Source organism: Thermobia domestica, chromosome 9 (genome assembly GCF_964235325.1).
Source record: "Thermobia domestica chromosome 9, izTheDome1.hap1.1, whole genome shotgun sequence".
Taxonomy (NCBI): domain Eukaryota; kingdom Metazoa; phylum Arthropoda; class Insecta; order Zygentoma; family Lepismatidae; genus Thermobia; species Thermobia domestica.
This window is the reverse complement of record NC_137462.1, coordinates 171,780,179-171,846,284: the sequence shown is the minus strand read 5'-3', so window position 1 is coordinate 171,846,284 and position 66,106 is coordinate 171,780,179. Positions and strand designations below refer to the sequence as shown.

General features: G+C 34.5%; 1 protein-coding gene across 1 annotated transcript; it reads right to left on the bottom strand.

Moving 5' to 3' along the window:
• Nucleotides 1–10,172: 10,172 nt before the first annotated feature.
• On the bottom strand, nt 10,173–49,263 carry LOC145694201 (putative N-acetylated-alpha-linked acidic dipeptidase). Its single transcript, XM_081770315.1, has 3 exons — nt 49,187–49,263; nt 42,836–42,928; nt 10,173–10,710 (listed from the first exon to the last, which is right to left on the bottom strand). The coding sequence occupies exons 1-3, from the start codon at nt 49,252–49,254 to the stop codon at nt 10,509–10,511; spliced, it is 363 nt and encodes a 120-aa protein (XP_081626441.1). The 5' UTR covers nt 49,255–49,263; the 3' UTR covers nt 10,173–10,508.
• Between the last annotated feature and the right edge of the window lie 16,843 nt (nt 49,264–66,106).

Sequence of the window (66,106 nt, the reverse complement as noted above, 5' to 3'; positions counted from 1 at the left end):
TTTTCTTGGTCAGTTTTGAAATACTCAGCAAGAAGTATCATCTCTCTATCACCATACAACATCTTTTCCATATCGACCATGTCAGTTGGCAATGTCGACCCATGTAGAACAGAAACTTCATCTACCACGCCTTTGATAGGGAATCTTGTGAATAAATTATCAATTAAAGCCTGATAAACTGATGATTTCTTATTTGTTTATAAATTTAATTTTTGTAATTACACATGAAGGTTTGATACCATTACCAAGTTCCCTCCCCCGTCTAGAAAGCGAAAGGGAACGAGTTTCTTGGAAAGTGTTCAGAGTTGAATGGGAATTTCCCTCCTTCTTCAACTTCAATTACCACACTGCTGTTTGCCATGTGCCAAATTACGATGAATTTCAATTAAATTATCATAGTATAATTATTTCGTTGTTGAATTATCAATACATTTCAGTGCAAAAAAGGATGAAATTTCAAAGTTGCAAATCAAAGTAAGTAGACCAACGTAAAGGGAAAAAGTGTAAAATTTTCCATACAATTATGCGTACAATCCAAACTTTAAATTTCCGTGTAATTAAGCTTACAGTGCAAATTTTATGCCTATTTTTCTCACAACTTTATGGGTTGATTGCCCTGTGCTGTGAACGCTCCATATAATAAACATAAGCTTCAACAATTATTATAGCAGAAACAATGGATATATGAAGCCAAGCACTGTATTTTTTGTTTCTGATTTTTTTTCTTAAATAACATCGATCGTTTTCGATCATTTTTACAAACCAACTCACTACCAATTTTTCATAGATAGAAAGTGCCACCCCCCTCTACACACACACATAAAAGAGAATTTAAAAAAATGCTAAGACACATTCAATAAAGAGTTAATACAATGAATTTCAGCTCCGTAAGTTTAACGGCTTACGAGATACTAACTTTTTTTTCGCAAAAATTCGGATCCTCACTACCTCCTTAGGATATTATGCATTATAATAAAAGCAATATAACATCCCAATTTAGATTAAGGCCTAACTAAATGTACCAAAAGTAATTTCATTTGACTTTGCAATTTGACCGTGATGATCAGGCACACATAGTTACATTCAATTTTTTATATAATAATTTATATATTACAGTGATTCAAAAATGTATTTTTTCCAGTAGTTAGCTCTAAAAACCCACAGGTCTCAAAAGCCAAGTTGTAGTGTAAGTCCTATTGCTATTATTACTATCAATATCAATATCCAAAAGTGCCTGAAGTTATTTTTTCACTTGGTTAGATATACTCACCTCAGGTAAGTAGACAGAAACAAGTGGAAAAGAAAGGGAAATGAAGGTCTTGAAAGTAAAACGGAGACAAATTTACCAGTCTTCAAAAGATACTCTCTACAATGCAGTGAGCAGAGAGGGTCGGTAGATCATACTGAGTCGGTGGGTCGCAGTGGGTCACGGTGGGTGGTGGGTCACAGTGGGTCATGGTGGGTGGTAGATCGCAGTGGGTCACGGTGGGTGGTGGGTCGCAGTGGCTCACATGCTGTTGACCCACGACCCACTGACCCACTTGACCCACTGACCCACCGACCCACTGATCCACTCCATCTCTCTTGTGTACATAACAATGTATTTTTCGTGCTGGAAATTTCTGTCTCCATGGTGCTTCAACTGGACGAGTAATCACGGAAAAATGGAATGATATTCTGCCAATAGTTGAGCAAGACCAGCGTGTAAATAGTCATGACATCACCAATGACCTAAACATCCATCACCAGCGTTAAATCATACGGATCGGAGAAAACTGGCTGAAAAGGGCTCTTACTCTGTTACGCAACTCTCCTTACTTTGGTGAATTTCTGGTTGCAGTATATTTTAGGATATTTTTTCTCAGGCGTTGCAGAAATTATTTGATTTTTAAAAAACATTAATTCATTGATTATTATGTTTTCTTCAAATCTTTATGGGTAGAAATCTTCCTTGGGATAACTTATTCGATTAGTAAAAATCGTATCGAAATATGACCAGTGGTTCTCGCGATAATCGCATACAAACATGAAAACCTACTTTTTTCAAAGTCGGTTAAAAAAGTGGAAATAACAAATGAAGTTTTGAAATTTTCTCGTCAAAAACGTTCGCCTTCTTATTTTATTCCTTACACTTGGCAACGCTATTTCAGAAAGAACCAAAAATGAATTGAGGTATATATAATTACATTTTAAAGTTACGGTGTGAACGTTGTGTTCATTTCTCTAATAGTAACTGAAAAAAAATCAGTATGTTTTCACTTATAGAGAAAAAGTAGAAAATTGAATTTAGCAAAGTGGAAGATAATATTCATTTAAACTGTATTCACTTTACTTTCATAGTTTCTTAGTACATAAAGGCTATTATTATGGTGTACTGTTTTCCTTAATAAGCTACGTAGAAACTAAAGCATTTGAAATACGTTGAACAATTAGCACAGTGTAACGTGATTTTAATGGTTTCTGAAGATAGATAATAGATTACGAGATGAATACGTAATTCGATCAAGTGGAGGTAAAGCATGCCTGCCTGCAGGAGATAAAACCATCTGGAACTTTCATGCAAACAAAAAGAGAAATATAATAGCAGACATTTTAGCAGGATAAATTAAATATTGCTTCCTGCAAAACACCTCAATTACTCAAAACTAGAAATGACTAAATCCACCCTTTCTTTAGCGATGCAAGGAATCTTTTGTTAAGTCTGTAAGGGCAGAAACTTCCACGATAGCAAATCAGACAAGTTAACAAGAACTAAGTCTATCTAGAGTTACCATACGTCAGCATTTATGTGGGCATGTCTACATTCTGTAAGTAAAAGTTTGCGTACGTATACATTTTCCAAAATTACCTGATTTGTCCGCATTTTCTAAGCTCAAGCTGATTGTTTTCCAAATCCAAGCTTATTGTTTTCCAATTGTGGTCTATCGTATTGGTAACACTGTTTATACCATAACAGCGCTCAATGCCTTATTTAAATGGACAAATCTAGATCTAGAAACACGTGATTCTATTTCTTATTGATGTGCTTATTATATATCTACTTGCAGCATTCAGAATACATTCCTGTCGCCGCCATTTTAATTTCTTGATTCGGGAGGGACAAACGGAAGGGCAGATAAACTTTTGTGGGACATCTTTTTTTTTTTTTTTGGTATACCGAAGAAGATAGTTCTATACATTAGTTGATCTACATAAAAATATAACATGTTGTAAGGACAGGGGGATTGGTAGGCTAAGCCACCGGGACACTCGCTCCCTTGCCCCTTCTTGCGTCATCACTCTTTCATTGCATCAGTCGGGTAAATAGGACAGTACATTCTAAATAGAATACCCACATGGAAACGGAATAGGTGAAATGGAATAGATCCGCATTTTAGCATTTCAGAATGATAATCCTACCTCTGTCGCCTTCTCGGAGAAACAATCTACCGCAAATACTTTAAATTGGGTTCTCTAATCCAGATTTAAGAAATCAGATTTTGTTTATTTATTTAGCTATTGCTTGCAATGAAATAAAGCTATAAGAATTTCTTGACTGCTTACTTTTTGAATATATATTTATCTAAACAAACAGGTGAAAATTTCAGGGTGATGAAGGTGGTCGTAGGTAGGAAGAGGACACTAAAAAATATACTAAATATACTTTGTACAAATTTCTGCTAGAAAGAAAAGGATATATTGCTAATCAATCTATCTCAGTGTTCGGTAGATGCTTATTAGAAGTAAAGCTTTAAAATAAACTTACTCTAGAGAAGAAGTACTTAGCTCACTCACCACCAAATCGCTCAATCGCAAACTTAATGTATACATTGGTTTCTGATAGGAATGTATTCTCAATGCCGTACGCAAAACTGGGAAAAGGTAAAAATTATGTCAGTACACCGTACTCACAAGCAGCACAAAGGCGGCGTCAAAAGAACAGAAACCATGAGTAGTAGTTGAAAAATAAGTTTCCCTCCTTTTTTCACAAGGAATCATAACGCAATAGGACAAACAAGACATGGGTTAAATGTAACACCAACCACTCGTCATTTGATGACATGGATCAAAATCCTATAGATGGTGTTGCCGCAGGGCTAGCAGAAAATTCGGATAAGCGACCTTTACTATGTTCGGTAAGTACCGGTATGGAGATTGGAACAATAAGATTGGAGGAGATTGGAGCGGTACTGTTAGACAGTGACAAAATTTAAATGTCTTGTTGGCAGGAAGAGGGCTAGTCTTTTCTCTTGAATAAGAATGCGAGACTACACTTGGCGGCGACAACTCAAACCTATCTTGTCATCCTCAGTTCGGAGCACGTTGCTCATCCACATTACAGTCCTGATCCTGCGCCCAACGAATCCAATCTTTCTGGTATTAAAGACGGCTCTCAGCGGAAAGCACTTTAGAACCAATGGCGAAGTAAAGGCAGTCATGAAGGAGTTCTTTTCTGTATTTTTTCCAAGAGGTGTTTTTTAACCTTTTAAAAAGGATGTGACAAATACATCAACGTCCTTGGTTCTTATGTGGGAAATATAAAGTAAGTATTGGTCTTTATTCTCGCAGTATATAATTTGTCTTGCATAAACATCTGTATCCATAGCCGCCGAAGGAAATTTATTTTTCGATTGTCTCATACAGTTTGTAGGATCATAGTTCTATACTTAAAAGCAGAGATCATATCACAGGATCATAGTTTATTTGAAAATGCAGAGTGCGTGGTTAGCACATGTTAGTTCTATCTGCGTTACTGCTAGTTCTTCTATCATGACTTCGCCGCTGCTTTCTTACAGATGGATTCCTAATTGTCTTCTCGTCATTGGGTAAGCGCCAAACTGCCAATGCTATATCTTAATATCCCTCCAGCAATCACCTGTATAAGCACTGACGAGGCCTAACACTGTTTGGGTTTAGTGTTCGCACAAGAAACTATAGACCAATGGGGCTAAGAAGTTTTACGTCTTATCAGCTCTCGTCGTTTACCTCTGCTAGTACTTCTTATTTCAAGTAAGTGAAACCTATCTATGTTGGCCATAATCGGTTTCATTGCAAAGTAGCCAACTTAGACCGGTAACCAACTTACAGAAAATAAATGATTTTTAAAATAAAACTTACAGATGCACTTCTAATGTAGCTAAGAAATATTACTGTGTATTAGTTTGTATTTTATAAGTAATATGTGGTGAAATGTATTTTTGCAATACATATAAAAAAAATCCTATGAAATAAGTATCTATTGTCGCACATTATGCTTTACATGTACTTTCAAACATCCTAATTAGCTACAAAATGTTACGGTACATTCTTTTCTCTTTTCTCTCCTTCACTTATGACAATAGACGAGATCAGCAAAATATCCATTCCAGGAAATTGTCAATTCGTCTACACTCTATTGCCCGCCGCCCTCAGCAGTGAAACGCGGAAAGCGACAGAAAAATGATTGTTGACCAACAAGCAACAAAGAAAAAGACTTGTTCTATTATCTTAGGTATCTTTCTTTTTGACACTTTACAGTATGTATCCAATTGTATTTTTTCCCCTAAATTTTCCGCAGGCTCTCCTAAGGAAAAAAGAATTCGAAGACGTGACGAAAACTAAGGACATATGAATCCATTTGGACTGAATCAACAAAGGAAGTCTTAACGGCACAAATCTATTGATACACTCGCCGACAATAGTCATAATAGCAATAAAGATTATCCATCATGTGTCGTATATTTGGAGAAGCTATCTACGACAAGTTTTCCCTTTTTATCTCTTCGGTTAAGTTACTGACTGTCTAAAACACACAATAATAAAAGATGTTCTGAAAGGGTTTCTAACGTAAGAAATGAAGATTACATAGGTGTCCAACATACAGAGGTGAATTTAACATTAACAGCATAGGAGCAAACTTGCTTCATTGTGGCCAAGTTTCAAGATAGACAGGTGGCCAACTTATAGAGTAATAAAGTAATGTACTATTATGGAAAAATGCAGGTTTCGTAAAAAAAAAAAAAAAAAAAAAAAAAAAAAAAAAAAAAAAAAAAACAGGCTCACATAAGCAAATGGTCAACTTATAGAGTAATTAGAAATGCATGTCTTATAGGAATATGTAGGTTTCATAGGGAAGGGATCAGCATATGCAGGTGGGCAACTTATCGAGTAATAAGTAAACTATGTGGGGAAAGAGGCCAACATAGGTAAGTGGTCAATTTATAGAGGTGGCCTGGTTATTACCTGACCAGGATAGCAGTGCGGTTTTGGAAGGATGGCGCTGCTGTTGTGTTTACATCAGTTTGTTGGCAAGCGCGGTGGGACAGGGGAGCGGAGAGTTTCATTCTGCAGTGTATCCAACGGTTTTTAAAAGTTGCAGTTTGGATGTTATGCATAGCCTCCGTTCCCAGAAATAGTACATTTGTCTCATTATAAGCAGGGGTTCCTTTATTTGGCGGCTCTCTTTCCGCTTAATAAAGAACGTCGTAAGTTATGTGGTTGTAATGAACCATTCCTGCAGTACTGCTGATGTATTGTGAATAGTGATATATGAATGGAAATTACCAACTTAAGAACAACATAGCACAATTGACAATTCAGTGAGCTTCTACCGTGTATTAAGCAGATTGTATAAAAATTGATTACGTTTTTTGTCATTAGAAAACAGGAGCAGCCTGTAAAAGGCTGCTTGCTAGTTTGTTCGCAAGTTATGGAGGGTGTATTTTTGTTGTAGTTTTTTTTCTTTTGCTTGTTACTTAAGATGTTCTGCAAATAACTTCAATAACTTTTGAAACTGTTTGTCTTAACTTGAGTCAGGGGCGGAACAGGCTGAATGTTTGGGGGGGGGAGATCGTTCGAAGTCAAATCAAGTTAAGAGAGTATTGCAAAAAAAAAAAAAAAAAAAACTAAAACTAAAACAACTTTAGAAGAGGAGAAGTAGCTATTGTCTAGAACAGAAATGGCCACCTGCGATTTCGAAGGTGGACATTTTTTTTTAGCAAGAACGCCAATGTAAGTAATTTCTTGCAATTTATTGCTTTTTTGACTTCTGCAACGTAAAACAAAAAAAGGTAAGGCCTACCTATTTTAGGTTTTATTTTACATTTATAATACAAAGGTGAAAATTCTTAGATTTTATTTTTAAAATAAAAAATATCCCATTCTGTGGGGGGCAATCGCCCCGCCTCCTGATCTGCCCCTGACTTGAGCATATGCGTGAAGTGATTTATTACGAACAGGACAAAAAGAACTCTGATAGATTGATTACAAGTAATCCGGTTAGAAACACTGCTGCTTGCATTTTAGTTTCAAAACCCGCCGCCCGCACTCGTTGGCTGGTCAGGATCATACTGTAGTAATTGCTCACAACAAATGGGTATCCAGAAAAATATGGTAGGAATAATAATTGCCATGTCGAAGAAGCACGTATGCGCATGCGCATGTGGAATAACGAGTATACACAGTATACTGACATCAGAAAGTTAAACATAATGCCTTCAGGAGCCGATTCAATGACCACGCGTTATCAGCTGAAATGGGCTTACATGGACTCTTGTGACACGAGGCAGATAATAACAGTTACATTCTTTTCAGTTTTCTTTACTTCACGGTTTTGTAATACTTATAGAATTAGCTAACATACAGAAAAAAAAGAATTAAATTAAACTTCCTGGCACTGTAACCCAGGAAAACGTATGGTTGACCAAAAGGTGTATGTCCAACTGGAATTCAGTACATTTTGGCTCAGATACAATAAACAAACAAAAAAAAAAAAAAAAAAAAAAAAAAAAATCATAGGTAAATTTACAGAAAACGGTGGCAATCTGTTTGCCAAACCTCTATATAAATCAATTTACACCTATAAAGTAAAAGTACTAATAAGAAATAGTGTAAAATTACGTTTTTATCAATAAAATATATTTTCTTATGCATTTACTGTATTTTTTTTTAAAAAGTTAATTTTGTAATTTAATTTAAGAAAATGTGTATCAACTTACACAATGAAGGGTAAATGATTTTACATTTGACAATTTAAATACAGAGTAAATGATTTTTTTTTCAGTGTAGTTCTTCAATTGCCTTAAGATTCTGGCTTAACTTCGTAAAATTTTATTACTCTAACTGAAATTAAAATCAGGGACTATGCACAAGGAACAATTCGGATAAGCAAGAGCTCAATAATAATAATAATAATAATAATAATAATAATAATAATAATAATAATAATAATAATAATAATAATAATAATAATAATAATATAAACTTGAAAATAAACTTTTTTAAAACTCTATTAGAACTCGCAGATGATAAATTTTGATGCTGATAATAACGAGAAAGCGCTTAAAAATATTCATCACTAATTTGCTGAAACATATAGGTTTAAAGATGTAGCTTCTCAGAAGTAAGTTTATTAAACATGGTTCTACTGTATTGTTCCAGATCGTACATATATCACGCAACTTAGAGGATCACGAATGGAACATATTGTATGTTAGCAAAAACATTCTAACAAGAAAGAGGAGGCTTGATCCGGATCAGTTCTCCCTCCTGCACTACTGTCGGCAATATTATTCAACACGGGAATCTCGGTGCTCTCATCGGGATCGAATTCGGTAGCAGACACATCAAAAACACTTAGACTTTTCGTCGGCTAAATAGTAGCACTTACGTTAACGTTAAATGTTTAAATTCATGATTGGTCTATTTTTTATGTTGCTGCAGCGCAAGCACTTTCTTTTTTCCTCCATTAAGTTTAAGTCGACTGCATATACGTTACTGACATCTGCAGGCATATTTCTAAAGTTGAAGTGTTTATTTATTGTCATCACCGCAAGATGTCACTATAACTTCGTTTCCCATATGTTTTTTCACTCACGGGATGGTGTTAGCGAACGGCAACAGTGCATGAAGTGTAATTCCCAGGAAGACTGAATTAAATTCGTTTCTCTCTTGAGCAATCAAACGCAAACGTGTTTACATTTTCGCGAAATGGATTATCAGAAATTCACGTTAAAATCGAATTCGACAAAATAGTAATCCATATTTAACAGAATCTGCAAACATGTTTTTGACATTACATGCATAATTTTAATCAATTTGAAACAACATATTTGTCTGGCTGAATGAAAAACCGATGTTTCAAATAATTAGATTATTTCTCCAATTTTTATTTTTTCTTTCTATGAGAGATGGTGGTGATAAGGTGGATGATAATGGTGGAATGATGGAAGTGAGAGGGAACGGAGATCACCGTGAAAACCCACGAACATGGTGTTTGTCAACCACAAAGGCCACTTGGTGGGAGCTCGAATCGAACTAGGGACCTATCGTGCCAGACGTAAGCGCTGTACCATTCAGCCGCCTCTGCTGTTCCACTTTAGGTTTCCAACCCATACCTTACCATAAACCATATTTACACAAGAAACGGAAAACATACTGGTGGAGTTTAGTCATTAATATTTATTAGGTTGTAATAGTGTAATACTACACACGTATACAGATGGTATCCCATTTATCCTGAAGGGAGCCGCGGTGACTCAGTGGTAGAGCGTTCATCTCTGGTGTTTGCGGCCTCGGGTTCAAATCCTGCTCCCGCCAAGTGAACTTTGTGGTGGACAAACACCGTGTGCGTGGGCTTTCTCGTGGTTCTCCCGTTTCCTCCCACTTTCTTCCTTCCACCATTTCATTCACCTCTCATCATCACGGTCTCCTTTAGCCTAACCGGCATAATCGTAGGACGTAAAACTCAAACATTTCATTTCATTTATCCTGAAACGCACCTTAAACTTTTTAAAGATGGAAATATCGATGCGATTTTGTAGATACAAATATCGGCAGGACGAAGATGTTTGACATTCCACAGTACTACCTGATTAACAGTATTGCCAGTCTATCATAAATTTGTATTTTTTAAATGACACTGTGACAGATTGTTACAAACTTCAAATCTGCACATTAAAGGAAAACTCACAATGTCTCATTGATTATTCAGTGTTACAAGACGAGGACGCTACAGTATCACAATTTTAGTTCAGACGCCTCTCCAATAGTTATGACACAAGTGATATTGACAGGGATCATACACATACAAAATATCTTACTGGGATAGTTTCAAATACTCAGTTCATTATATGACAGATTTCGAATAAATAGAAAAAAGTTAGAAAGAACTGTACTTGATGTTTTTTCAAAAGGTTTTTTATTTACAAAGCTTCTTAAATACGTATGACATCCAATCATGCACATGATTTTCAATAGGCGTAAAGATCATAATTGCATTTACACCAATTTGATATCTCTAACTTTCCGGAGATATGACAAACACTGATAAAGTTTGCAACTCTGCTTAAAATTGTATAACTTATAATTCAGGTGCAAAGAAAATAGTGGTATACCTTATAAACAAAGAAAATTAGCGATCACAAAAAATTACAAATTTGTCATTTTAAGCAGTATATCAATCTCTATCCATCACTTATTTTAAATTGACAGAAAGAAATGAAATGGTATTTCGAAAAAGAGAGGAAAAATAGATTCTAAGAAAAAAGATTCTATAATTCTTCTGGAGCTTTTAAGAAGTCGATTGCCTGATGCATCATTACAAATAGATCCGACAGATGTCTCTTCATCTCTTTCCAGCGTAGCTCTTTCTCTTCATCCCCTAAGGATTCCACGTCCTCAATAAGATCTAAAATTCCAGGGAAGCCGAAACGACGGAAGTATGCGTTCTTACTTTTCCCAAACACCGCATGTCTGTAATGACAGTAACATTTATTGGTATTAACATCACCGAAAACAAATTTCCCCACTGAAAAAAAGGGAAGACTTAATGAGTGAAGATACTACTTACTATTATCGTCTGACTGTAATGTTAGAGTGCCCTTAAATACATTTAAAGATCTCCAGTTCTAGCAAGAAAAAGTAAAATTGTTAACAGTGTTGAGTAATAGTGCCTCGCGGACCCGGACAGAACCGGTGTGATCCAGATAAACCCATGACCTGGTCTAACCCTGAGTGACCGAGTGACTCGGTACTACCCGGAGATGAAACGTCGTCCAACACATGGAATTATGTGTGAGGCTACTAATGTAATTCTGACAAGCACGATTTTCTCCACTCCAAGTGCAACTTGTTGTTTATGTCTATATATGCCAAACAATGTACTGAAAGATAACTACAAGATTTATCAGAGTACAAACCCCTCAGAATCACAGAAAAGATAAGATACATGTTTCTCTTATGAGAGATAGCTAAAGTTTAATCAACCTATAAAACTTGTAGTTTCGAATATAAAATATACCACTAAGCCCAAACATTGTTTTGTTCATTCTTTGTCTGTAGAGTATGTTCAATAACCTCATGAGGCAAAACGAATAAACTTAAAATTATATTTGTGAAAATATGAAATATTCGAAACATGGTATATTAATTAAGAAATGTCATGCCGATAATCAAACAAATGAATGTGTGAGCTCGAGTAATGACCATCATTAATCAACTATAAAATTCTACAGAAATGCTAAAGATGATTCGGGTGCTTCTGAGTTACCTGAGGTCTCTGGAACCGTCTGGGTCACATAGTCTGTCTGAGTCTCTGGGTCTGGCCGCGTCACTGACTCAGGCCGGGTCTAGGAAGTGAGACCCAGACAAACATCGTTGCCCAAATGACGGGGTGACCCATGACCCATTCCTTACTGATATATATATATATATATATATATATATATATATATATATATACTCTGTATACACGATTCCAATGACATGCATGTTTTACGAACAACTATTAATATTATGATTGTTGCAATGTTCAATTTCCAATGAAATACACCCAGTTGTAAGCGCGAAAGAATGGAATTTAATATATCCGTTGTATGAACTATAGTTTATTGCTACATCATTAAGAGATTTGTTGTGTAATAAAGATATTTCTGTGAAATCTAAAAATGTGCTCTGTTTTAATGTAGTAGTGCCATTTCACATTTTAGCAGGAGGTGTTAGACTGTCTAGCAACAAAAGAATTTCACTTTTTTTTTTACTATTATTTAGTAAAATGTAATTAGTATTTAGTAGTTACTAGTAAAAAGTATTTAGTATTTACTATTATTTAGTATAAAATTTTTCTTAAAAAGGATGTGCTTCTCAAACTCAGGGGGGCAATTGCCCTATGCTCTCCTTCAATGACGCTCCTGATTTAAACTTTGGCATATGGTAGCTCCATCTAAAGATATCAGTTCAGAGTCAAAAGATAAATGTTATCAATCTAAACAGGAAAAAGTGAAAGAAGAAAACATTTTTCCAACGAGACTTAAAAAAATAAATCGGATTTTTCTTGCCTCACTTAATGTTTCTTGTAGCAAAAAAATGCTAGTCACATTTTGTTATTTATTTGGAGCCATGAACCATGCAATATGATTTCGCATATTACATCAATATGACTTCCGCAACGTCTGTTGTTATAATAACTTTGGCGCTATTACTTACTGTACTACCATGAGCAAAATAAATGACGCGTCTCTTTATTTTGAAGTTTTTTGAAAATATCTCCGTTTTCTTTATATGTTCGAAATTTCGGAAGGTTTCCCCAGCAGGACAGGTTAATAACAAACCCGTTTTTAATATTTGTGTTAGATATTAGCTTAAAATAAAGAAATTAGAAGCAAAAAACATTAAATCGACAGAAATCTCGAGAATTACCAACTCTGCTAAAGTGGGAAATTTTCAAGAACGCGAGGGAATTCTGCAGTTCAACATGAAGCAGCGACATCTATGTCATTGAGAGAAGCGTAGATTAGATCTACAAACGAAAATTTTAACGAAATATTTCTAGTATGTCTTATTATATGCATTATCAGCGAACTCCAAATATATGGATCTATGCTAAGTATTAACGTATAGATAGTGCAAATAGTGGAAATTACCTATGGAAAAGACGAATTGTTAGCCCAATCGTAATGAAAAATCGTCTTTACTGTAGAACAGGTGCAGCTTACGTAAGAGAGCAAATAGCTCAGTTAGATAAAGCAACGAGTTTGTATACCGAAGGTAGACGGCTCGAATCCCGTGCAAGTACCGTTGTCATTTTTATCACTAAGGTTATTTTATTTATTTTTTATTTGGGAAAGAATCAAATTGTAACATATGTGTAAAACTCATGACGATACCAAAAAAAAAGAGAGAGAAAATATCGTCGCATTTGCATTAGTGTCTCTAATTTTTGTTTGCAAACAGATTCGTAATTATTTCCCCTGTGCTCACTGATGCATAACGAATGTTTACCAGTAAATGTTAATTCTAAGTTAGAGAATTTTATAGTTTCACAATGTTTCTCAATGTTTCACAATGTTTGCTCGTTTTGGTGCCCCTCTTTCTCTGGCGCCCCGGGCAGTCGCCCGGCCCTTAGTCCGCCCTTGAAAGTACGGACGCATAACTAAGGACTGCGGAGGAGAGGTTAACCTTCATGTTATGCCACTGGTTTGACGTGTTTGAAATGTTCAGTAAGTGATCGGTTAGTGAAATAATTTCGACGGTTACTGATGTTTAAAGTTTAGCTAAGACAAAGCTACCTAATCAAATACATTTGATATCGCGATGTCACAATTTGATTTTTACTCACATAAAAAAGATAAAAACAATAGTAATAAAAACCCTTACACGTACTGGGCTCCTAACTAACTAACAACCTAATTCTTACAGACTAGTTGCTCTGACCAACTGAGTTTCGATTTCTTACGCGAAAGAAGTCTGTTATATTAAGAGGCATGCTTTTCATTATCAAAACTGTTCGAAGTAATACGAACATGGCTTAAGAACAGAGACGGAACTGAATTACCACTCGATTGACCTTGAGGGCAAATCACCAAAGCGTAGCTATAAACGTAAGTTCAGCATGCATTTCTCTGGAGCTGTGTTCAGTATTCCTATCTGCCAGTCATGCTTGTTCGTAGGAGTAATATGTTACAAACCTAACCTTTCGATAGAGCACAATGACAGAGAACCAACATTAATGAATTCTTGCCCTTGTGAACTTGGGATATCACCATGTGCAATAAAACTGTCGCGTCTCCTTGAAGTGATATTTTATAGAAAATAACTCGTTTTCCTTTATATATCCGAAGTTTTTGAGGGTTTCAAAATGAGGAAACGTTACTGACAAACAAGGACGCATTTAGGGGTGGGTCCAGGTGGTCCGGACTCCCCTCTGAAATCCCAACTTTTCTTTAAATTTAGCCTAAATTTAAGGATTATCTTTTAAATTTTATTATAATTTATCCTAATATTGAAGTCGGGCTTCTCCCGAAATAAATTACTGCATACGTGCCTGCTGACAATTTTCAATATATTCGTTAAATAATAAAGTAAAATAACCAAATTAGGAGCAAAAAGCTTCAACACGGGCTAACTTTTGTCCACTGCCAATATTGTTAGAAGGGATATTAATAGCAAAAACTGCTAGGCAATGCTGAACCTTGGAACTTCACTCCGAACAGCAAGCCTATTATTGAGAACTACATATGAAACATTTTATCAAAACTTATCTAGCTTTTACCTGGCATGAAATTATTATATACACCAAAATTCACTCTCCTAAAATGTGTATCTAAACATTGCTCTACGTATCTACGAAGCAATGAAAATTTATCGAAATATGTGAGCAGGGAATTCTAACAGCCAGCCATTTTATTTAAATCGTAGTAAACCCTGTAACCGGGCGTTAACGTGAAGACAAAGCTTGGTCCATTGGTAGAGTGTTGGAAGAATATAAACTCAATGTTCGTAGGTTCGAAACTATCCACTCACCATAACATTTTGTTCTTATGTGTAACGATGAAATAAGAAAGAAAAAATGTATAACCGTTAAGACAAAACTTCAACCAAGTCTGAAGAGAACAATACTAAAATAGTAACACAATGACGTCAACCAAAAATTATTTCATGTAGCGTTTGGACGAAATTACAGCTGTTAACAATTGCAGAAATAAAAACAGGCTGTAATGCAGTCTAGACTTCTGAATGCATTTACTTCCTGCAAACTTCCGTCTCGTCATTGGTATGCCGTTAATCATTGTAAAACCTTTCAATTGGAAGTGAAATGACACAAACTAAAACAGTTTTAAATCAATAAATGTCTATGTGTAAAAGTAGGTGTCTTTTATCTGTAGTTCTGAGTTCCTTTTACTTTGAAGTGACAAATGAGAGAAGAAAGTATGGTGTTAGAAAAAAAAATAATCAAATTTGAGATTTCAACGAATTTACACGTATTATAGCCCCTAACACCGAAAAAGTTATTTGTCGATACATGTCTATCTGTTCGTCCGTCCGTTCGCTACACTTTTCTGTGCACTCGCCTAGAAGCCATACCGTTCAACTTATCTGCACCAAATTTTAGTTTAAGATTTTCATAGTATTTCCTATAGTTTTTTTTTATTTCCCTCCTACTCCCAAAACAAGGGAAGTTTCCTGTACGATGAAAATAGAAAAAATATATTTTCTCATAACTGGCTCTAACGATCTTGTTTTCTTTCTTTTTTTATAAATCAATATTTAATTAGCAACCCTATTTTGTGGTATAAGGCATTTATCTGAGAAAAATCTACAAGGGGTAGTTTATACTAAGGGGGTGAGTTTTTTCTCAGTGATTTTCTCAAAATGGACTCAAATGTTTTCGTTCATACTTCATAAATAAAGATTTCATTAATAACTTATCAATATGGCATAACTCGTTTGTCCTAAAAAAAAATGCGAGGGGTAGTTTATTCTTGGTGGAGTGTTGTCTGGGCGATTTTCTCAAAAACGACTCAAAAGAGTTTATTAATATTTCAAAAATAAATATTTCGTTAATAACCGAACAATATGGCAAAACTCGTTTGTCCTGAAAAAATATGCGAGGGGTAGTTTACTCTTGGGGGTGTTTTTCCTCCACGGTTTTCTCAAAAATGAGTCAAGCAATTTTGTTCGTACTCAGAAATAAATATTTCATTAAAAACCTAGTAATATGGAATAACTCGCTTACCCTGAAAGAATCCTCAAGAGATAGTTTATTCGGGGAGTTATTTTTTCCTCACGATTTTCTCAAAAATTACTCGGACAATTTTATTGATAATTCATAAATAAGTATTTCATTAATAACCCTATATTTTAGTATTAGTCATTTCTATGAAAAACAATTACAACGGATAGTTTATTTTTGGGGTCAAGGTTATTTCCCCGACAATTTTCTCGAACGACAGGCGATTTTGTTCAAATTTCGCAAAGAAATATTTCATTAATAACCAAAAGTATATCTTAACTCATTGTTCGAAACAATTCACAAGAGGTAGGTTACTCCTGACGTGTTCTTTTTGAACGACTTTCCCAAAGTGACTCATTTGATTTTTTTCATATTTCATAAACAATGATTGCATTAATTGGTCTATTATATGTCTAATGAAAATGTGCTCAAAGTGTGAGTTAGTTTTGTAGTATGGATTTTCTTCAATCGAAGTTTTTTATTCGATAATCTGACATTCGATGTATTTGAATAATACGATAATTTTATTCGTATTATCCAAATACACACTTCAGTAACAACTACGGCCTAACACAGTTAAGAAATTGAATTGAAAAAGTTTAGTGCGGTAGCCCTGTAATTGAATATTTTTTGAGAAACTCCCTAGCTTTTTGTGGTAAACTCAGGCTTTTCTTTTTCGAGCGACAAAAGAGAGAAGAAAATATAGTGATTGTGAAAATAATATCAAATTCAGATTTCAACGGATTTACATGTTTCATGGCGTCTACATACCGAAAATGTGACTTTTCGACACCCGTCCTTCCGGTCCGTCCGTTCGGCACACTTTTATATGCACTCGCCTAGAGGCCATACCGTTCAACTTATCTACACCAAATTTTAAACTTAGGGTTTACTTAGTATTCTTACAGGAGCTTTTCCATTTTTTTCCTACCACCTAAAATAAGTGTGGTTTACAAACAGCCGAAAATCGAAAAACGCTATTTTCTCAAAAATGGTTTTAACAATTTTGTTTATTTTTCATTAATCAATATTTAATTAACAACCCTATATTGCAGTATCAGATATTTCTCTTAGAAAAATTTACGAGGGGTAGTTTATTCTTGGAGGTGACTTTTTCTCGACGATTTTCTCAGAAAAGACCCTGGCGAATTTTGTACACACTTCATAAATAAATATTTGACCTTACAACATGGTATAAGTCAATTGACCAGAAAAATATATGAGTAGTAGTTTATTCTTGGACTTGAATTTATTCCCAGTGAGTTTCTCAAACACGACCAGTTGGCAACCCTTTATCTCGACAACGAAGCTGAATTCGAAAACTGCAAGAGGATCATTTGTCTCCTTTTGATGTCACGAATCACCTCCCGAAGTTTGTGGACATCTTTCAGGTTCACCCTTAATGAACGTTCTTTTCGAAAAGTTAACTATTAACTTTAGGCATTGTTTATCTTTTTTTAAATCACAAATGTCGTTATTAATTTTAAGGCAGAGAACTACTTCTGAGAGAATAGATCTTGAAAAATAATTTTAAAACTTAGACTTTTGTTTTCGAGACATTCCAGACAAGACGAGACATTTTACAAGCTATCTCGTGTCCAAAACATTTGCCTCGTATTATCTTGGATGTCACAAAGCGCGTCTTGTCTCTTTCTCGAGACATGTCTTATCTCGTGCGCATTCGTTAACACTTGGGAAGGATTATCTTTCTACTCAAAGCATTGTTTTTATAATGGTTGCATATTTATGATAATTGCTGTCCACATAAATTACAGTCCTTTCAGTTGAATTAATTTTTATTATTATTATTATTGAAATTGCAATATCTAGTTTAACGTTGGACGATTATGCACCTACGCTAAGGGAGAATGATGATGAATGAAATGGTGAAATGAAGAAAGTGGGAGGAAAATGGAAAGTGTCAAGAAAACACATACCCATGCACACGGTATTTGTCCACCTCAAATTTCACTTGGCACGAAGTGGAATCGAGCCACGGATCCCCTGCACCAAAGGTCCCTGCAATGCTTTATTATTATTATTATTATTATTATTATTATTATTATTATTATTATTATTATTAATAATAATAATAATAATAATAATAATAATAATAATAATAATAATAATAATAATAATAATAATAATTGAAGCGAGCTTAACGAGTTTCAACCGTACGACTCAACCAACGTTTGGGTGCCTGTTCGTTCGTCTGCTCCTCTCATAAAAGACATTTCATTTTAATGAAACTAGTAAGTGCCTTCTTTTAGCTCTGCGAAGTAACTATTGCTTGGAATATGAATCTGGAAAACATAAGAGGTAAAATTAACCAAATGGTGCAAGTTTACACTTATATATACAAAACAATTTTGCAATATCAACTACGTGAATCTTGTCCCATAAAGAAGCCGAAACCCCTACACCGAAGAGCCCTCCGAGATTTGATCATTGTCCACACGGACTGAAATTGTCATTTGAAGCCAAGACTTTAATATGAAGCCAATAATTTCTTTAAAATAGACGGAAAATTCGGAAGTTATAAGCATTTTCATATTTTTGCCTTTTCCCATAAGGGAGCCGTAGCCCCCTATACTGAAGAACCCCTCCCCCGGAGATTTGATCATTGTCCACTCGGACTGAATTTGTCATTTGGAACCAACACTTTAATACGAAGCAAAATATTTCTTTAAAATAGACGAAAAATTCTAAAGTTATAACATGTTAATAATTTTGCCTTTTCTCATAAGGGAGCCGTATTAGCCTACACTGAAGAGCCCCACGAGATTTGATCATTGACCACTTGGACTGAAATTCCCATTTGAAACCAAAACTTTAATATGAAGCCAAAAATTAAACTTTTACATCAATTTAAACTGACTGGGTTCCGGTTCCCCCCACTATTGTTTAGTTTAGTTAAGTGGTAATTTGTGACTTTCCCTCCCCTCCCCTCCCCCAGGAGTTCGTGCTGGATCCACCACTGGAATCAATAGACACTCTTCCTATTCTTTTTGTCACCCTTGATTGTGTAGGGGCTCCCTCGTACAAATAAAGAAGCGGTAATATTACAATCAAGGGGCGCTATATATTAGGTATTTTTTTTAGTTACCTACCCCTAACCGCACAGGGCCATCTTTCGTAGAATAAAAAATATTACGTGATATTCCAATCATGAAAGGGGAGAGGATGCTGTAAATATATTTCTTATACGTAGTAGTAATCGCGTCACTTTAGGACACTTTTTGGCCCCTGGGTCCCTGCCTCAGGACCCATGGTCCCTGGCCGGGGTCAATGACCTAGGGGTACATAGGGCCACCCCCTCTAAATTTTGGCAGGGGTACCATTGCCCACCCCCTAAATTTTGGCAGGGGTACATAGGACCACCCCCCTTAAATTTTGGAAATTGCCAAATCTAAAAATTCGGTATGGTAGCCTAGGACCATAGTATGTACCTCTATCCGTATTGGGTGTCTATGTCGTTCCCTTTCATGGGTAAAAAATTGCCAAAAAGTCAAATTTCGGGGGTTTTTGACCTAATTTATCCCCTTTGATGAGGTGTTATTACCCTATATGGTTATATGGGCGTATACAGGGGTCCATTCCCTTTCATAAGATATCGGTATATTATCCACCCCTTGAAAAATTTGGGAGGGGTACCTTGGCCCACCCCTTAAATTTTGGAAATTGACCAATTTAAACATTGGGTATTATAGTACAGGACCCTAATATGTATTATGATAAATTTGGGTGGTCCACCTCGTTCCCTTCTAGGGCTACAAAATTGCCAAAATATAAACGTAAGCAATACGTTATACCACGTGTTTGGTTTTTGGTCGATTTTATCCCCTTTGATGAGGTGTTATTATCCTATATAGTTATATGGTCATGTATAGGGGTCCATTACCTTTCATAAGATATGGGTACATTTGTGCACTCCTTTAAACATTTGGGAGGGGTACTTTGGCCCACCCCTTAAATTTTGGAAATTGCTCATTTTATATATTTCGTATTATAGTATTGGACCCTAACATGTATTATAATAAATTTGGGTGGTCCACCTCGTTCCCTTCTAGGGCTACAAAATTTGCCAAAATATAAACGTAAGCAATACGTTGTACCACGTGTTTGTTCTTTTGGCCCAATTTATCCTCTTGGATGAGGTTCTATTACCTTATATGGTTATGTATAGGGGTCTATTCCCTATCATAAGACATAGGTACATTTGTGCACTCCTTTAAAATTTTGGGAGGGGTACTTTGGCCCACCCCTTAAATTTTAGAAATTGCTCATTTTATATATGTGGTATTATAGTACTGGACCCTAACATGTATTATGATAAATTTGGGTGGTCCATCTCGTTCCCTTCTAGGGCTACAAAATTGCCAAAATATAAACGTAAGCAATATGTTGTACCACGTGTTTGTTCTTTTGGCCCAATTTATCCTCTTGGATGAGGTTCTATTACCTTATATGGTTATGTATAGGGGTCTATTCCCTATCATAAGACATAGGTACATTTGTGCACTCCTTTTAAAATTTGTGAGGGGTACCTTGGCCCACCCCTTAAATTTTAGAAATTGCTCATTTTATATATTTGGTATTATAGTACTGGAACCTAACATCTATTATGATAAATTTGGGTGGTCCACCTCGTTCCCTTTTAGGGGTACAAAATTGTCAAAATATAAACGTAAGCAATACGTTGTACCAAGTGTTTGTTTTGGCTCAATTTATAACCTTGGATGCGGTCCTATTACCTTATATGATTATATGGTTATGTATATTGGTCCATTCCCTATTATAAGACATGGGTATATTGATGCACCCTTTAAAAATTTGGGAGGGGTACCTTGGCCCACCTCTTTATTTTGGAAATTGTCCAATTTAAACATTTGGTATAATAGTATAAGACCCTAATATATTACTATAAATTTGGGTGGTCCATCTCGTTCCCTTTCATGGGTACGAAATTGCCAAATTTTAGTACAACCACGTGTTTCGTTTTTCACCTAATTTATTCACTTGGATGAGGTCCTATTACCTAATATGATTATATGGTCATGTATAGGGGGCCATTTTCTATCATAAGACATAGGTACATTGATGCACCCCGGGAGGGGTACCATAGCCAATCCCTTAAATTTTGGAAATTTTTCAATTTAAGCATTCGCTATCATAATACATGACCTCAATATGTATCATGATAAATTTGGGTGGTCCACCTTGTTCCCTTTCATGAGTAAAAAAAAATGCCAAAATATAAACATAAGCAATATGTTGTATCACGTGTTTGGTTTTTGGCCCAATTTATCCCGTTTGATGCGGTCTTATTACCGTATATGGTCATATGGTCATGTATATAGGTTCATTCCCTATCATAAGACATGAGTACATTGATGCACCCTTTAAAAATTTGGGAGGGGTATCTTGACTCATCCACTCAGTTTTAGAAATTGTTTAATATAAGCATTTGGTATCTTCGTACAGGTCTTCAATATGTACCACTATAAATTTGGATGGTCCACATCGTTCCCTTTCATGGGTAAAGAACTACCAAAAAATCAAATTTCGGAGGTTATTGACACCTATTTAGCACGTTATATGGTTTATTACCTTTATATGTTTATGTTCCCTTTTAAATTTGGGAATTATCAAATAACAAAATTCGGTAAACGTTTTCTAGGACCCATTGGTGTTCCTCTTATGACCAAATATTCAAAAATTTAAAAGGTTATTGACCGGCTTTATTATTGAATAACTACAGGATTTATTACTTTTTCATAACACACAGGTGTATTTGTGTACCAATCTTAAATTTTGGGAGGGGTACATTTCTTATTGTCATATCAATAATTGGTAATTGTTCTTAAAATTGGATAGTATCTCATTCATTGGGTAAATCATTATGATCACGTGATCAGTTATTGACCTATGATGGGATTAGGAGTCCAGGACATTGGTACATTGAAACTTTGTAGGATAATTTGAGAATGCGTCATTGGTATTGATTATTACAGCCAAATATAAACGTAAGCAATACGATGTACCACGTGATTGACCTTGATGAGGAAGTGTACAGGGATACATAGCTAACCTTATTCAATCTTATGACTCATAGTCTTAAGGGAATACATGCTACAACACTGGCAAAGTTATTGTTGATGCAATTTGATTGGTTGATCACTATCTTTCGTGCAATCTGATTGGCTGATCACTATCTTTCGTGCAATCTGATTGGTTGATGAGTTTTAAATCTTTGCTGCATTCAGTTTTAAGTTTTATTTAACATTAAAAAATCTTGGTTTCGTTCAACATTTTGCACTCACTGATAAATATGATCAAAACCGTTTATTTGTTAATCGAATAGTTAAAAACCGGATAAAGTTTGACGGTTAACCGTGAGACGTGAAATTTTTTTTAGTTTGAAATTTTTTTGTTTGAAAGTTTTTGTTTGAAAACTCTTGTTTCAAATTTGTGTTTGAATTTTTTGTTTCAGAATTTTGTTTGAAATTTATGTTTCAAAATTTTTTGTTTGAAAATTTTTTGTTTGAAAATTTTTAATTTTTTTGTTGCAAAATTTTGTTTGAAAATTTTTTGTTTAAAATTTTTTCGTTTGAAATTTTTCGTTTTCAATTTTTTTTGTTTCGAATTTTGTTTTTTCAAAATTTTTTTTGAAAATTTTTTTCGTTTTAATTTTTCGTTTCCAAATTTTTTCGTTTCAAAAATTTTGTTTCAAAGTTTGGTTTGACATTTTTAAAAGTTGGTGCACTCATTAGTAAAGAACCGGAACTGTTTAGAACTAAAACCTCTGGCAACATTGTGGTGCAATAGTACACATCAGAATATGGGGTTGTACTTGAAATGAAAAAAACACAATTCATTGAAATGGATCATTTTATTACACTCCACATACATCCATACCAGATAGTGGTTCTGGATATTGTCGGTACAATGTATTTTGAACTTCTTGCACTAGTTTGTCTTTAGCGTATAATTTGAATTCCAATTGAAGTCTTTTAAGGTCTATTGCGATATCAATTGGTGGAAACTCAATGTCCATTTGATCACAAATAAACTGTTTATCAATACAGTTGTGCACCCACGAACGATGTTGACAACCATCACAATATCTAGATACATGTTGTACAATATGCATAACACATTTTTCAAAATAGTACTTTTTCAGAAATATACTTGTTTTGTTGCACACTTCCACTGCATGTTTCGCACACTGAAATACGTTGATGAATTTGTTCCATTCCGTTTGTGTTAGATACACCATGTTGCGAGGGACATGGAATGTACTCTTTTTACGTAACAGCACCATCTTCTCTTCGAGGACTGTACGCAGCACCACTTCATGATTTGAGCCTAATGATTTGACTATGGTCACATTTAGCTCATCATGAAAATAATCGTTCATTTGGTCGATTCGTGAACATAATATTTGCCATTCTTCACAGGTCAGTTGTACACCAAATTGTTCTGCTTTGCCCAATCGAATTACTGGTTCAAATGTTCTAGCACTGATACCAATCATCACATGTTTTGTTTGAAATATATTTATTGGATAATAGCTTGCGAAGATGAACTCTTTATCGTTAGAAGTACACATCTTTCCTCCTGAAAAGCACTTGCTCAAATGATTTCGTGGGATGACAGTGTATTGTTTGATTTATAGAACTACGGCTGACGTCATTGGAAAGGAATGTGCTGACATTTGAATTCATGGTTTCATCACAGTTACTGACGTCATGCTGACCAACCAAATTCATACAACTATGTCTGACGTGCTGACGTTTGAATTCATGATTTCATCACAATTGCTGACGAATCTGGCTGTGTACTAAATTCAAATTGATGACTTCGACCCAAGAATCCTTTGTAACATAAAGATACAGATCCAGTATTTAAGAAACGCAGCAGTTCTTCTTGTTTTGATGCTTCCATGGGTAAATATCTTGCTGGTAAAATTATATTCTTATCATTTTCAAGCTTCACTACGATTCTTAATCCAAACTTTGTAGGGATCATTTGGCTAGCTAAGATTCTATAAGGTACATTCTGTTGTAAATCAGTAATCTTGGTAAATGATTTCATCACATCACGTGTGTTTAGAAACTTCAGACAAGTAGCCATGATGATGTTATCATGAATACTAACTCAAACGATGATGCAAAACTGATGACGTTGCATTATCATGTTCTGACGTGTACTATTGCACCACAATGTTGCCAGAGGTTTTAGTTCTAAACAGTTCCGGTTCTTTACTAATGAGTGCACAAACTTTTAAAAATGTCAAACCAAACATTGAAACAAAATTTTTGAAACGAAAATATTTGGAAACGAAAAATTAAAACGAAAAAAATTTTCAAAAAAATTTTGAAAAAACAAAATTCGAAACAAAAAAATTGAAAACGAAAAAATTTTAAACAAATTTTCAAACAAAATTTTGCAACAAAAAATTAAAAATTTTCAAACAAAAAAATTTTCAAACAAAAAATTTTGAAACATAAATTTCAAACAAAATTCTGAAACAAAAAATTCAAACACAAATTTGAAACAAGAGTTTTCAAACAAAAACTTTCAAACAAAAAAATTTCAAACTAAAAAAAATTTCACGTCTCACGGTTAACCGTCAAACTTTATCCGGTTTTTAACTATTCGATTAACAAATAAACGGTTTTGATCATATTTATCAGTGAGTGCAAAATGTTGAACGAAACCAAGATTTTTTAATGTTAAATAAAACTTAAAACTGAATGCAGCAAAGATTTAAAACTCATCAACCAATCAGATTGCACGAAAGATAGTGATCAGCCAATCAGATTGCACGAAAGATAGTGATCAACCAATCAAATTGCATCAACAATAACTTTGCCAGTGTTGTAGCATGTATTCCCTTAAGACTATGAGTCATAAGATTGAATAAGGTTAGCTATGTATCCCTGTACACTTCCTCATCAAGGTCAATCACGTGGTACATCGTATTGCTTACGTTTATATTTGGCTGTAATAATCAATACCAATGACGCATTCTCAAATTATCCTACAAAGTTTCAATGTACCAATGTCCTGGACTCCTAATCCCATCATAGGTCAATAACTGATCACGTGATCATAATGATTTACCCAATGAATGAGATACTATCCAATTTTAAGAACAATTACCAATTATTGATATGACAATAAGAAATGTACCCCTCCCAAAATTTAAGATTGGTACACAAATACACCTGTGTGTTATGAAAAAGTAATAAATCCTGTAGTTATTCAATAATAAAGCCGGTCAATAACCTTTTAAATTTTTGAATATTTGGTCATAAGAGGAACACCAATGGGTCCTAGAAAACGTTTACCGAATTTTGTTATTTGATAATTCCCAAATTTAAAAGGGAACATAAACATATAAAGGTAATAAACCATATAACGTGCTAAATAGGTGTCAATAACCTCCGAAATTTGATTTTTTGGTAGTTCTTTACCCATGAAAGGGAACGATGTGGACCATCCAAATTTATAGTGGTACATATTGAAGACCTGTACGAAGATACCAAATGCTTATATTAAACAATTTCTAAAACTGAGTGGATGAGTCAAGATACCCCTCCCAAATTTTTAAAGGGTGCATCAATGTACTCATGTCTTATGATAGGGAATGAACCTATATACATGACCATATGACCATATACGGTAATAAGACCGCATCAAACGGGATAAATTGGGCCAAAAACCAAACACGTGATACAACATATTGCTTATGTTTATATTTTGGCATTTTTTTTACTCATGAAAGGGAACAAGGTGGACCACCCAAATTTATCATGATACATATTGAGGTCATGTATTATGATAGCGAATGCTTAAATTGAAAAATTTCCAAAATTTAAGGGATTGGCTATGGTACCCCTCCCGAGGTGTATCAATGTACCTATGTCTTATGATAGAAAATGGCCCCTATACATGACCATATAATCATATTAGGTAATAGGACCTCATCCAAGTGAATAAATTAGGTGAAAAACGAAACACGTGGTTGTACTAAAATTTGGCAATTTCGTACCCATGAAAGGGAACGAGATGGACCACCCAAATTTATAGTAATATATTAGGGTCTTATACTATTATACCAAATGTTTAAATTGGACAATTTCCAAAATAAAGAGGTGGGCCAAGGTACCCCTCCCAAATTTTTAAAGGGTGCATCAATATACCCATGTCTTATAATAGGGAATGGACCAATATACATAACCATATAATCATATAAGGTAATAGGACCTCATCCAAGGGGATAAATTGAGCCAAAACAAACACGTGGTACAACGTATTGCTTACGTTTATATTTTGACAATTTTGTACCCCTAAAAGGGAACGAGGTGGACCACCCAAATTTATCATAATACATGTTAGGGTCCAGTACTATAATACCACATATATAAATTGAGCAATTTCTAAAATTTAAGGGGTGGGCCAAAGTACCCCTCCCAAATTTTTAAGGGAGTGCACAAATGTACCTATGTCTTATGATAGGGAATAGACCCCTATACATAACCATATAAGGTAATAGAACCTCATCCAAGAGGATAAATTGGGCCAAAAGAACAAACACGTGGTACAACGTATTGCTTACGTTTATATTTTGGCAATTTTGTAGCCCTAGAAGGGAACGAGGTGGACCACCCAAATTTATCATAATACATGTTAGGGTCCAGTACTATAATACCACATATATAAAATGAGCAATTTCTAAAATTTAAGGGGTGGGCCAAAGTACCCCTCCCAAATTTTTAAAGGAGTGCACAAATGTACCTATGTCTTATGATAGGGAATAGACCCCTATACATAACCATATAAGGTAATAGAACCTCATCCAAGAGGATAAATTGGGCCAAAAGAACAAACACGTGGTACAACGTATTTCTTACGTTTATATTTTGGCAATTTTGTAGCCCTAGAAGGGAACGAGGTGGACCACCCAAATTTATCATAATACATGTTAGGGTCCAGTACTATAATACCACATATATAAAATGAGCAATTTCTAAAATTTAAGGGGTGGGCCAAAGTACCCCTCCCAAATTTTAAAAGGAGTGCACAAATGTACCTATGTCTTATGATAGGGAATAGACCCCTATACATAACCATATAAGATAATAGAACCTCATCCAAGAGGATAAATTGGGCCAAAAGAACAAACACGTGGTACAACGTATTGCTTACGTTTATATTTTGGCAATTTTGTAGCCCTAGAAGGGAACGAGGTGGACCACCCAAATTTATTATAATACATGTTAGGGTCCAATACTATAATACGAAATATATAAAATGAGCAATTTCCAAAATTTAAGGGGTGGGCCAAAGTACCCCTCCCAAATGTTTAAAGGAGTGCACAAATGTACCCATATCTTATGAAAGGTAATGGACCCCTATACATGACCATATAACTATATAGGATAATAACACCTCATCAAAGGGGATAAAATCGACCAAAAACCAAACACGTGGTATAACGTATTGCTTACGTTTATATTTTGGCAATTTTGTAGCCCTAGAAGGGAACGAGGTGGACCACCCAAATTTATCATAATACATATTAGGGTCCTGTACTATAATACCCAATGTTTAAATTGGTCAATTTCCAAAATTTAAGGGGTGGGCCAAGGTACCCCTCCCAAATTTTTCAAGGGGTGGATAATATACCGATATCTTATGAAAGGGAATGGACCCCTGTATACGCCCATATAACCATATAGGGTAATAACACCTCATCAAAGGGGATAAATTAGGTCAAAAACCCCCGAAATTTGACTTTTTGGCAATTTTTTACCCATTAAAGGGAACGACATAGACACCCAATACGGATAGAGGTACATACTATGGTCCTTGGCTACAATGGTCCTGAGGCAGGGACCCAGGGGCCAAAAAGTGTCCTAAAGTGACGCGATTACTACTCTTATTCATTTTGTCTGTCCTGCTTATCAAAAATTACTTTCTGTTGGAAGGGTACTGAAATGAGAGGGGCAAAATAAAAAGTCGTACCCCCTCCTACATGGTTGCTCAAATAAGTACTAAAGAAAGCATTTTAAACTAAGATATTTAAGATTTAAACTAGGAAACTAAGATATCCTTACATTATGTAAGGATGGCATATTCAGGATTATTATTATTATTATTATTATTATTATTATTATTATTATTATTATTATTATTATTATTATTATTATTATTTGAATGTTTTTGGAGCACCGAAATTTTGTGAGACGAACAATGATATATAGAGGTTTAAGATGGGTGGTCATAGAGGAGGAAAAACCAGGATTTTTCTCTGTCTGACTCTCTAACGTAAAGATTATGTGCTGAAGGTAAGAAGCATCATCATTCTACAATAGGTTGCCTTTACGTAGAATATCAATTACTTGAGTTCTCCTCCTTCGGTCTACTTACCTTATGTAGTAAATTCAAAACAATTTCAATTCAATACAAATACATTGTAAAACTTTTCTGTAATTAAACATCTAGGGAAAATTAAACATTTAATAGGGAAATCTGTTATCAAAATATCCAAACACGTAGATAGAAGACTATCTAGTGAGAAATATTGTGAAACTTTATAAAATTCTCCAAATTAGAATTAACATTTACTGGGAAACATTCGTTATGCGCCAGCGAGCATATGGTGAGCAGTGAGCACAGGGGAAATAATTACGAAACTGTTTGCAAACAAAATTAGGGACGCTAATGCAAGTGCGACAACGGCATTTTTTCTTTTTTTGGTATCGTCATGAGTTTTACACATACATTACAATTTGATTCTTTCCCACATAAAAAAATAAATAAAATAACCGTAGTGTAGTGATAAAAATGATAACGGCACTTCCATGGGATCGAACCCACTACTTTCAGCATACAGACCAGTTGCTTTAACTAACTGAGCTATTTGTTTCTTTACATGAACTGAGCCTGTTCCGGTAAAGACGATATTCCATTACGATCGTCCTACCAATTCGTCCTTTTCCATAGATAATTTCCACTATTTGCACTATCTTTATGTTAATACTTAGCATATATTCATATATTTGGAGTTTGCGGATAATGCATATAATAAGACATACTAGAAATATTCGTTAAGTTTAGTTTGTAGATTTAATCCACATTTCTCTCAATGACATAGATATCGCTGCTTCGTGTTGAAATGCAGAATTCCCTCGTGTTCTTGAAAATTTCCCACTTTAGCAGAGTTGGTAATTCTCGAGATTTCTGTCGATTTAATGTTTTTGCTTCTAATTTCTTTATTTTAAGCTAATATCTAACACAAATATTAAAAACGGGTTTGTTATTAACCTGTCCTGCTGGGGAAACCTTCCGAAATTTCGAACATATAAAGAAAACGGAGATATTTTCAAAAAACTTCAAAATAAAGAGACGCGTCATTTATTTTGCTCATGGTAGTACTTCTAACAATGAAATATGGTGAAAAGACAGTACAAAAAATGGGATTCAGAAAACATCGTATACAAAAAGCAAAAGCAATTTTCAATATATATATATATATATATATATATATATATATATATATATATATATATATATATAGATAGATAGATAGATAGATAGATAGATAGATATAATAAAGTACAAGCTTTTTCTTTCTTTTTGTTTTTCAGTAACAGTCTCAAAATAGAAAGTGTAGTCTACCTGCTGTTTCATTATAAGACATTTTCTTTAATATTCTTAATAATAATAATAATAATAATAATAATAATAATAATAATAATAATAATAATAATAATAATAATAATAATAATAATAATAATAATAATAATAATAATAAGTATTATTATTATTATTATTATTATTATTATTATTATTATTATTGGTAGAATGTCGATTTTATGGAAATTGTGCGTAGGTTTATAAGTAGTGTAGTCTATATGCATAATGCAGTATATTACGAAAAGACAAACAAAAACAAATATAATCTGAAAGTTAAAAGTGCATTTTGGAGCAGTAAAATAAGGACAATTAACGTCAAATGAGTTTTGTGGTGGACGAACACGTGTGTGGGTGTTTTCTGACAAGTAAACCTTACGTTTGGGTGAATCGAGTTGCTGACTGAGACACATATGAGAAAGTAGTACTAAATGTGGTCAGTATTTCAGTGAAGTTGTAGGTGCGAAGCTCCAGGGGTTTAGGAGATACAGCTACCAGAACATCACATGGAAGTACAGAATAGTCTTCATACAGTTGGAGGTAAAAGCTCTGTAACACCTCTTGTAACGACGAAAGGTGAATAACAAATATATGGGTACATATTAGGACTAGGGGGAAGTCATATAGTAAGGGTATACCTGACGGCAGCCATCTTGAAATCCGCCATTTTGAATTAAGGTTAAGTTTTTAAAATAGGAATAGAGTCATGTGATACGTGATTTAAGGCGCAAATTTAATCAGAAGAACAATGGTGACGTTAATTTTGATTTACGCGCAATTGGTAAAAAGTTACAGGGAAATTAAATACTGTTGCAGCATATGTATTAGTCTTTTACCCCACCTTGTAAATTTTGTGTTAATGATAATAATTACTGCAACTGCTTTGACGGAATTGTTAACGACAAATGTGTCAAGTGTAACTCGATTGCCTTTGTCAGGTGTGCTCACTGTGAGCAAAGCATTTGTGCAAGTCATGCACTCTTTTCTGAACTACATATTGATTATACTAATTGAGGACTTTTCTGGAAGAAAGACACAAGTTCAATTATGACTCAATTCCACTTTGGTCATTTTTCCTTAAATTAGCAACTTGTTTATGCGATAACAAATGCTGGTTAATGATAAAGCAAAAATGGTTATACCGTTGGATTTATGGTAAACTTTGCTGTTAATAAGGTGTCAATGTTATGCGTTTTGTTTAAAACTTTTGTCTGATTCAAAATGGCGGATTTGAACATGGCCGCCATCAAGGCAACTCTTACCATAGACCTAATATTTATCCACCTGCTTTTTATTTAATTATTATCATTATCACAAAATTTACAAGGTGGGGTAAAGGACTAATATATATGCTGCAACAATATTTAATTTCCCTGTAACTTTTTACCAATTGTACGTAAATCAAAATTAACGTCACCATTGTTCTTCTGATTAAATTTGCGCCTTAAATCATGTATCATATGACCCTATTCCTATTTTAAAAACTTAACCTTAATTCAAAATGGCGGATTTCAAGATGGCCGCCGTCAGGTATACCCTTACTATATGACTTCCCCCTAGTCCTAATATGTACCCATATATTTGTTATTCACCTTTCGTCGTTACAAGAGGTGTTACAGAGCTTTTACCTCCAACTGTATGAAGACTATTCTGTACTTCCATGTGATGTTCTGGTAGCTGTATCTCCTAAACCCCTGGAGCTTCGCACCTACAACTTCACTGAAATACTGATTACATTTAGTACTACTTTCTCATATGTGTCTCAGTCAGCAACTCGATTCACCCAAACGTAAGGTTTACTTGTGAGAGTTTTCCCGTTTCATCCCATTTGCTTTATTCATCAGGTCATTTCATTCTCATCATAACTATCTCCTTTAGCGTATATGGCACAACCATAGACGCAAAACAAAGTAATTTCATTTATCTTTTTCAAAAATTATTAATTATTATAGGCAACTAACGACATTTTTGGCACCACAAAAGTTCGTTTTCTTCAATTTACTCAAAAACTACTCATGAGAATTTCCTCAAAGATGTTAGTTTCCTCACCTCAATGTAATCTTTCGACTATTTAGGCCTATCTTCAGACAATATTTTAGTTAAACAAATTAACATTTAAGACAAAGAGAATTTAAGCTATTGGTTAACTTTGTTTTTCTGTTAAACCAACATATTTGTAGATTTGTGTTAGTAAAACATATTTTTCCATTTTTTTACCAGGGTGATCATGTCCTGATTAATTGGAATTGTTTGGTTTCGAAAACACAAAAATGTTGGACTAATGGCAATAATTAGTAAGCTAATAACAGTATTTTGGCACGGATCCTTTGCAAAACAAAACACAATAATTTTCATTGTAATATAATTAATATATGTTTACCATGTAACATTGCTTCATTATGTTTACTACATCACAATAAATACTGGTTTGTTTCATGTTTTCATTTTGTATACTATTTGACTAATTATTGAAGTTATTAATTCATTATTAAGCATTTGCTTCAACATTTTCTTTCTTTTTTTTTTTTTAGACGTCTCCTGTTCAAATTATGGATACCTTGTTTTTAACTCGTAAAAGTGATGATTAGCGTGATTTACTTCCGTTAGTTCAAACTGTCGACGAAAAACATAGATAAAATGACACTCATACATAAAATTATGATAATAGGCCTATTGATACAAATTATTTGCATTTTGTTCTCTTGCTTCTTTTTCGATCTGTGATTAGTTAGTGTGATTCGGCGGTCGTTCTAACCGTATAAAGTACTGCTAAAAATGAATGAAAGAAAAGATAGGAGAAAAATAGATAATGTACTTTTAGCTGAGTATATCAAATTGACAGACATTGTGCTGACTTATAACTCTTCTATAGAAAAAATTGAAATTTTCCTGGCTACATGAATTTAGTAAGTGTTCTCGGGGTATCAGAAAGGTGAAGATATTTGACATCCGAGGTTTCGATTGCAGACATTGCATTCATCTTCAGGGATTGTGATGAAGAGACTGGAAATAGAAAAATAGAGATAAAAGGGCCCCTTACCAAGAAATCTCGCCCCGTGAGTATGATATCCATGCTCTAGGGAGATGTTTTAAAATTATATTCTGTATTTGATCAGGACTTGGGGCCAAAGCCGTTTTATGATACCATTTCATTCTGTAGTGTTAATTTTCTTGATCAACGAATTTAACAAAGGCTATCAACCCCGTGCTTGTATATTGAAGAAAGCTAACAGAACAGTTTTTTTCTAATACCGATAGCATCTTAAATAGATGGAAAGAATTCTTTGAACACGCAGCAGATTGATTTGCTGAACACGCAGCCAAAAACTAATGTGTGTGGAGAAAAGGAGATACACACCGCAGAACCGTATATTCCAGAGCCTAACCGAATATAAATAGAAACCGCTATAAAGAAATTAAAGATACAAAAATCTCCGGGTGTAGACAAAATTCCGGCTGAGTTAATTTTAGCTGGAGGCGAAAAATTATGGAACAAGATACACAAATTCATTCTCCTTATCTGGAACAAGGAAGAATTGCCACAAGAGTGGAAAGAATCAATGATCGTTCCAATTCACAAGAAAGGCGACAAAACTGACTATAATAATTATTGAGCCATTTCTCTTCTGTCAACATCCTATAAAATCCTTTCAAATATTATATTAGTAAGATTGGCCCCATGCGCAGATGAAATTATTGGAGATTACCAGTGCGGGTTTAGACGAAATCGATCAACTATCGACCAAATATTTGTCATTCGTCAAATACTCGAAAAGAAGTGGGAATACAATATCCCGGTACATCAACTATTTATTGATTTTAGAAAGGCTTACGACTCGGTTAGGAGAGAAACATTATGCAACATTCTTACAAAACTTGGAATACCGAGAAAGCTAATTAAATTAATTAAGATATGTTTAAATGGATCCCAAAGTAAAGTGCGGGTAGGAAAATTTTTGTCCACCAGCTTTCACGTCGAAAATAGCCTGAAACAAGGAAATGCGTTGTCGCTATTATTATTCAACTTTGTTCTAGAATATGCTATAAGGAGAATCTAAGATTGAAACCTGGACCTAGAGTTGAACGATATTCACCAGGTTATGGCATATGCTGATGATGTAAATGTAATAGGAGATGATAGAAGAACAATAGAAAGAAATGCAGAGATCTTATTAAACGCTTGCAGGGACATGGGTTTAGGGGTAAATGCAGAGAAAACTAAATACATGAAAGTGCGTCGTGGCCGTAATACGGTAAGTTATAGATGTGTTAAAATATTAAATAATACTTTTGATAAAGTGGATACTTTCAAATATCTAGGATCCATATTAACAGACGAAAATTATATTCACGAAGAAATTAAATGTTGACTAAAAGCAGGGAATTCGTGTTATTATTCAGTTGAAAATCTCTTATCGTCGCGAATTCTGTCGAGGAATTTGAAGCTTAAAATAAATAAAATGATAATCATGCCTGTTGTGTTGTATGGCTCCGAAACAAAGTCGCTTACTCTGAGAGAACATAGACTAAAAGTATTTGAGAACATGATCCTGAGACGAATATTCAGACCCAAGAGGAAGGGGAATGGAGAATGACAGAAACTTCAAAACGAGGAACTATATAATTTATACAGTTTACCAAATATTCAAATTGTCATCAAGTCTAGGAGGCTCAGGTGTGCAGGTCATGTAGCTAGGATGGAAGAAAGTAGAAACGTTTTCAAAGTCCTAACTGGAAGACCAATCGGAAAACGACCATTAAGAAGACCTAGACGCAGATGGAAGGACAATATTAAAATAGATCTCGCAGAAATAGGAATACAAAGTAGAAACTGGATTCAATTGGCTAAGGATAGAAGTCAGTGGAGAGCTTTTGTGAACGTGGCATTGAACCCCCGGGTTATATAAGCCATAGAGTTAGTTAGTTAGTTTTTTTTAGTTAGTGTTAGCTTTTTTGACTTTGTCTAGTGGGGGTGTATTTAGGAATTGTCTTACTGTTCGTTCGACTATTACATCATACTTCTGATCATCCAGTTCATAATTCGGTTGGAATGATCCCTCCAGGAAGTCATCCAGAGCCTAGGTTTTCTCTTCTGAGGAGTATACCAAGCTGTTTTTTTGTATATATATATATATATATATATATATATATATATATACATGGCGTGTTAATATTTCTTGTAGTCAAACTTTTGGTAGATTTCCAAACGCTTCCGTTTTTTAGTGGCATTTTAGAGAATTTGTTATCAAAGACACAGTTTTTATACGCGAATATTTCTTCTTTTATCCATACTTTATATCGGTTCAAGATCGCTTCATATAGTGGGTCTCGAGTTTTGTTACATTTTTTTGTGCAGACGGTTCCGCGTTTTTATTATATCTAATATTTTCGGAGGAAGTGTTTTTAAATCCATCTTAATAGTTGTAGCAGGTATACGTAGTTTTTTCTGAAGCAGTTTTAGTAAGTGCGACGATGAAAGTGACAGCAATTTCTGTATTCTTTTGTTTATATGTCGATCTTTCTATTTAATCCGTCAAATATTATTTGTTGGAATCTGGTCCAGTCAAAATTCTTGTAATTTAGTCTCTTGAGTGGTAGTTCTTTGTCTTGTTCTGAGTTTTCTGTGACAACAACTGCTATCTGATCTGAAAGTAGATCATGATTAGCAATTATTGAGAGCGGTAATTGGATATTCCTATATAATGCGTAGTCCAGGATATCTAGATTACTGTTGCAGTTATGAAGATAATAAGTTGGTTCATTTTACGAAATTATTTCAATGCTTGATGTTTCAAGATAATTTTGCAGCTTTTTGCCGATTTCATTAGCTCTCTTACACGTGTTACAGTTAAAAACAGAATTCCTGGTGTTCCAGTCTCTGATTACTAAGACTCTTTTTCCCAGGCGGGAGAGAAGTGTGACATCATTTGTGTCTATAATTGTATTGGATGATTGATATATGCCAAATAATACAACCGGAGTACTTTTAACGGGTATTTTAATTGCGATGGCTTCCATCGTTTTTAATTGGAGAATGGGTACATATTCATGTTTGCAGTCAAAATTTACCACTACCAAGATTTCTCTTCCTGCATTTGTATTTGATTGATCATATCTGAGAATGTGGTGTCCTTGGATATAAAATTTGTGGTGAGCTGCAAGCAGTGTTTCTGACACAAAAGCTACAGGGATGCTGTTTTCATTTATATAGTTTTCCAGTTTATCTTTCTTTTCGGAAATGTCCTGCGCAATCCAAGCTAATATTTAGGTTCGTTTCCTAACGCAGTGCCCCATCAGCAGTTTGAAAGACTCTGATTATGAAATCTATGATATTTAGAAAGAATTCATGCTTGTTCTCAGTGTAAAACACTAACAGACATTGAACGTAGAACAGCGTTTTTCGCATGTCATAGTGGACATTGAAATCATGTACCATTAAAATAAGTGCATCTAAACTTGGTTGTAGTGACCGGAATCCGTTGTCTGCATCAACTTTTATGGATTTCGCGCGCTGTTGTTGTATTCTTATGTTTCTCCTCCTCTGTTCTGAGTCTGTGATGGCTTCAGTGGGTGAAAATGTATCACTGTCTGTGTTTAAGTGTAATTGTTGTTGCGTGTGTGTTGAGTTTTTGTCTTTGCGTATTTTTCTGTTGCTACCTAGGGTACGCTCAGGGGTATGATTTCGCACGACCCAAGATGGGGCTGTACGTGAAGTTCCAGGTAATATTCGTAACTGTTGGGGCTTGCCCCGTAAGTTAGGTGTAGGTAAAGGTGAAGGTATGATTTTTGGAGTAGGAAGCAGCCCAAGTTTAGGGGAGATAACAACACGGGCCTTGTATGTGTTGTTTGTGCTGAGTTTCCGTTTATGTTTTGCGTTGCGTTTATTTGATTTTCAATGTTGTTTTCGTTAGTTTTGGATGTCATTGCTCTTTGCCTCTATTCCACAATCTTTATATAAACTGTGCAGCTCCTGTAACTGGCCGGATACTCTTCCGAACAATTTTTCGCGGCTTTTCTTGCAACCAGGCGTCAGGTAATTCCCTGTGTACTTGCCGCAGCGAGGCGCTAGCCTGCAGCTCGTGTTGCCATGGTCAAATATTTGACATTGATGACCCTGCGCAACTACATTCTTTTGAATGTACTCCTCTAATCTTACTCGAATGTGGAAGATATGAGGGATCTTTATAAGTCGCTGCTTAGTTTCCCCATACAGGACCATGCACAGAAAACGGGGCATAGCCTCTTTTCCTGCGCTTGTTATCTTTCTCATCTGCGAGACAAAAAGGATGGGGAAATCTAATACCTGTCTAAGGTGATCCTGGATTTCTTCGGAGGTGAGTCCCTGGGGGAGTCCCGTAATTACTACCTTGATTGGCCTGAAGAGAGAGTTTGTGTAATACTCAATCTTCTTGTCATCTAAGTATTTTAAGATGCCAGTGTTTGTGATTTCGTTGAGAGGTGTGATTTTGTACTCCTTCCCCCGGGTACAGCGAGCTTCTATTTCTCCATAACTTTTACTAATGTGTAAGTAATCTATTGCTTGAGGTGTTGTATCAACTGACGCCTTACTGGGTAGTAGTGTGTTTTCTAACCCTTCTGGTACTGTTTTCACAGCATCAGAATATGATCTATTTGGTTGACAACTTTCGTTGTCTGAGTCTAAGGATGATGGGGGCTGAGTGAGCCTCGAACTTCTCTGGAAATTTTTCTTCTCCTTGACTTAGATCTCCGGACTCACTGTTGGGGAGGAGGACTCAGCATTTCGCTTCTTACTCGTCCAACTCTTAGCCATTGTTGCAAGTGGAAATAGTGTGCTCTAAGGGCTATGGCCCTATGAGGGATCGTATCTCTGTCAGCACAGTACAATTTGTATGGATTTTTCTCTAGTTGTGGGCAGGCCTTACAAGGGACATCACCCAATTGTCCGGCTCCGATTTCAATGACTTTTTTTTTGCTCATAGAGGACATATATGTATTATTTGTTATGACAAATTTTTGCCATGGTGCATGTTTTCTATTTTTCTATAATTTTTAAGAGTTGTGATGTGGTTATTAGAGATTACTGCAGAAGTCCCTTACTACCCTTTGTAAACGGAGTGTTAATGGAAAAAGAACCATGTAGATACATATAAGGCCTAGGGGGAAGTCGTATGGTAGGTGTGACCTTGACGGCAGCCATCTTAAAATTCGCCATTTTGAATTAAAGTCAAGTTTTTTAAATGGGAATAGGGTAATGCGATACACAATTTCGGGCTGGAATTTAATCAGGAAGACAATGGTGAAGTTAGTTTTAAGATACGCCTATTGGAAGAAAAGTTACAGGCATATTAATTGTTTATACTTAGGCCTACTATGTGCGTCAGTCCCTTACCTCCGCGCCTAAACCGCGTATTAATGATAATAAGTGGATAAAAGCTTCGATAATACATATTATGCCTAGAGGGAAGTGATACGCTAAGGGTATCCTTGACGGCAGCCATCTTGAGATCCGCTATTTCGAATTAAAGTGAAGTTTTGAAAAATGAAACCTATTTCATGTGACACCTCATTTTAATAGTAAATTTTCCCCAAAAGCCAATAGTATGCTTATTTTTGTTCTATATTTAACCAGTATAAATTTAGGACTGCTTCTAATGTGCACCAAAAGTAAATTATTCGATCTTTCAAATTGGCAACACTCCTAATTTTCACCGCATATTTTAAGATTCCAACTAGCACTTTGCAATTGTTGCCATGGCTCATGTTTTCTAAATTTATTACATATTTTAAGAGTTGCGAATTGTCAGTTCATGAATAGTGTTGGGATAAGCATCCAGCAATCTTTCTGAATTTTGAAGACTTGCCATGTAATTATTATTTCCTATGCCATGTAATTATTTATTTGAATATGATTGTTGTGTAAATCAATGGTCTTTTGTTTCGTTTTATATTTATTTCTTTATTGTATATTTATTTATTTTCTATGGCAATTTTTTAGCTAGTCAGACAAAAAAGTCATTCGTTTTCTAGTGATTCCTGTCGATGGTTCATGTTTGTAAGATTTATAATCAGTATTGCTCGGGAACTCGATTAAGTTACACCTCTTTATAAACAAGTTACCTGTTTTCATACTATGTTCATGGTACAAACAATGTGTTGGGAACAGTCATATTATGTCTCATTGATATTTTGCTGTTCCTTTAAAGTTGTATTTATTAAAAATATTTTATTGTTTGTCGTTTGCGCAACCTGTAGGCTACATTTCTTGATAATTTTGTGTTCATATAACACCAATTTGTTTTAATTTCATTTGTATTTCTTTACGTTACATAGGTTCATAGCTTCCTCATTATTCTTGTTTAAAATAAATAATTACATGGCAAGTCTTCAAAATTCAGAAAGATTGCTGGATGCTTATCCAACACTATTTATGAACTGACAAATCGCAACTCTTAAAAGATGTAATAAATTTAGAAAACATAAGCCATGGCAACAATTGCAAAGTGCCAGTTGGAATCTTAAAATATGCAGTGAAAATTAGGAGTGTTGTCAATTTGAAAGATCGAATAATGGACTTTTGGTGCACATTAGAAGCAGTCCTAAATTCATACTGGTTTACTATAGAACAAAAATAAGCATACTATAGGCTTTTGGGAAAAATTTACTATTAAATTAAGGTGTCACATGAGATGGTTTTCATTTTTCAAAATTTCACTTTAATTCAAAATAACGGATCTCAAGATGGCTGCCGTCAAGGATACCTTTACCGTATCCCTTCCCTCTAGGCATATTATGTATTATCGAAGCTTTTATCTACTTATTATCATTAATACGCGGGTTAGAAGCTGAGGTAAGGGACTTACGCACATAGTAGGCCTAAGTATAAACAATTAATATGCCTGTAACTTTTCCTCAAATAGGCGTATCTTAAAACTAACTTCACCATTGTCTTCCTGATTAAATTCTAGCCCGAAATTGTGTATCGCATTACCCTATTCCCATTTAAAAATCTTGACCTTAATTCAAAATGTCAGATTTCAAGATGGCTGCCGTCAAGGTCATACCTACCATACGACTTCGCCCTAGGCCTTATATCTACCGAGTTGTTTTTTCATTAACATTCCGTTTACAAAGGGTAGTAAGGGACTTCTGCAGTAATCTCTAATAACCACATCACAACTCTTAAAAATTATAGAAAAATATAAAATATGCACCATGGCAAAAATTCCTGTCATAACAAATAATACATATATGTTCTCTATCAGCAAAAAAAAAAAAAAATCATTGAAATCGGAGCCGTACAATTGGGTGATGTCTCTCGTTAGGTCTATAACACTATATAGTATGATTTGGACACAGGCCTGAGCGCTCTAAATGACGAGTTCCCTGTAGTTCTTGCTTAATGAGAATTGCTTCGGGAGATCCCTGCTACAGCGATCTTAGAATTTGTCACCGAAAGATTTCACTGCGGACCTTAACGCAACGTACAAAAACCAATTCCTGCAGTTGGGCACCTGTAAGGCGTGCTATACACTACGAAATCAATCCTAGGAAATATCTTAGGATTTATCTTTGGAAATATGTTATGACATATCTTGTAGGAAACCCTACCCTTTTTGTGCTATACACGTGAAGACAGTACATTGCCGTGTCTGGCCGAATGACGTTTATCAACATTGTGAAATAGTTCTATTTAATAAAAGTACGAAGTTGAATAACTACTATGCTAAGCACACTGCACATCCCACTGATATTAATACCAGGCGCTATATTGTTAAATTGGATACCTCTAAAAAAAAGAAAATAAAAACATAAACGTCAGAAGGGTGCTTGTTTACTTTTGGCGCATCACATTTTAGAAGATTTACAATAAAATTTAATACTTTGCATGAAAAGTCATATTTATAAGGATCAAATTTCTGCAAGTAACAGAATTAAATACAAAGTAACACATCTGTATTTTATGTTTGCAATTGTAGGATTACTAGTGTAAAATCATAAATGTTTTAACGACGGATAAAATAGGTGAGAGGCAATGTTTAGCAGAAAGGGTCTAGCTAATTTTTCTAAGAAATGTTACAATTTCGATAGTTTCTATTTACATTAGTTTAGTTTAGGTTAGTTACGGTTATGTTACGTTAGATTATATTAGTATATGGCTCCAGCTAATTTTCAAAAAATAATAGAATTTCGCTTACTTCTATAAATATTAGGTTAGGTTATTTAATCAGGTTAGATTTGGTTAGGTTGTATTAGGTCTAAGTAGATTTGCATCTTACATTTCTCCCGTAAATTTTGTATGTTTTGCCTACTTCTGGATCCCTTCTGCGAAACATTTACCTAAGTGAGTACCGGCTTCGCCCTGCCCTGACTCGGTTATATAGCATTCGTACTTTCCAGAGGCCACCTAGCACAACTTGGTTTGCGATTTTTGTACTATAGTTTTTATACTATATATCCGGACCCCGTATTTGTACGCAAATCGTAAAAGAATTGTAGTTTATCAACAATTGCTTTTGATGGTCCCCCTGAGGGATTTTATCTTTGCTATGTCAATAATTTTCATGTCCGTCAACGGAAATCATTTAGGAAACAGTGACAAATTATAATTTTTCAACAATTATTTCGAGTGGTACACCTAAAGTAAACCTGCACGGTCAGAAGATACCTCATCAGTTGTTTTTTCACTTGTTTTGTTTTCACTTTCTCTCACCTGATGTCGCTTAAATCGGAATCTTACGAATTTTCTTTCCGAAATAGAGCGTGCTCTAAACAAGAGAAATCTCATAGGATCGTTCAGAACACAGGAAATGACATGCGATCAGATGCCATACACGTTGAGATTTTGACTCTAGGACAAATCGTAAGAGGTTTCCTAGGATCTATCCTATAGTGTAGAGCCCGCCTAAGTGGCATATCGCGGATTCTTACAACTCTCTGCTGGCTCATAAACGGAACACTCGCCGAACTGCACCGGTAAAGAAAAGAAGAAAAAGCTGCAAGGCTCTGCTCCCTGTTCGGTGCCTCTCTGCTGCTGAAGATCTGACCGTGGCTCTAAAAAGTACAGTATTTTCTCTCTGCTGCACCTGTAAATATACAAGATAAAAAGGTTCTCGACACTACCTGGATCGTTGTGCTCTTCCTGAAAAGAGAAGAAAGATTAACAACTAGGGAGACAAGCCTTCCATAAATGTTAAATGCTCTCCCGAATGATTTTTTCAGTTTTCGCCTCGTTAAGAGTATATGCTTATACAGCCTCTTCTTCTCCGAGATAGTCAAGGTGAGCTTCTTTTGTTGCGACTGGCGTTATAATCAGTTCACCTGAACCAATTACTCCTTCTAGAGGGAGATTCAAACAACCTTTCATGACAGATGCTGCTTCTATTGGAGGAACTTCGGCAGATTTCTGGCTGAGATCGTTTATGGTTAGCACGGAGATATGTGGCCATTTAGAAGTGGAGCTAGGAATGGGGTCTTGTGATTGGTTGAGGGAAATGCTTGCTCCTGATTGGCTGTTGTAGTGGCAACGAGAAATGGTTATGTTGAACATGTGTTTTTCGTTCTTGAAAAGGCCAACCAGATAGGACTGAGTTGAAATCCACTGTCTCTACTGAAACCTTTTCTTTCACGTGAGATGGCTATGGCTTCTTTTATTATTCTGTCCCAAAAATTGCTGCACTTGAGTACTATGGTGGTATTTGTAAAAATTCGAACGGCCTAAGGGTTATCATGACATTTGCGGATTGTGAGTTGACATGTCGGTCCGTAGGTACTCATAACATGTTGACATGTCGGTGCTCATAACTCTTGCCTCTGACGTGAGTTGGGATTGGCGGAAATGTTAAGTAAGAAATTGAAGTTTCTGCCCAACGCATCTGTCGCGCTCATTGACTCTGTGTCCCAGCTTTAAGTTACGCTCTACTAGTTCCAAATAAAATAACTTTTTATATGACAAAAACGTGGTGTGATGAGTTTGTGCGTGCAACATAGGATTGATTGCCTATATTCCACTATTAGTACGGGTTCTGAGAGTTGGCTACTAGTGATCCATATTCATTTGGAAGTATAAATGAGATTTGATTACCACCTGAATTTAAACATTGCAATATATACTTCATAAAGTTAGTCCCTCACGTAATAATCTTTATTTACCGGTAGAGCAAATCGAAGTGAATAATTTACCTCATTTCTTCTCTTCTAGGCAACCCCCTTGGTAGAATGAAGATCCGTTCAATTTTCATCATTTGATCATTCAACATGCGTATTAGCATAGGACTGAAAAAAATATTAAAAGAATAATTAATGCAAATGTGTTGCTGCTAAAAATTCCAAACACCATTAAAAGATTAAATTCAAAATGGTTTGTTCCCCACTGCGCTTGGTGTACAAATTGGATTAAATTTGATGTTATTGCCTGAAATAATGTGGTACTTTTTTTACTCTTTCTATGGTGCCGCAAGATCATGCCTCAAGCAGCTCTTACATTAATGGCAAAATTATTATGTGATATTCGTGTTCATTGACATTAATCTACTTGTTGAAGTTTGCATTTCAGTTTTTAGTCCGCAATTCTACAGATAAAATGTCATACTCAAGTTATTACTTTTCAAAGATTTACACACTTCTTTAATTGTGAAATGTTTGAAACAAGATTAACCTTGTACATTTGATTGATTTTGTTTACGGTATTAATAAAGTCGAAATATTTCTTCAGTTTATTAAACTCGTAAGAATAACAAAAATATTTAACAAGTGAATTCTATGATAAACATGGTTGTCTTACACAACATTTCAAATTAGTTTCGTGAAGTTTTAGAAGAGTGATAGATAATCTTTCCAAAATTGCTTTCTAATTCACATTCATTAGTAATGAGGATTTTGAGATCAATAAACACTATTTTTTTTTTTTTTTTTTTTGTATGAAGCTAGAATTTGGTACTCGTAAACGTAAATATGTTATAAATAACCCGTACAGTATAAGACCTCTTCTAGTTAGGTCTAATTTCTCAGTAAAAATTCTTTCTACAAACATCACTCTTAATATAATATTTTTCATCTAAACAAATCACTACTATAGAAATTCTTAAACTGTAACACTTGCACTTACTGTATATCCCTTTTAAACTTATTGAATGTTTCTAGTCCAAATTTTCACCTTCCTCATCTTAAACTAGTTACCATCTGATTAATTTTGCGACGTAAATAATTCAACATGCTCTGTATAGCCATCGTAGCCAATAAGTTCCATATTTCTTAGATGTTTCTTATTCTATGTCAAAACAACATCAAACTATATTATCTAGGAATATTTTAAGTTACAAGTGCTACCACTTAAATAGACGTTTTTACATTGCTGAATCTTTTTGTCTTACTGCAGTATTAAATAATAAAACACACAAGGGAAATTTATGCTCATCTATTTAGAAAGAATTGGAAAACCGTGTAAATAGCTTGAATTCCTTAACATCTGCGATTATAAGATAAACTACCATCTCGAATATACAAAATATTAGCAACACCCAAGATAAATAAAAGTTACTTGCCTGATATAGTTTGTTTTCCTGAAATTTGAATCAAATTTTTATAGCTTGAAAAACTTGTTTTACATTGAAAATACGCTATTATAACATCGTTGCTTGAGAAATCAACATCTTTGTTGAAGCAAAAAGCATATTGTTGGCAATAATAAGAATATTGAGTTAAGCTTACCTAACCCTTATTATTTTTTCTTTAATTCTGATAATATAGAATTAGTTTATATATGAAGCCAAAGCTAATTAACTTTTCTTTCTTTGTGCTGTAGGAAATTATCTCTTATGGGAACAGTGACAACCGGATATGAACTGCTGTCATTGGGAAATAGGCTTCACGTGACTGTTGCTTAATATGTAAACTTAGTTTGTTGTACGTACGGTTAAGTATGAAATACGTAGAACCAGTGTTCGAAGTGGAAAAAAGCAGAGGCGGTATGTTTTATTATGATTTTGACTCAACATACCGGCAATTTAAATATTGTTTTGATCACTGAAAAAACAGAGACGGTATTTCCTCATTACTGAAAAACCAGAGGCGGTATGGCATACCACCACATACCGTCTCACTTCGACCACTATGTGGAACTCAAGCGACTTCATGCTTAAACTCAGAAACACGTGAAAATATAGTTAGCTCACTTTGGTTTCAGACAGCTCAAATAATAATAGTATCGTTGAGTATAAATGTTATTATTATTATTATTATTTTCTGTTTTACGTGAATACGAAATGACGAAAGCAAACCATTTTTATGTATAATATTTGTTTCTGGTACCAGTTCGTGTCGAGTTGCCGCTGCATTCATAACGGCTAATTTCTCTCAACACGAAAATGTTGTTAGTTCGTTCTGGTTTTAGACATCTCATATATTCATAAGATTTTTTAGAATTTATAAATACTGTTTAAAAATTACCAAGTAGCTTCACGTCCATGATTAAGGAGAAATTGCAATTCTAAACTTCTCTTAGCTAAAGGGTGTTTCTTGCATACGATATTTCAATTACAATCTCTTCCATTAAGAATATTCTCTTACTATTGTGATATTTGAAATTTGAGAATTAGAAATTTAGATTTCAATGTATAATATTTTGTAGTGTATATGAATTCTTGTAAGTAGGTTAACTACACAGTACGAAGTCTTTATTTCATAATTTTGTCAGCAAAATGATAATTTGATTCTGAGTCCTATGGGTGATACACAGTTAATTACACTCTCTTCTATTGCTCAAATTAACACCGAATAAAACGTCTTGTGTAACAGTAATGGGTACAGGAAGAGAAGTTTCACTATCACATCACATACAAGTCCCATTGTAATCTGTTGTTGGCTATGATTTTGTACCTAAACTTATTAATACATCAATTTAGTTATGCAAAATTAAGTAATGGTTTCATTTGTGAGAACATTTTTTTTTTTAAAAGAATTAACTGCCTTAAGTTCATTTGTGTAAGCTAATATATTTTGAAGGAAAATGGAAGTAAATTGCTAAAGATTTCTTGAACAGAAATTATATAAATTTAAACGTGTCCAAAAATGAATTTGTTAGTATCTATGCACTGAAACAGTTCACAGGAACAAGAGAAAATGCAAAAATTTAGTTTTCAACTTTAAGTAATAAATCCAACTACATTAAATATTATTGGTACTATGGTTTAGATTAAAACACATACTAACGTACTTGTAAACTACAAATAATAATAATAATAATAATAATAATAATAATAATAATATAAATAAAAACAGTTCTTAATTTCCAACATAAACAATGTTACCTTACTGGAACATTCCTACACATTGGTGACTTCAGTTACATCAACTGAAAGAATTTCATGGAATATTGGTTGATAATATATACATTGATTGTGTGCTCCTCCTGTTACACAATAAACATCGACGCAATACTCTATCTCGTGTCTGACTCTCTGCAGCATATAATTTTTGGTGAATACGACCTACCGTAATGGTCCTGTTCATATGAAAACTCTGTGGCAGGAATGAAGACCTAAGCTCAAAATCTAAATCAGCTGTTATTTTATAAGAAAAAATAACAAAATTTTCAATTATTTACCAAACAGAGAATGTAAAACTATTAATCTACAAACCTTTCCAAGTTGCTCATTCACTTATTAAATAACCCACTTGTCTATGTAATATATATTAATAGATACAAAATATTGTATGATATTATTACTTGGTAAGTTGATCATGTGAGTTGGACTAGTTGTGCGAAACAGAAGACTGCAAATTAAAACACGTTTCAATATAACTAGGTTTTCCTTCTTTGAAAGAATATATATTCGGAGGATTGCGACAAGCTATGAAAGGTAGCAAAGGTTATGATAACACAGAAGGATATGGTTTGAGAAAGAGAGTGCTACATGTATGAACGCAAATTAAATAGCTTCCAGCCTAGTAGTTTCATGTAAAACGAAAAAGAGACGGAGAAAATGAAACTTTCTGCGTTAGAAAAATAAAATAAAATACCCTTGTATCCAAGAGCAACTTGTATCTTTGGGAATAGTATCACTGTTTCATTTAATAGTATCAATGCAATGGCATTGTACTGGAGGTACGTACATTATGGATTAAAGTACCCTGGACATACATTGATTATGATAATTCACTATAATATGTTTCCTAAGACACATATTCCGCCAGAGAAATTATTAGAAAAACTTGTATCTTTAGAACAACGCGACAGAGAATATATCATGTGGCATATATACGTTTAGTAAACTGATGAGTTTGTTAACAAATTTATCAGGTCATTTACTCTCATTTCCCCATTATGTAAGTGAGTTTTCTCCTTTGCCCCCAGTTTTGTTTCCCTCAACAGGAAGAACAGAAAGAAATACGCGCGTAACGAAGTATCCTAGGTGTCATCCAACCGAACTTTTTATAGGGCCTAGTCTATTTTGAGCTCCTGTTAATTTTATTCCGTACGCTTCCGTTCCAAAATTATACTATCTAGGTATATGGAATCTCCAACTTTTCCATGCTTCTTCCGAACAGTTTTTTTTGGGTAGCAATCAGGGGCGTAACTACTATGGCGCGAAACCCTCCGATGCGGGGGGACACTTCCAAGAGGGTCTTTTACTCTAGCCTCCTAATAGGTCGAATCAACATGGTTTTCAGTTTTGTTTCAGGCCGCAATGTTCTTCCACCCTCCCCCTTTATTCGGCTATCTTTGGGAGGCTTGACGTGTAGGTCAAGCTCCGGAAAAGTCAATTCGGTCGGCTTTTATAGCCTATATATTTTTCTTCGGCGGGGAATATTGAAAAAGATCGGGAAATTTCGGTTCCTCATTTAGATGCAAATGATTAAAAAAGGTCAAAGATTGTCGTCTCAGTGACAGTGAATCGAAATTTAGAATTAACATCTGTATTGAACTATTTGATATAATAAATTATGTTATATTGTCGTTTTACATCTTTGAGTGATACAGTATCCAAATTTTCCTTTTTGTTTCGTGCCAATATAACACATCTCACTAATGATGAAATTCTAGAAGGGCACAGATACTTCAAACATTTTACAGTTGTGATATTGGTTGTTCGTTTCCGATGGAGGTAATTTGCTTTGTGAAACAGCTGAAATCCGGAAATTAGTGTTCAGAATTCTGTGTTTGACCTAACAAGGCTTTTAATTGTGAAATATAAGTCATTGGCGTCTAGCTTTTCAGAACTTATTACCGCACATTTGGTGTTTAAGACACTCCCTGTCTCTGGCGGTTGTGCGGAGATTTCGTTCTTAAAATAGAAAACTATGTGAGAAGCACAATAGACCATAATAGATAAAGTAATCTAGCACTGCTGTCAACAAATGCGAACGAAGGTGAAAAATGGATGTACGGGACTTAATAAAGGATTTTGCTAACAGGAAAGCAAGAAGGAAACCATTCAATTAATTCCCGATACTTTTAATGACGATTGAAGCCACTGACTGCAAAGAAGTAAATCCATCTTAAATTCTTAAGCTTATTGAATAAATTATATCTATAACAAAACGGTTTCCATTTATAAATATTTAGGCCTAGTAATTGCATGCATTGAACTCATTATTTACAGATACAGGAAAGTATGGTTATTTATTATGGTATCTATCATTCCACAGACACAAAAAGTAGTTGTTAAAGCGGGGGACCCTGGGAATTCTCTCGTGAGGACCCATAAAACGTAGTCACGCCACTGGTAGCAATGCCAATTACTGGACAATATGTTGCGAAGTATGTGCCGTTGTTTGGTGTACAAAACAAACCTAAAGCAGTTTGAAGTAAACTTACGTTTTGTACTTTGAGCTATGTACACCAATTTTGAATTTGAATTTTTTATTTTTTATTTGTGATCCAAGCAAAATATTTCTCTATTTTCCATTCATCACAAACGTTACGAGACGAAGCAATGATGTCCTTTCTCTTTCTTCGGGATTTTTAAAAATATTCCAGGCTTGCATTTGTTTTCTAACGGGTCATGATGCGAATCTGCTGAACTCAACACAAAACTTTTCCCTGGTGACGGTAAACTTGCTATGTTGAGCCCAGTATTGTTCTTCACGTTGATGTATGACAAGTCGAATGTATTAAGATACAACGTTGCGTGTTTAGTAGCTTTCAATCAGCATATCAGATACATATAGTGCTGCTAAATAGTGTAGTATTACTAGTAAATAGTGTTGCTAAAAATACATTAATTTAGAAGAAATATGAAAAACAAAAAAGTAAACCAGAAAATAAATAGAATCGAAGGGTGTAATTGAGAGCAATTCTGAATAGACCAGAAAGAACTCAATGGGATGAATCCTAGAATATCATTCCGTTTCCCTAATTCTCTCTATATTTTCTGGTCAGTCTAAAATGAACTTTCAGTCCACAGTCACCAGATTAAAAACGTAAAAAAAAAAAAAAAAAAAAAAAAATGAAGTTATTTTCTAGATAGGCTACATTAAGAAATATCAAGTTGATACACATTGAATATACAAAATATTGAATTGATTACTTACTTCCCTATTTTTGTAGTTCGTAATTTTTCCTGAAAGGACTTAGCAGCAGTACTGAAGTTCACCACCATTTCATGCAATTTATCTGTAGCGACGGAAGAAATGTCTTCATATAGTTATTTGTAGTGCTTTGTCATGATTTTCTTTTGTAAATTTCATGGATTATACTAACCCAAAGGTTTTTAAATTGCCAATTTGATGGCTGGATAAATTAACGGATATTTCGATATAGGTAAAAAGTCTTAGAAAGCATTGAAGTGATATTGAATATAATAGATAGGATAATTGGACATATTACATGACATGGAAAAATCATGATATTGACTATGGAAGGATTGGTTGAAGGAAATACATAAAGGAGGAAGAAGGTTGAAATATATGGATTAAATAACACAAGATGTAAGTTGAAAAACTAGCAGGAATGAAAAATCTGGTTGAGGATAGCGAAAGCTGGATCAAACCAAACAAAAATTTGATAAGGCAACGGAGATATATGTAATGTACACTCATGTCCAAAATTATTGTCGCATGTCTATAAATGTGTTGTTAGGAATATAATTTGATAACGAATTCGCACGGTATTTCTTATAACGTTAGTATGTGTATAATCGGCAAAGACATGTGTGTGGCAAGTTCCATGTCAAAAGAGCAATAAACAAGAACAATAAAACGAAAATAAACGTTTTTGTCCATTTAGCAACATTTTGTTTTACTCATTCCAATTTTCGTATTTATAATTCTTTTCCTATAAAATTTACCACAAATATACATTTCCCGATTATGCACATAGTATCAGTATTAAAAGTATCCTGCAAATTCATTATCAAATTATATTCTCACAAGAAGACAGTTATAGATACGCGACAATCATTTTGGACATGAGTGTACATTGTACAGAACAGAGCAGAAGAAATTGACATAAACATATATGTGTTCATTCATCCTATAGGTAAATAATTTCCTTTAAAAACACTCAAAAATTTCACTGCAGTAAAATGATTACACTAAAAATTATGAAAATATACATACAGTATAATAATAATTTTTCACTTGTGGACAAAATTGAAACTTCAAACTACGAAATATGACAATAAATTTGTTTTAAAAGCTGTTTCTAGTGTCCCTGAATTTCGAGCGTCCCCTACATACAGTACACGAAGTGCATCAAATTAAAAGATCATACACCCCATATACACTATACACGGTGAATTCAAAAGAACTTTACAACTTTGAAAGCATATAGAAATTTATTGAAATTGTTTACACGAACGAAGAGGTGTCATTTTGTAGCAAAATCCTTCAAGTTTAACATCGATCTCATTGTGGTTCGATGTGACTGCCATTGGTGATACGGCAAACATCCCACCGGAACTCAACTTCTTCCCACACGCGTTCCAGTTGATCGGGCGTAACTTCTGCAACGGTAGCGTAGATGTAGTTTCTCAGGTCTGCAAGATTGTCTGGTAGGGGCGGAACATACACTCGATCTTTAAAACCTCACAGGAAGAAATCCATAGGTTACAAGTCTGGGGAGCGAGGTGACCACGCAATTGGACTTGCGCGGGCAATTCACCGACGTGGGAAACGAATATCAAGGAAATCTCCAACTTTCTTGAGGAAATGAGGCGGTGCACCGTCTTGCTGGTAGTAACAGGTCACGTATTGTTGTTGTTCATCTTCATCTATCTGAGGAATTCAAAAAAATCCAACAAATCAACATACACGATACCAGTGACAGGTTCTCCATGAAGAAAAAACGACCGTACACTTTAAATTTACTAAGGTCACAAAACACTTTTACCTTTGGACTGTCACGGACGTGTTGAATGGTTTGACGTGAGTTTTCGCTGCCACAGATTCTACAGTTGTCGGTGTTCACTGATATAAAATGTACTCTCATCGCTGAAGATAATTGAGTTAAGGAACTGCTCGTCTTCCTCTATCCGATCCAACATTTTCACACAGAATTCTCCGCGAGAAATCTTATCTGCGTCAGTAATTTGTTATACCATCGTAAATTTGTATGAATTTCAGGTGTGAACGTTTACGTAGCACTCAATAAACTCTTTTGTGGAATTCCTGTCTCGCGAGACGCACGCCGCGTTGATTTTTTTAGGACTATGGTCAAAGCTTTCTCTAACCTGTTCGATAGCAGCAGCAGCAACGAGAAGGCGACCTGGTGATTTCACACGACGAACAGAACAACTAATCTCAACAAAGTTCTTGTGCCAACTGTAAATTGTAAGCCTGTTTGGAGGTTCCTTACCTTATTTTCTACGAAATTTACAGTGAACAGCTGTTACAGAGTTCGTTTTATGAAGTAACAACACAAACCGAGCACGCTCCGCACCAGTAAAATTCACCATTTTAAGAATGCACTATGGTGATACTCACGGTGACGGAATGTGGTACTACGGCAGTACGCGAGACAAACTTGAGGTGTCTTTCTACAAATTGATACCTCTCTCGTGATTGTAAGTAATCTCAATAAATTTCTATATGCTTTCAAAGTTGTGAAGTTCTTTGTGATTCACCCCGTATATCAAATGACAGAATGCATATCTTCTGCATACGCATACGTTTCTACATAAGTATACATTTCACTTTACGAGGTAAAAGTTAAAGCAGTCTCGAAAAGCCGTTGGTCTAGTGGCTAGTGCATGCGCCTTTGGTACATGTGGCCCCGAGTGCAATTCCAGGTGGGAGAGCATTCAACTTTGAACGCATTCGGTGGTTCGAATTCCATCTTAAATTATCATCATTTAATTGCTTTGATCATCGCGTCCTTTAGTCTAGAAGGCATAATCGTGGGATTTCATTTTCTGAAAGATGTGTTCCCGGCATTTCAACATGGTTTTTATAACGGCAAGTCAATTGTAACCAATTTAATTCATTTACAGTTGAAAGAAAACCTACAAAAACCTACAGACAGGATGTTGTCCACCACAAATTTACTTGACTGGGGATCGAACTAGGTACCCCATGCACCAGAGGTAAGCGCTGTACCACTAAGCCATCGTGCCCCTCAAAATAGTCAATCAGAGAATTCATTATTTTTTATAAGTAGTGGACCTAGGGGTGAGGGAGTTAATGTCAATAACCTTTTTCAGAAACTAAGAAATTAACCGATTCGGCCGAATTGGTGCAAACTGGCTCAATGACACCACTAGATGTTTCTGACTTGTTCTACATAGCACAGAAATTATTGGCGAAATGTTCTAACATAGACGGACTGCTGCCAGTAGCGTCATTTCAAATTTTGCCAGGGAGGGGTAGGGGTGCAAGATTATCAACCAACGTCAGTTTTACATTTTTCTTGGGATATTAGTATACAATTTATTAAAAAACGTTATTTCCCAAACTTTGACTAGGGGATTATTATCTATGTACAGAACAAAATATCGTAGAAACAGTAATTTATCTAATGTTAAAACTAAGTTACGTTTAGGTACTCGTATTTTGTGAGTTATCCAACAGTCAATTTTCTAATTCTTTCGCCTTATGAACAACAGCTGTAGACGCATATTTCCAGATTTTGTTGAAAATTAGGAAGGATTAGAGTTTCCCCTCTGTCCTTCCGAAATGACACCTCTAGGTGCTGCACCACTTTTAACATCAGGTGTTAAAATGTTTATTTTCATTTACATAAAAGTGCAAAAGTTTTGTATTAATTTACTGATTTTCAATAAAATGAGAATATGTACGCTCACACTTGCATATTCACATGGGAGAAAAAAGGCAATTAACTGTTTGGCAACTAACAAAACTTATTACGAAACTAATTTTCTACTTTTTTGGTGTCCTTGCAGCACAAAATCTTCTCCAACCCACACTATAAGTACGGAATGAGCTGAAACGCAGATTATTTTCTGTTGAGGTGCTAAACTTGTCTAAATTAGCCTATTCGGTTGATTCTGATTTCAATTCATTTATGTATTTTTCTCTTGTACTCTCGGAATCATGATATTGATGTAAGATGCTTTGGAAACTTCTACTATTTTTTTTAAATTATTATTTTCGTAAAGTAAACTACTTAAGTATTCCTGGAGGATGCTTGATTTGCATCCACCCACTATACATTATTATTCTTTCTTAAAATATAACATGACTTCAACAGTAATCTCACTTTTCTTTTGCTGTGGGAGAATAGAATCACAAATCATTGTTTTCTAAAATAATATTTACATTCCTACATTATTATTATTGTTTATTTCTACAGAGTGTTAGTTCTCCACTGACAAGAATAACACACATTCATTGGCGAAAATATTTAACTTTTAAATTATCTTTCGATGAAAACTGTATTTAATGAGTTTTTGGAACCAACTACTTTCTCTCACGGCAATTCTGAATTCTAGACATTTCTATTGTATATTTGTGTTTGAAATCGTAGTTGTTCGGTTGAGACACATCATTCAGTTATGGAAAACCAACGATGAAACGGCGAAGTAAACTATTTGTGTCTGTCTAATTCAAATGTTTATAGGAGGGTGTTGAAACATTGACAATGAAGGATGTGGATTCACATTTTACAAGAATGTTTACTTCATTTATACAAACGTGCAGAAGTTTCCTATTTATGTCTAATTGCCTACAAAATGAGGAAATATACACGAAATGTATATTGTATATTTATATGAAAAACAAGCCAAAGTTAGCCGAACTCACAATCAAAAACTTCCAGAGCGTAAATCTGGGGAACATGGCCTCTATTGTCAAGCTCGGACACCAAATATAGCGATCTTTATTTTTTGGACGATGGGTTCTTTGCCCACCAAATCTTGCTCAGATACAGCAAATAGTTACCGAAAAATGAAATACCAAATAAAAGCTAAGCCGAATCCAACCTCTCCTTTGCCGAGCTCGCCTAAATTTATGAGTTGTTTTATTATTATTATTACTTTGTGTCAGGAAATAGGATCAAAGCATATTACACTCTTACTACATACAGAAGTACAGTGGTTATTAGGGGAAAAAAAAGTGTTAACGTGAATATAAGAACTTAAAAAAGAGCACCATGCATTTCTGAATGTTGAAGGGCATAACTACTCGGATTTACTTCCAGATAATGATTTGGGTATGCAAGTTGGTGTATCTTTCCGATATTTTCCTGCACTTGTATCAGTTGAACATAAAAATGCAAGGTAACAACGAAAATGTGCTGATAAGTATGGATAAGATTGAAGGATTTATGAATAAGTTGAATCTTATGCGTACAGAGAATTGAAAATTGAATGTTCGAAATGTTCCCAAACGTCTGGACACTTGCTGACGGTATTAAAGAGGTGATGGAATTAATTATAGAAGACACACATTCCTGCAGCAGAATTTCGAAGGGAGTGTTCAAGATTTTGACTGGGTACGTGGTCCATTCGCTGCGAATTCAGAACATCTTCCAATTAATATACAGAAAGAACTCATAGATTTAAAAACCGACAGAACATTAAAATTTAAACTTTTCGAAGTTTCTTTAGATACATTATGGTTGACAATAAGGAGTGAATACTCGGTTACCTTCATTATGACAGTTAATATATTATTGTTTATTTGAGCTACATAGTTGAGTGAACTAGGTTTTTAGACGTTGAGTCAAATTAAAAAAAAAAAGCAACGAGGGAAAGACTCAAACCCGTCCGAAGAAAATAAACTTGTATTGTCAGCGACTCCTCCACGGATTGGCCGCCTGTATGCGGTTAAGCAGGCACAAGTATCAGATTGATGTATGTGTAAAATTATTTACTTTGATAATAGAAAAGTGGATTTTCTACAGTAGAATAACTTCATATATGGAGCTTAAAAGTATTGCCTTTTCTTGCCATAATATGCTTTAATTCACTTAATAAATTATTTATAACTGCAGGATTCTATTTCGTAGTATGTTTTGGTGTGCCGCGTTGTCATAAATAATTCATGTAGTGTCGCGAGTAGAGAAAGGTCCCTTAAGACTGGGTTATACAATACTTACCAAGTGAGAGTCCATTGCTTTCTAGGGTGTCTGCAGCACCGTTTGAATCAAAAGCTTTTAAATGCTCCTTCACAGATGCTCCATACAGCTCCAAATTGAAAGGCAAGAGAGCAGAATCTACAAAAATAAGCAGATGACATTGTCCTGAAATTGTATTATAGCATTTTGTCACTTCTCAAATCAGGAGTATATTACCAAAAATAGTGGACAACTAAACAAAACTAGGGGTTAAGTTATCAACAATAGTTTCCTTCTAAACAACTATTAAATTATCTTTATGTAATTTAGAACATTATTGGGAATGGAAGATTTCAAGATTGGAGGGCAGATCATTAACAAGATCAGGTATGCACATGATACGGTTATTGTAACTAGAACCGAAGGAAGACTACAGGAGACGATAGACAAAATGGTTGACTCTGGGAAACTATATGGAATGGTAATCAACATCGAAAAATCGAAAGTCATGAGAATATCCCGTGGAAATGAGCCCTTACAGGTCAGAGTAGAACAAAGTGTACTTGAAGAGGTCGATCATTTCAAATATCTGGGAAGTATTTTGACAAAAGACGCTTACTGCACCAAAGAGATCAGATCGATGATTGTCATAGCCAAAGAAGCATTCAACAAGAAAATGTCACTCTTAACTAGCAGCCTTAATATTGGACTAAGGAAAAAATTGGTGAAGTATTATATATGGAGCATTGGACCGTATGGTTCAGAGACTTGGACATTACGGAAGTTAAAGAAGAAATATTTTGAGAGATTTGAAATGTGGTGTTGGAGGAAGATGGAGAAGAGGAAAAGGAATTTTGAGAACGGTAAAAGACGCACAATAAAAGCAAGTAGCAGTGTCACCGCGAGTAACGGGTGAGTTTTTTTTAGTGTATACAAAGTGACAATTAAAGTTGGATTTTTGGCGTCTCCTCATAGATTCGTCAATATAAAGCTTTTAGTTTTAATTTAGTATTGCGTTTCATGGATAATTAGTACTTTGCATCCTGAGCATTATAGTATCCCGCTAATCTCAACAGCACTACGAGTAGTCTATCAAGGAGACAAGGAGAGTTGATTTTACTCATAATTACTCCTATACACGAGTACATGGGAAATCGTATATTATATATATATATATATATATATACAGTATATATTGGAATCAAGTGGATGGATCACCTACATATCAAAGAAACTCAATTCCTAACTTTGACTTTCAATGTCCTGGCCAAAATTAATGATGATTCATTAAACAGTTCTTGAGATTTAGTCTCCCGGACGGACACACGGACAGACAGAGGAAATAAGTTACATAATAAGTTTTTAACAACAAACACAACTTAATAATAGATTTTGATGTTGTTTGATAATAACAAAACTAAAAATTGATATGTATATTATTATCACTAATAATAACCATTTTCGAGTGAACTTACAAAAATACCTTAAATGAAATTCATGCTTATTGTTTTCTACTTCTACAACTTACAAGCTTATGACGAAACCCATAAGAACAGCTAAACTCTCTCCTTCAGGTTACTTATAATAAATTTAATGTAAACTGTACCTAGCGCCATGTTATACATATCTCTCATTGTATGATATATTTATTGTAACACGTAATCAAACAATATTATGTGTTGACAAATTTCCAATTAACACTCGAACACATTGTGTCTTTAGGGGAAATGTCTTGAAGGAACTTGTTCGAATTGGAAATATTACAAACCAAGTAACGAAAAATATAAGTCTTGTGATCATATTCTTCACGTTACTAATTTTCACGTCTTTTTTTCTTCTTTTGTTAAAAATTTTGTTCATTATGCATCATTCGTGCCATGAAATTATTTCGTTGACTAGATATAATGATTACACTGTGGTTTGAATTATCTACGACAGACTAATTCTAAACGTCTCCCAGGAAACCGAATCTTCAATTAAATATGCTCCAGCAAACTGAAGACAAAGTTTTCCTCTTGATTTACAACCGGAAGTTGTTTTAGATATTTAATGACTGAGTTTGTAAAATTTTTTCTCTTTCTTCTTAGCATAGGAAAGGAAAATGGAGAGAAAATTGATTAAGTTAGTAGCATCTATCTATCTACCTATATCTATACCAATCTATATATATATATATATATATATATATATATATATATATATATATATATATATATATATACCAAATAAATACAGATAAAAAATATTCAATATATATATATATATATATATATATATATATATATATATATATAAATGATTAAATTTGACACACTGCTTAAACTGGCGTATTTGTCGAAACTTTTTAAAGCACTTCTTGACTTTCTTTGCTTCTATGACATTACAACAGTATTTTTAATAAGTATAAGTATTTAGTTCTTGGAATTACTCAATTTTAAGCAGTATTGGAAACATTACCAGTTATTACCGTATCTCCAAAACGGTTTGAGATATCAAGTAATTATAAACGGCAATATGATTTTTTAGATCTATTGAAAGTCGTCTGTACAGCTGGATGAGGTACTTGTTTCAGCAGTTCTTCGAAATAAAGGTTTCTGAAAAAGGTGAAATATTCAATCCTTTGTATCTTTGTTTCTATTCATTCGAAATTCACTAAATCGTGATGACTATCAGAAACTAAAGTACTTAGGAAGTGCACTGACTTGTCTCTCGTTTGGTTTGCTGCTGCTATAGAGTCCACCAAAATTTCAGAGTTTATGATATTGTAGAGTCATTAGTTTGCAACAGTGAACAACAAATTTGATATTGTAACATGTGAATATAAAATATGCAATAATCTGACTTAGTGCCACATGAAAAAGGAAAATATTACGTTAACTTAGCAACACTACTAACTGGTTGTATCAATGACTATATCAAACAATGTTCCCTTGCCGATATTTCTATGTATGTTATATACTCGTATGTTGTTAAGGTAAGACAGTAATAGCGCTGCTTATTCTTGAAAGCAAGAAGGGGATTTTTTTTTAAATCTTATTATAAATGAGCTCAGCAAAATCTTCAGTTTGGCGTAATGTAGATAGTTTGTGTACTTTCCAATGTATGGCATATATGAGTAAATAAATATGTAACGCTGTTAGTACACTAGTAATAAAAACTTTTTTTAAAATATGAACTGATTTTAGAAAAGGCATTAAAGGGCAAAAACTAATAAAAGCTCTAAAAAGCACACAATAAATGTTACTAAAACACAAAATAAGAAAAGCATATAAAAGTAGACAATAACAATGAGCTTAAAAGTAGAAAATAATTTATTACTATTATCTATACATTTTTTGAAATCGTGCCAAACCGAACAAATTAATGCCTAATATAAAATTATTTAGATTGTAATTTAATGAGGCATTAATACGGCTTGGCACAAGTTCAATTTTTTTTAATAGATACTAGTATTTTTTCTATTTTTAAGCGCCTTATTATTATTATTATTATTATTACTGTCTACTTTTAAGCGTTTTTATTATTTTTCTGAATTTTAGTGCCTTTTTAAAATCTGTTCTTACCTTTTAAATAAAGGTTTTATTTTTTGCTTTTTAGTGCGCTTTTGAAATCGGTTATTTCCTTTAAAAATATTTTATTTTCTGGTTTCTAGTGCGTTTTTAAAGTCAGTAAATTTCTTTCTAAGTTTTATTATTTTTTTCTTCAATTTTTCCATTGCTAGTAGTTTAATTACATTATCTAAACTAAAGGTAGGACACCAACTCTCTATAAAATGGGTTTCCTACGAAACATGTGTGAGAAACATGTTTTTTTATCTGATTTTGATGTAAGGGATCACCTCTTAAAGTTTGTCTGTATAATTTATTAACACCCTGTATATATAACACAAACACAGCAAGAAAGAGATTAGAAGAGAGATTTAAATGTGGGGACCGAGAGATATACATTCACATATGCAAAGTTCGAATTGGAGAAACAAATGATCGGATAGCTTCCATATATTTGAGAAAATTGTAGTGAAGCATAAAAATCAAAGTTTCTCAGCCAATGTCAGTCGAACGTAAAATAGAAGTTCGAAAACATGGAAGTTTTTAGTTTTACTTCCCACGATTATTTCTTATATGAAAAGGAGACGTAGTGTTTAATAAAAGTGAATTATGGTGAAATTATATTTTTGTACTTTCCTACCGGGAATCGATCCCAGTACCATGTGTACCAAAGTCACGTCAAGCCACTAGGTAAGCTTGAAGAGCTTGTAGAATTTCGAGACTAACGTGCAAATAAGATTTTCCGTAGATCACAATGTTAGCTTCAGACGCCTTTAACTCCTATACCTTTTGACCTCTGCCGCTCAGATTTAATATTTTTACTAATCTCAGTTACTACTTTACTAATATATATAACGTATCTAGATCTCCGACTGGTGGGGGGAGAACGTCTGCTTGTGAAACCTTGCAGTATTTCAGACACTGAACCAGGCCCGAAACCAGCCACAGAGGTTTGGGGGGGCGTAAACATGTTAGGGGGAGCAAGTCATTAAAAATTCTCTTAAAAATATCTAAATTGTGTTCTTTTTGTATTAATAATAGCACTAATAAACTATACATCTAACTAATGATTAATAGGGTGACCATTTTCTTTAATATCGTTAACATTGGAGGTTACGTACGTTTCATGTATAATGATGGTACACAATGCCACTATTTCCTTTTTATATATGTCAACAAGACGATTTAGGGTATTACCATTGGTACCATAGCAATAATGAGTCAAGAAAGGGCGTGACGCTAGAATGCAGTTATGAGCAACATATCACAAACAATACAAATATTACTATAGGCTGGATGTTATTACCTTTTACCTCCTATTGCTGATGGATTTTAACTTCAAACAATACGGCTATTTCTGTATGTTGGATATATATATACGAGAAGTAACGTGTAATAGACAGACATAGACAAATGCTGATTGAGTCGAATAGCCTAATTGTATTCGGTTAACCTTTTACATTCTGCAAAGCTACTCAGAACAAATAAGTAGTGATGATGTACCTTGTTCTTTCATAACATTGTAATGATATTTATATGGGACCACTTGGAAGGTACACTCTTCTAAACAGAAATGAATAATCAAAATCGGTACACTTATGTCGAAGTTATATGTGGATATAAAAATATTGATGTCGGTTTATTACGGTTTTAACATTGCGCCCGCTGAGATCTTTTATAGTTTAGCTCCAAAGGTACTGATTATATCGTAAAGAAATTTATTTGAGCTCCTCACATACCTCAACACAGCTGGATTTCCTTCAATACGGGAACCTTCTGGTTGCTGTCGTTCGGATGGAAAGCGACCGGATGGGATGACACTGATTCCATGGATGAGAGGTAAATGTTTATTGTGGGACTTCACATGCGCTGATACATACGCTCATTCAAGTCTCCCTCTGTCAGTAATGAACGCTGGAGCTGTTGCTAATCGCAGAGAAGCTGAAAAGCAAAGAAAATACAACAACCTTCTCGAAAAGTTTGTTTTCACTCCAATCGCTATTGAAACAAGTGGTGCTTGGGGTGCAAGAAGTCTAGAATTCATTAAGGAGGTAGGAAGACGCATTTCTTGTGTTTCCGGCGAAGTTCGCTCCACATCCTATCTAATACAGCGCATATCCGTTTCTATCCAACGTGGTAACGTCTCGTCGGTCCTTGGCACTTTACCACCTGGCAAGGAACTGGATGAGGTGTTTATACTCTGAGAAGAATTGTCTTTGTAGAAGAACGTAATCAGAATCTAATTGCTTCATATTGTAAAGATTTTAAATATATTTGAGATGACAGGAAAAGGTGTTGTAGCTGCTGGTGCTAAACGTAATTTCCTGTTGGTTGGTTTATATGACGTCCTTATCCTACCCCCCCCCTTCTTTCTGAAAAGTAATTTTCTATTTACAATTTGTTTCCAAATATTTTATATTAAAGGTCAGCATGTTAAAGGGAATATAGTCTGAGTGAAGCATGAACGAATATGTCATTTGATTTCTACCTTTCTATTAGTTTCGTTCTTCTACGGATGCAAGTGTTCTTTTATTGTATTTTTTCTCATCTTTCAGAGGATTTCATTTCGATTTCAATATTTTTGTTGTACTGATTATGCATGTAGATGCTTCCGTTGTTATATAAAATTGTATGTTATATTAATTTAATGTTATGAAGATATTTATGCTAGTTAACGTATGATGCAGATAACGTTAAGTTATTGAAACTGTTACGACTTATGTATATATTGTAATATGACGGCATAAGTTGGCATACCTGTACGTTAATAATAAAGTTATAAATTAATAAAATATTCTCATATTTATTTGACATTATAAAAAGAGTATATAATTTGATAAAAAAGAAAGAACTATAAAAATTGATATATTTTTTTAAGTTATGGGTGAACATACATACGTGTATTGAATCAGTTATTAACAGTTTTCACACTGCTTCTGTTGTAATTGATTCATGGTTTAGCTCCAAACATTTTCATTTTGTATTCTAATGATATTACATGGGACCATCATATAGAACACTATTTTAAACAACAACAACAGATGAATAATCAAAATTGGTGCATCAATGTAAAATCTATGATTGAACATAAACATATTGAAGTCGGTTAATTATAATATTCATACATCACCTGCTAGAACGTTTTATGATCTAGTTCTAAAGATACTCATTATATCGTAACAAAAGTTACAAGGGAACAGCGAATCATAAGAAAGAATAATAAAAATTGGTGCACCTATATTGAAGTTATGCATCAACATACACATTTTAAAAATGGTTAGTTATAGGTTTCACAATGCTCCCATTGAGATGTTTCATATCCTAAATCCAAAGATTCTCATTAGCTTCTGTTGAAATTTATATGATCTTATTGAAAAAGTATGTTTTCTTAAACATAAGCAACATGATCAAATTGGTGCAGCTGTGTTGAAGTTATACGTGAACATAATCATATTAAAATTTCGACACTGTAGCCGTTGAAGTGTTTCATAGTCTAACTCCAAAGACTCTCATTACATCCTAATGATATTTAAATAAGACCTCCGGATAAGCATTCATTTCAAACTAACAAACAAACGAAAAAAAGAAAAAAAAAACGTCCGTTTATTTCTGAGTTAGCCATGAACATGTAGATAATCGGTTCAGATTGTACTCCCTTTTTTCAAACAAAAAGTCTCTTAAAAAGAAGAGAAAATGTAAGTGTTATCGTGAGATAAACACCTTTATTACCCTATTTATCTTATGCAAGTTTTACTGTAATCCTTTCATGATGGATGGCATGTGTATATATATATATATACTTTCCTTTTTTTTTTTAGCTTGGTCCAACTTGATTAACTACTTTGTTCATAGCAATGAAAATTGTCCAAAATTGCCACGTCACTGCATCGTCACCATTTCGGCACCATTAAATTGTTATAAATTGTGGAAAGATCCAATTACTTATAGCTTGGCAAAAGTAGAGATTTTAACTTATCCATCACAGTTTAATATGTAGATTAGATGGGTGAAACGGTGACGTTATACATGATGTCATACTAAAATTACCCAAGGATGCCAAATTGGTATCACTTGAAAACTGAAACAGGACATTGCATTCCTAGTGGCGGATCTAGAAGGTAGAAAGTGAGGGAGGCAGCCAGAACCCAGCCTATGATAGGTATATATCTCAAGCTTACGATTTGTCATTGGTCTTGCAGAAGCTTCCAACTTAATTCTCTCTCGATGGATATTACAACTAGGTTGGACGTTTACAATATCCACCTCAAGTGTTGTCTTACACACTCCGTAACAGAAAAACTGCAAGTGAAACTATATCTAATGTTTCAAAAATAAAGAGTAAAAGGGACCAGTTACTATAAACTTTAAAAAATATATAAATAATAGCTTCAATTAGTTTTCACTCAAAAAACTGGAGAGCCTAGGCCCCCCGTGTCCGGGCTGGATCCCACACTGTGCATTCCATAATAAAAAGCAAAGAAAACAAGTTTATACCACATATTAGAGTCTAGCTAATTTTACCAATTGCTTTTTTTCTTAACTATTAATCAAGTTTTCACAAATGTACTATAATAATATTGTGATGAGAAATAAACTGATTTTTCCTACCTGCTAGCATCAGAAGCAAAGTTGCGACTACTCGACTGCAAGCAATATGTAGTTTAAAGTCTGGATCTACAAACTTTTTCACTGTGTCAAATGTATCATATGCTGTGTGAAAGGTGGGGTATATTGATATATTAAAAGTCTGCAAAGAAAGTAAAAGTTATTTAATAACACTGTATAATTAAATTTAGAAATTGTTAGTTTGGTAAATGAAAATATAAATTTTTTGTGACCAGATGCAGTGTTTTATATGTGAATTTCTTAAAGAGAACGATTTCTACAAAACTATCAGATTGTATAATTTCGTAAATTTTGTAAAAGAGGCTAATTATATATATAAGACGAACCTGAAAGATATGCACAAACTCCGGGAGGTGATTTGTGACATCAAAAGAAGACATGTCGAATTCCGTGTCGTGTACGAGTGACAGGGGTGCCAACTTGAAATCGATAGTCTAATCCTGACGATTGGGACGCAACAGAAAGATGTACACAAACACAGGGAGGTGATGGTAGACGAGGTGAGGTATAATTATGTCTATTTCTTTCTTGTTCTTTTTCGAATGTTTTTCTTAGTTAGGCATAGAATGTGTTTATCTTTCAATTATGTCTGCGTCTTCCGTTGGAGAGTATACCTGTACAGCTGTTATTTGTTTTTCCATTTCTATGTCAGCTACCAATATCGTTGAAATAACCACCTCCCATTCCGTACATTTGCAATCTGCTTTTGGACTCATAATGATTCCAACCCCTTTGGCACGGCTTCCTTTGGATACTCCCGGGTATTTATTTCACTGTGTATCCCTGTTCTAATTTAATTTCTCCTACCTCTTTCTTTTTAACTTCAATTATTCAGAGTATTTGAATTTCGTACTTCATTTCGTTTACCAGCTCTACTTCATTTTCTGTTATGGTCTTTTCATCCCACATTCCAAATCTAAACCTTGTCCGTTGCCATGATCTTTTCCGACGCATTCCATCCGATGTTCCGAGGGTTCGTGTCTTCTCTAAATCAATTAGTTGTGGCAGGCGGGTGATTAGCCCAGCGCTGTCACCCCTAAATAGGAGGGCCCGTCCCTCTCCCGTTCACCTTGGCTCCTTGACTTCCACCGGGTTGGGTGCCCGATCTCCATCTTGACCGCCAAGTTACTCCCAGGCACCACGAAGAGATGGGAATAGGAATTGATTAGGAGAGGTGTGTCTTCTGTACTGGTACCCAGACGATGTATTTCGCGTCACTACCCCTTGCCCGGGGCCTATCACTATGTATCAGATTTTTTGTTATTATTGAAGTGAACTTGAATTTCCGCGAGTATTGATTTTGATTTGAACAGTTTATAATCTATTTGTAATGAATTCCATGCTGGAATCAAAAACTTGTGAAATTCTCTAAAATACTTTGATCATCGTATATTATAAATGTATTATGTTTTTACAAAACAAATATTTCTGCTGAATCCTTTAAAAGATGTACATATATCGATAAAACGCACAGGTGGAAATTCAAGGATGCTTCTCTAGCAGTGTATTCACACAAACGATACTAATGTTAGTTATGGAAAATGAAGAAAATACTGTGATGTGTAGAGGGAAGCTGCATGAAGAACATTCCAATTTCAGTGTGTACATGGAGCACGGTGGCTCAGTGGTGAAGCGCTTACCTCTAGTACGTAGGGTCCCTAGTTCGTCCCGCAGCCAAGCAAATTTGTGGTGTACAGCATCGTGTAGATGTCCATAGTGAAGTTTTATTTTCGTATTATGTGCTAAAGTTCAGTGTGTTACAATAAAAGTATTTCGATCTAAAATCAATGGAGTTATCCTCACTGAGCAATTTCTTTCAGGTTTGTGATTATCTTTGCACATTAATGCCAGAAGTCATGAAGTCTGTTGGTAATCACACAAGCTCTTTAATTTTAAGATGGCAAATCTCTGTAGTATGCGTAAGTCCATGTATCAAACAAAGTCCGAGAGGGTGTAATGGACCGGTTTGATCCATTACAGCGTTTTGTGTTATTTCTCTGTTTGTACCCTTATTCTTACCAAACTGATCTTCAAAGTAAAAGATGGTATAAAATTTATCTGCACCATTGAAATGTTGGCAAAATTGATACTAAAATTAATGCCTGTTTTTATGAATCTTCTTTGACAGTTGAAGTTTGATCTTGTTATGTTAAAAAGAATAGTCTGTATACCTATGTGATCTGTGCTGTATATAGAGAAATAGGTGGTTGATGTGTTCCCTTCTAAAGTGGCAATTTTTATATATTGTTTCTAGATGTAATATAGCTCAAATAATGTCCAGCTAAATCTAAACGTCCGGAATCCATAAGGATTCCGTGAATGGAATATATTCCTTTCCTCGTATTCGTATATTTGATATGTAATATATCAGGAACTTGCTGTTTAATCCTAAATTAGGTCGGGTATGGACTTTTGGGTTTCGGGTAGAACAACGATGAATTTCGAAAAAGTACTTATTGAGGCTTAACAACAATTGAAAATGTATTATTATGCAAAATTTGATAGGTACCCCAATGGGGTTCGGGGTACCATGGGGTACCTAATTTATGAATTTTTAAATATTTTGAAACATATGTCTACGAAATCTTTCAAAGAACGTTACAAATACTAAATAATCGAAAACCACATCTCGCTACACCTCTTCGTTACCGAAATATGGGGGAAATAAACAGTGATACCATAGATGTGTGGGGTTTACGTACTAGATGGAACAATTTCGAAAAACGAATTACTAATTCCTAATAACAATCTCAAAAGACGTTTAAACAGGAAACAAACACACACAGCTGTGGGGTTTTGGGGTTACCATGGGGTCACAAACCATCC

What these genes read in the sequence shown, in the direction of transcription:
- LOC145694201 (XM_081770315.1), bottom strand. Translation starts at nt 49,254, where the DNA reads ATGGTGGTGAACTTCAGTACTGCTGCTAAGTCCTTTCAGGAAAAATTA. An exon ending in CGAACTACAAAAATAGGGAA is followed by an intron (nt 42,929 to 49,186) that starts GTAAGTAATCAA and finishes TATTTTTTTCAG; the next exon opens with TCCTATGCTAATACGCATGT. An exon ending in CCTAGAAGAGAAGAAATGAG is followed by an intron (nt 10,711 to 42,835) that starts GTAAATTATTCA and finishes CTGTCATTACAG; the next exon opens with ACATGCGGTGTTTGGGAAAA.